The sequence below is a fragment of the Lepeophtheirus salmonis genome, chromosome 5 (assembly GCF_016086655.4).
Source record: "Lepeophtheirus salmonis chromosome 5, UVic_Lsal_1.4, whole genome shotgun sequence".
Taxonomy (NCBI): domain Eukaryota; kingdom Metazoa; phylum Arthropoda; class Copepoda; order Siphonostomatoida; family Caligidae; genus Lepeophtheirus; species Lepeophtheirus salmonis.
In genome coordinates, this window is record NC_052135.2 from 55,244,744 (window position 1) to 55,307,402 (window position 62,659).

The 62,659-nt window shown below is 31.6% G+C and overlaps 9 protein-coding genes across 13 annotated transcripts; 5 read left to right on the plus strand and 4 right to left on the minus strand.

The window, feature by feature from the left end:
• Positions 1-14,829: 14,829 nt before the first annotated feature.
• Positions 14,830-22,842, minus strand: mRpL37 (mitochondrial ribosomal protein L37). 3 transcript variants are annotated; one of them, XM_071888808.1, is made up of 6 exons: positions 22,808-22,842; positions 17,203-17,347; positions 16,659-16,951; positions 16,020-16,594; positions 15,682-15,968; positions 14,830-15,620 (listed from the first exon to the last, which is right to left on the minus strand). In XM_071888808.1, the coding sequence occupies exons 4-6, from the start codon at positions 16,359-16,361 to the stop codon at positions 14,912-14,914; spliced, it is 1,338 nt and encodes a 445-aa protein (XP_071744909.1). In that variant the 5' UTR covers positions 16,362-16,594; positions 16,659-16,951; positions 17,203-17,347; positions 22,808-22,842; the 3' UTR covers positions 14,830-14,911. The 3 variants fall into 3 exon arrangements, with proteins under 3 accessions (XP_071744909.1, XP_071744908.1, XP_040568328.1); XM_071888807.1 differs by lacking the exon at positions 22,808-22,842 and having other exon boundaries at positions 16,020-16,951; positions 17,203-17,457; XM_040712394.2 differs by lacking the exon at positions 22,808-22,842 and having other exon boundaries at positions 16,020-17,498.
• Positions 18,953-22,877, minus strand: LOC121117695 (uncharacterized). Of its 3 annotated transcripts, none has more exons than XM_071888805.1 (4): positions 22,684-22,877; positions 22,356-22,563; positions 21,416-22,279; positions 18,953-21,352 (listed from the first exon to the last, which is right to left on the minus strand). In XM_071888805.1, exons 3-4 carry the CDS (start codon positions 21,776-21,778, stop codon positions 19,172-19,174), a joined length of 2,544 nt encoding a protein of 847 aa, XP_071744906.1. In that variant the 5' UTR covers positions 21,779-22,279; positions 22,356-22,563; positions 22,684-22,877; the 3' UTR covers positions 18,953-19,171. The 3 variants fall into 3 exon arrangements, with proteins under 3 accessions (XP_071744906.1, XP_071744907.1, XP_040568098.1); XM_071888806.1 differs by having other exon boundaries at positions 22,616-22,849; XM_040712164.2 differs by lacking the exon at positions 22,684-22,877 and having other exon boundaries at positions 22,356-22,680.
• Positions 22,878-23,713: 836 nt separating this feature from the next.
• beta-PheRS (phenylalanine--tRNA ligase beta subunit) lies at positions 23,714-27,973 on the plus strand. Its single transcript, XM_040711834.2, has 3 exons — positions 23,714-24,086; positions 26,368-26,695; positions 26,755-27,973. The coding sequence occupies exons 1-3, from the start codon at positions 23,863-23,865 to the stop codon at positions 27,931-27,933; spliced, it is 1,731 nt and encodes a 576-aa protein (XP_040567768.1). The 5' UTR covers positions 23,714-23,862; the 3' UTR covers positions 27,934-27,973.
• Positions 27,974-27,979: 6 nt separating this feature from the next.
• On the minus strand, positions 27,980-29,875 carry tko (technical knockout). The gene is made up of 2 exons (XM_040711835.2): positions 28,525-29,875; positions 27,980-28,472 (listed from the first exon to the last, which is right to left on the minus strand). Exons 1-2 carry the CDS (start codon positions 28,634-28,636, stop codon positions 28,078-28,080), a joined length of 507 nt encoding a protein of 168 aa, XP_040567769.1. The 5' UTR covers positions 28,637-29,875; the 3' UTR covers positions 27,980-28,077.
• A 5,281-nt stretch (positions 29,876-35,156) lies between these two features.
• Positions 35,157-38,226, plus strand: Uba4 (Ubiquitin-like activating enzyme 4). Its single transcript, XM_040713463.2, has 4 exons — positions 35,157-35,534; positions 36,427-36,591; positions 36,647-37,834; positions 37,890-38,226. The coding sequence occupies exons 1-3, from the start codon at positions 35,330-35,332 to the stop codon at positions 37,561-37,563; spliced, it is 1,287 nt and encodes a 428-aa protein (XP_040569397.1). The 5' UTR covers positions 35,157-35,329; the 3' UTR covers positions 37,564-37,834; positions 37,890-38,226.
• Positions 37,666-38,077, plus strand: LOC121118870 (huntingtin-interacting protein K). The gene is made up of 2 exons (XM_040713466.2): positions 37,666-37,834; positions 37,890-38,077. Exons 1-2 carry the CDS (start codon positions 37,666-37,668, stop codon positions 38,075-38,077), a joined length of 357 nt encoding a protein of 118 aa, XP_040569400.1.
• A 577-nt stretch (positions 38,227-38,803) lies between the features above and the next one.
• LOC121118865 (BOS complex subunit NOMO2) lies at positions 38,804-43,138 on the plus strand. Its single transcript, XM_040713461.2, has 2 exons — positions 38,804-40,038; positions 40,110-43,138. Exons 1-2 carry the CDS (start codon positions 39,708-39,710, stop codon positions 43,031-43,033), a joined length of 3,255 nt encoding a protein of 1,084 aa, XP_040569395.1. The 5' UTR covers positions 38,804-39,707; the 3' UTR covers positions 43,034-43,138.
• On the minus strand, positions 43,036-55,581 carry Ir25a (ionotropic receptor 25a). Its single transcript, XM_040713462.2, has 13 exons — positions 55,338-55,581; positions 54,345-54,491; positions 54,118-54,277; positions 46,799-47,171; positions 45,298-45,588; positions 44,996-45,229; positions 44,744-44,935; positions 44,475-44,674; positions 44,030-44,419; positions 43,771-43,970; positions 43,585-43,717; positions 43,407-43,534; positions 43,036-43,342 (listed from the first exon to the last, which is right to left on the minus strand). The coding sequence occupies exons 1-13, from the start codon at positions 55,414-55,416 to the stop codon at positions 43,161-43,163; spliced, it is 2,709 nt and encodes a 902-aa protein (XP_040569396.1). The 5' UTR covers positions 55,417-55,581; the 3' UTR covers positions 43,036-43,160.
• On the plus strand, positions 45,688-47,306 carry LOC121118869 (uracil-DNA glycosylase). The gene is made up of 2 exons (XM_040713464.2): positions 45,688-46,168; positions 46,220-47,306. The coding sequence occupies exons 1-2, from the start codon at positions 45,817-45,819 to the stop codon at positions 46,717-46,719; spliced, it is 852 nt and encodes a 283-aa protein (XP_040569398.1). The 5' UTR covers positions 45,688-45,816; the 3' UTR covers positions 46,720-47,306.
• Positions 55,582-62,659: the final 7,078 nt, after the last annotated feature.

Here is a 62,659-nt window from a genome sequence, read left to right on the forward strand (position 1 = left end):
TTGTACCAGAAGGCCCTCAAGGAACACGATTTACAAAGTATCCATTCCCTAAGTCACTCAACACAGCGTCTTAACCAGTATTGAACATGATTGGTTCCTGTTTTGTTTTAGTCTCACCATCGCTCTTGTTCATTCCATCATTATTGCAAAATTAGCCGATTTTGGATACTTTGTCAATGGTGGTCAAGGCTACTAGTAGGAAGTCAAAGAGGTTTGCTTTAGACCTAATTCATGACTCAAAAGCATCTACAATTTCTTATGAATCGATGTAGGAGTCTTATTAATGACCACAAACATCATGGCAACCGGGTGATTTTCTTCCTCAATGTAGAATTTACGGAATGTACTGTTACTTATTATCCTACTTTTATCGTTCGTAATCGATCAAAAAAAAAAAAAAATTCTACAACTTTGGACATTTCGTCGTTAATTTTGAGTACAAATCACTTTGATTATATTCAAATATTAGTGTTGATCAATGGTATCAAGTATTATTCAATGGATGTATTAAGTCTTTTTTTTATTTATACGTCCGGTTAGTGAAGTTGCAAAATGAAATATTGAAAGTTAGTCCGTATTATGGAGTAATAATATCAACTTTGATCGTGTCTCCTTCAATTATGATGCAATTTATGACGTCAGTAAAAACAATCTGTACGTACTAATATATACAATAGACACTACCCAATTTCTATTATTTATTTCTCTTTGATAAAAAACCAGAAAATTATACTATTTCTGCAACCTTTGCTTATTACTCATGTACTTAAAAATAAATTTTGTAGCCATATATGGTTAATCTTAATTGAAATCATTACTTTTGCACAAGAATGATGCAACTTTTTAGCCCATAATTGCTATTCTCTCTTCTAATGAACCATTAAAACAAATATAAAGTTAAAAAAAATATTTGGTGTGTGTTTTTCTCTGGTTCATTATTTATTTTTTTGAAAAATTCCTTTTAGGAAAAATCATTTTTCTTAAATATTAATTAACTAAATTTTAAAGGTAGACAAAGTATTTTATACTTTTATTTCTTTAAAAAAATAAACTACCTGAGTTCATAAATATTAGTGTTGATACTCGGCCCAAGACGTTTTTTTTTTGTTTTTTTTTTTTTGGAGTCGGTCTCAAATGATTTTTTCTAGGGCAATTTAGACCAATATTTCAATCTGCAAACAAAGAACCGAATTTAAATTGGTTGAAATCTTGGACCAATTTTCTCCCTTATCGGCTTGATTGACGTGTTGTAAAAATAAGATTTATAAAACATTAAGTTATTGTAGCGATGGGCAAAATTTCGAAACACAACAGACTTAATCAACAATTCATTTGTAAAATTGCCAGAAAAAAAATTCGGATAAAATTTAAAAATCCACATTTATTCACAAAGAACTATAAAAAATTGGAAAAAAAACATTAAAAATTTGGCATCTGCTTATAAAAAAATTATTTTTTGCGTAAAAAAATTTCAAAAATCGATAACTCATCTCAAAAAATTAAATTTTATGAAAAAAAAAATTCAAAAATTCATAGCATTGTCAAATAATTAAATTTTTTCGAAAAAAAAAATTAAATTCCACAGCTGTTCACAAAAAAATTAAATTTTTTGGAAATAAAATTATTTTATTTCAATAAGACCTATCCAGGGGATTTTTTTGAGACTGGTCCAGGTCGAACTTCTTGAAAGGATCCACTTAGTTTAGTCCACTAAAAATCATAGCATTGTCACACCAATCTAGGATTTTGAGACTACAAGCCAACACTAGTTAATATTATTATTTTTCTCCTTACTTTGTTAATTGTCTATCCATGAGCTATCATTAATTATGTTCTTTAACCGAAAATAAGTTGCGTATAAATAAGAAATAAACTATCCAAATGGCTGAGTCATTTTTGAGGATATTCAATAATTCATTTCGGAATCGATATTTGATTCCAGCAAATTTTGATATTTGAGGTTCAAAATTGCTAACTTTAAGCTATTTTAAGTTATATAAAATTTTCGCAGTTTTCGTTTTTGTTTTTCTGCCGTTTCCCTTGTTATTAATGATGTAAATTGTGTATATATTTTTTAGCTGGTCCATTTTTGGAATTTGTAATCTGAAGAATGAATTTTCTTTTCGTATGCTTTTGTTATTATTATTTATCTTCTGAGTAGTGAATTTCCTTTTCAACTACATTCAAACCCCCGATTGAACATTCGTGTGAGCTCATAAAAAACGTAGATTAGCCATGAGGATTTTTTTGCAGAGTTATAATTGTAAGTCCTTGTTGAACTCAGAGTAGAGTTCAGAATCCATATCGGAGTAATTCTTACCAATTCCCTTGTGTATTTTCTTCTCCCCTTTTCCCCTTCATCCCTCCTCACAGCTCCTTGTAGCTGATCTAATTAAAACGGCATGACTAGTAAGCAGCTCTCCTGGAAAACATTCTGCAAATATTAGGGTTACCATTTTGATTTTTGTTTCTTTTTTTCACTTGGTCAGACAGAAGTTCACAGTACCTGTTTTCACCCACCCTTTCTTGTCGCTCAAAGAAGATGGGGTACATGGCACAGCCGTTGCTCCCGATACTCATGAATTACAGAGAGTAACACTGATGATTTGTTGGGGAGCTATAAATGTAGATCTCTGTTGGACTCAGAGTAGAATTGAGGATCGAAAACGGAGTCATTCCTGCCTATATTCTTACTAGATTTGGAGTGGTGTTTGTGCTTATTTTTTCCCTCTTATGGCTGTTTGCAGCTAATCTAATCTCTTCTCCCAAACATTATTCCGATTTTCTGGGTTATGTCGTTTTTTGGTTTCTTTAATTTTTACATATCAGCAAGTCATATTTGATAGAACTCTACTCATTACGAATAAAAAATTTGAGTCGATAAAGAGGAAATTGTCTTCTATGTTAGTAAACCAAATAGTATTATTAAAGCAAAGTGTGTCTCTCCATCGACTCCTAATAATTCAAAGCAATGCCTAGTACTACCGCAACTAGATAATAAATAAATTTGTTTTTACTATAGCGAGAGGACGATTAATTGAAATTGGAGAAATTAGTGTTTTTCTGGAATCGGGATCGAGAAAATAAGTTGATATTTCCAATTATCCTATTCTCCGACTAATATGTTACTTTTTTATTTTTGCAGCTAATTTAAACAAACATCATGACAGCTAAGTTATTCTCCTCCAAAGTATTCTTCAAGTTGTCAAGCTTAACAAGTTAGTTTTCAGTTTCTTTTTTTAAACATACCAAAAAAGCTTTCAATTTACAAACCTAACTCAATAATTGAGTTTGCAGGGACGTCCGCAGGGTTATATTGAGAGGGGGAAGGGGGCTTGAATTTTGGATTTTTTCGAATTTTTTTTTCTTCCAAATCTACAGCTATTCAGAAAAATTTCATATATTTAATTTTTTTGTAAAAATTACAAGTATATTTTTTTTTAGCTTATAGTTATAAACAAAGAATTAAATTTTTTTCCTTTGCTGTATATTTTTTTCCAAAATGACCTTTTATTAAAAAAAAAAAAATTCCCCTATTTCGCCTAATTTTATCTATCCTGACCAAAAAATAATTCCAGTAAAAAGCAAAAATTCCTTTATTCGGGAGGGGTTAGATCCCACTTTCAGACGCCCCTGGTTGGATACAATAAAAATGTTTTGTGAGCAGCTCTAGCAGTCAACCCAGTAAAAGAAAAGTTTTATTCATGATTTCAAGACCTACCTATTTACATATTACATATAATAATTAGAATAACGGGACTCGTCTCTCGTAAGTATTTATGTCATATTCCTGCATAATGAAACCATTTGCATATATGGTAAACAATAATATTTAACCTCAGTCTTACACAATCCCTTTTGAGTGAGCATGACTTCAATAGAATGACGTTGTTCATTTTTAATGGAATGGTTGATAGATGTTCACTCAATTTTCATGATATACTCGTATACACACATAGTTTGACCAAATAAGGATTTAGAAACGCACCTTCTAGAAATGCTTGCGACATGTCAAATGTACATAGTTAAGAAGAAATATCCGTTTGATTGTCTTTCATCATCATCAAAAAACATGACCGAAGGCAACTATTCATTTCCATTTAGAGAAAGACGGAATTTTTATATTTAGCGTTGTAAATCTTAAGCATTTTGAGCAGTTTTTTTTTTTTTTTGTCTTCAGCAACCTGAATAGTAATAAGTAATAAGAATCGGAGTCGGAGACAATAATGTTTAATTTGCAATTCCGATTCTCATTTATTACTGGAGTTTAACTATTTATGACTTTTCTAAATTATGAAAAAAAAAAAAAAATAGCACTCCTAATTAATGAATTTTAAAAATTATAATTTTTTTTTTTTTTTTTTTGAACAGCAGTGGATTTTGAATTTTTTTTTGGAATAACTGTGGATTTTCGGAAATTTTCTTCCAAAAAAATTTAATCTTTTGTGAATAGTTTTGGATATTATATTTGAAATTTGTTTCCAAAATTTAAATTTTTCAAATATTTTACCAAAAAATTTTTTATTTTGGTTTTTTTTATATTTCCTAAAAGAAAGTTCCCTCCCCCCTAAAAAATATATATATTATGTTGTGGACAGTCTTGATATTACAATGGTTTTTTAACTATTATTCAAAATATTAAAGAATCGACATAGGGTATTTTTACAATAATCGCATTAGAATCGGTATTGGGATTTTTTTTTTTTTTTTTTTTTTTAAATCGTACCATCACTATTAATAGTGTTTTTTTTTTTTTTTAATTTTCAATATTGGTTATTATTATCCTTTAACTCTTGAGGAGGGAACATCTAAGTATTTATAATCATGTGTACATCTACTCATGAAAGACAACAGAGTAACACTCAGGATTTGTAGGGGAATTATAAATAGGGATATTAAATTGTTGAAATACTCGTGAGCATTCATTCAAACGAAATGACAACGAAATACCTTGTAAATTTTTATGAAGTTGAGGTAACACCGTGTTAAATGATTGGATCAATGATTTTTTTATGAGATATAATATCTAAACCTTTCATAAACATTGCATTAAAATTGAAATTCTAGGCCCAAAACCCTACCTCGATAGTATTTTGTGAGTCCTTCAAAACTGCAATTCTCTCATCTGTAAAACTCATTCTCAATTTATAAATAAAAGTAATTATTTGGTATCCTGTTAGAGTATGGTAGAGTCTATGCTCATTTGTTCATTTCTGAAAAATTTCAGTTCAGATACTAAATTGTCAATATGTTTCTGTTCATTCAAATTTTTTTTAAACAAAACGACTATTACGTGATCCATTTTCGTGTAAACTTAATTGGCCAAGAATTTATTTTTATTCTCGATAGATGTGCATCTTAGTTACCTCAAATGACGTCACTTGTTCATTTGATGTATGAAAATTTTTCTCCCCTTCACAGAATGCACCATATTAAAATGAAAAGTGAATTTGTAGACAACTAAATTATAATTATATCTACTATTCTCTATGGAGGAATTTGTGGAGGTTGCGTTGTTAGTTATAAAGTAATTCCTGATATTCTTACCACTCTTGGTGGTAAAAAAGTATTCTTGTATCCAATTATATACGTCTAAAAATTGATCACGTGGTCTTCATTTGGAAACTTTGCTTAGCTTTGATACTGGGGGACAATTATTTAAAAATGAGCAAAGAAATGAACTACTGAACTGTCAAGACACTCATTTTTGAACAATTTCATTTGTTGATTCGAATTTAATTCGATTGTTTTACCTACACACCTAACAACACTATTGAAACGGATAAAAACTTTCTCTCTTCAGCCATTTGATTAATTTCCTTTGTATATTATAAATTGAGCTTGGGATGTTTAAGGAGGCTCTTAAATACCTAATATATTTTAAGAGTTTGATCCTTACCCAGAAACTCTAAAATGAATTCAAATGGTTATACTTATATCATTTCATTATTACTTTTTTCCCAGACTGATTCTCCGTTGAAGGATCAGACAAGTTGGTAAGAGTTCAATGGATTTTAGACATTATGTTGAAGTTGGCAAAACGCCAATGTCGTTATTGGAGTAATAATAGTAAAAGATGGAATTACCCTAAATCTCTTCAATATACGAAATAACAATATTATGTAGATATATACATATATATATATATTTGAGTCAATGACTCTTAACTTTAATTTCATTATTTCACATATTATATGGTAATAAACACTTGATAATTTCATGTAAATTTCAACACTTGACTATCATTGATGACTTGAGTAACGACCATATTTTGATGTCCAAAAAAAAAGAATAGCGGGTTTAATATTTTGAAATGAATATATGTTATAATAAAGCATTATAATTATGGCTTTTTTTTAGCAAATAAATTTTTGTCTTTCATTAATTTATGTCAATTAAATTTTTTGGATTTATGTCTCTTTGCACAATTTGTTCCTCATAAAACTGGATATATTAATAATTTATAAAAAAGTCCCCGGACGCCTCTGACAGGATGTATAGTCACAGTAAAGCTTTAACCAAGTAGCAAAACGCGACTGTTGCCCTGGGAAAATAGTATGGTCAGTATTTTTGCTAGATGTAGCTTTTCCTATGAATTCATTCATTGATTTATTCTTGTCTTTACAAAGTTACATATTTATTATTTAGTTAATTATATTACTTTTAAATTATGTCACTTTACAAGAATAATCTTTTGGAATCTTCGGATGTTTTAATATGTAAGGTCTGCAACCTGTCCTTCAAGGGAGCAGACGATCTTTTCGATCATGCGATGACACATTTTGAAGGGAACAAAAAAGCATCGTCGAACTCAATATCTTCTAATAATTTCAACTGCAAGGATTATAAGGCTATATTCCCGACTGTCAGCAACTTAATCGAACATTCTCGGTTCCATGTTTTGGAAGAGTATTATTCTTATCATAAGGATGCCCCTGCGGAAGATTACTACGATGTTGAGAAAGGATGGCTCTCCTTCAAGGTCGAAAAGAAGTTTGGGATGTTCGCCAGCACACAAGAAGAAAAGACCTTCACGTCCAGTCTACGAATCTTTTGATTCCATTGGAGCAAAAGAACCTGCTATCTCCTCCTCGGAAGAGACCCTTCCTTTTATATAAAAATAAATTTTATCTGAGGATAATAAGCTGCAAGATTCAATTTTCAAGTCCTTCATTGAGGAGTCATATGGCGTCTCTCCGGAGTTGGAAAAATTATGAAAATTCTGTAGGTGAATCCGGAGTTGGGACATTTCAATACTGGTCCAGTAAGTGTCTCCAAATTTCAAAGACTGTTAGCTTCAAGAAAGTCCAGGCGGAGGAACAGTCGAAAAAGTTCGCTCGTCACCTGTGGTATACCCTCCAGCGGTTTCGGATACTAAACACCTCTTTAACTTTTGCTAGAAGAAGACTATTACTGGCTGGAGTTAAGGACTCAGTGAAATCCTGAGTCAGATTAGTGGTGCAACTGGGAATCCTACAATGAAATTCCTTTTTGGGAATGATATATTGAAGGTGATCCAAGACAATAATCTGAAATATAGTGCCCAAGAGGCTAATTTCAAAGGAAATAATAATTTTTATCAACGGAGAAGAAGGCAAATGGCGCCACTGGACTACAGCCGACAGAGTTTTGGGGAGCGGTTTCAACCCCTCCTTACAATAAACCTTCTCCCCACCCTTCCCACAGGGAAGAGAAGGAAAATGCCTTCAAGGCCATATAGAGGGTTGAGAAGAGGTTATTCGAATAATACAAAATAGAAAATTTAAAAAGAATATTAAAATTATATGTATTATTTAGATTAGTTTATTTATATGTATTAAAATAGAAAACTCAAGTTCCCTCAGTTTGATGGGTAGAGAATATATATTTGCTCCAATTGTTCAAAAAAAGTTATATACCATTATTTATATTCAATTTAGATTGTTAAATTATGGGACTTATTTAGTTTAAACTATTATTTGATTAGGGCTAAGGTTAATAGAAATACAAGGTTAGACCATCATATAATCGGGCTTGCTAGAATTTTCAATCTGATGTATTGTCAAAGTTGATAATCCTGAAAAGAAAAACGCGTGCAAGGAGATGGGGGGAGAAAGACTTATGGTATCATTGTTTAAAATACTGATGTAATTATCATCTGCCTGCTTTATTGTGATTTTTGAGGATATAACGAAAGTATTTATTAGCAAAATGTTTTATGAAGATATACTACGAATAATTGATCTAGAAGGTTTTTATCCTTTACAGTAGATTTGAAAACGTCACAATCCATGAAATTGTAATTCATTATGAACCATATTCTCATAATAATAACTAATGAAACAACTTAGTAGAGTATTTCGAAATATATTTGAAGATCCAAGTTTAAAAAAGAAGGCTTAAATTAAATATAATCTACATACTAAAAAATAAACCATCATACATTTATGTTAAATATACAAAATTAAACAATTAAAATCGCATAACTAATAATAACAATAAATTATAAATACAGAACATTGAAATAATAGATTGATCCAAATAATATTTTCTTGTTCTGACATCGGAATTCAGTTAAATATGTCATAACTTTAGGTTGCAAAACACAAGCCAGACGTAGATTTTAATCAAAAAGATCATCGCCCCTTTTTCCTCATGTGGAATTTGCTAGATACAATTGTGCACAGGATAGATATATCTCTACCGATGAGATCTAAATAATTATTAATAATAAAGTAAATGTCAAAATCATAAAATTAGACTTGAGGCTACTTAAATATTCCCTGATTACTATGAAGTGCTTGAAAAAGTAATCTGCTGCTTTTAACCAAGTTCTCTAATGTGTAATGACTGGAACTGGGGGTAAGGGAATATTGTAAGAAGCAGCGAGTCTACGTTTTCTTAGTCCAGCGTTCAAAAATATTTTTTTTCATTTCGGATATTAAATCATTTGTTCTATGGAATTCTTTAAGAGCAAGTTCAGCAACGTTATGGAGCCCATGAGCCATTATGACATCATTACCAACATCTTCCATTAATTTAATGATGGTTCCTCGGGAAGGGACGGGTTTACCCGTGTATTTCTCGTTCTCTTTTTTAAATTTCCTGTTCCCAAAATCCAAAAGAAGTCACAAGAAGAAGACAATGGATATCAAATCTTAAATATCTTCATAATTGGAAACCTGGTGACCATTATGATTCTGTATGTGAAAAACATTTTGATCAAGATTTTTTTTTTTTTTAAGAACATCGCCAATGGCCAAAACATATCTAAAGCCTGATGCTGTTCCAACAATAATCTTTGATTTTAAAATGGAAACTGATCATAGTATGAAAGCTCAATTTGTATTGGAAGAAGAAATGAATTTGGTGGCCTCTCCCTATTACATGATACAGCAGGTATACCATTGGCATACTTGGATTTGGATATGATGAGAGATGGCCAAGTTGAGTCCTTGTGTCATGATTGTCATTATCATCTACACAAGGTTAAACAGTAAGATAGCATTATAACTTCACTTAAAGAAACTATCAAACTAATGAAAAAAGAGATAAGTGATTTTCAAAATGAAAAATTGATTTTCACGGTGATGTTCTAAAAAATCTAAGGGTACAAAACTCGAAAAATATAACTTTTTCAAATGAGTCAATTAAAGACGCCCTCAAATTAAGAACGGCATGTGGTAAATCTGGCTATGAATTATTAAGATAATAGTACATTTTCCAAGTGTAAGAACCCTTCAAACAAGAACTGAGTTTTTATGTTCAATGATGGAATTTTATATTAAGTATTTCATATGTAAACGACGAGGGATTAACAAGAAATTGTATTCCTGTTCTTTTGGAAACGGAGCAAAAGTATGGAATAGAATAACCTATAAATTTGTATATTTATCAAAAAGAATAAATTATGAAATAGCCATGACGTATCAAGGGAGAAGAGGGAATTGACAGCTGACATAAAAATACATAGGTTGTGTTAGTAAGGTAACGCCGTGTTGAAGGAAAAGTTGCAGAGATGATAAAGCTGACTAATCTCGAAAGACTCCCATACATTCATGTTATCACCTTATCACAAAAAAAAGTTGCCCTTAAAAAGGTCGATTTTGATTGATTTATGGTCAATTAGGTTTATAATATTTATTACAAAATTTAAATATAATAAGCTGGTTATGTAGCGTGAATATAAATTACAATAATATTCCGACAAAAAAAATAATTACATAAGAGTCTATAAAATTACATAATTTATATGTGATGGGATTAAAACAAGTTAATAGATGCTTCATATTCAAATTAATTGATTAATATTTACCCACTGAAAATAATTGTAAAAAAAGGTAATAATATGGACTCTTAAGTAATTATTTTTCCCCCCGGAATATTATTGTAATATATATTCACGCAACCTAACCAGCTTATTATATTTAAATTTTTTAATCAATATTATAAACTTAATTGACCATAAATCCATCATAATCGACCTTTTTTAGACGCAATTTTTTTTAAATTGAAATATAAGGTCTATTAAGTTCAGTTATAATATAAAGCATTTGAAGAAAAATTAAAAAAGAAATGAGCATCTAAGTAAGGTCCTTCATTTTACTCAATTTTTTTGTGGTTATATAAATTTTTTATTAAATGTAATCAAGATAACGTAATAAATAATTCATTTTTTAAATGCTGAAATGTTTTTATCAATTTATTATTTACTTTGATTTTCATATATATCGTTATTTCATGTCGAAATATGGCACTGAATCTTAGTTATACCCTAACAACTTGATTTTTTTTTTTAAAAGACTTCTAAGGCCAAACCTTCATGGATTGAAAGTTTTAATGGTCATATTCTTGTTTTACGGCTTAAATAACATTAATAAATTTGTGTTTTAGTATGCGTATGTTTTTGTTGCATAGTGTTATGCAAGCTGGACACTTCAAACTCACGCCTGATTGCCAGTGTTAACTTCGTCAGCTATTTTCAGTTTCGTCTCGTCTTTGTCAGTCATTAGTCTTCGTCAGAGTTTCGTCTACTTCATAATATTGTCTTTCTCATTGTTTCGTAATATTTATCTTTTATTTCGTCATCATCATAATTTTTGTCAGATTTTCGTCTTTGTCAGAATTTCCTTTGCAATGTAAACAATTTTTCTAATCTGATATATATTTTCCTACTAATAAATAACATTTGAAAAATAGGGTTTTAAAGTACAAAAAAATATGTTCATATGACCCGGAGTAGGTTCATAGCCCACAACCAAATCATTGTAATAAGGGGAAAGGAAGCCCTTATTCGAAACTCTATTTACTTTTTCTGCCAACAGGCTATGCAATATACCAGTGGAGCCCTTAGTGGACTCATAACCCAACGCCAATTCACTTTTTTTATATTACTTCTAGAATATATGCAATTTTTTTACTTATATGATCCATTTGACTTCCTACTGGCTTTGCAAATGCGATTACAGGTATGTCTGCAGCGGGTGGGACGGAAGGGATGTAGCCCTCCCGAAATTAAGGATTTTTTATTAAAAAATAGTTTTCGTTATAATGGCAAATTATGCTGCTGAGCAAAATATTTAAACTTTTATTTCTAAAAAATTTAATTATCTCTATGTAGCTATGGATTTTTTAAATTTTTCAAAAAATTTAATATTTGAAATTTAATTTAATTTTTTTTTTTGGGCGAATATTTATGTATTTAATTTTTTGATGTTTTATAATTTTCTAGTCCTTTAAAATTGAGTAAACTATATTTTAAGGCGTAATGATTTTACAAAAAAGTGTACAGACAATAGACGGTGGTCCAGGAGACGCCCAAGTGTGATTGTGCAAGTGATTCATATCACTGTGAAATATTCATTTTATTTTATCACATGCCAATTATGAATTCACATACAGTTCATACAAAAACCATTAAATACAAAATAATTGCCTTTCCTAGTTCGCCATCTTCAAGCTCGAATCCATGAGGTATCTCATTTGAAAAAAATAGAAAACTTTTATTCCAATTCATTATTGCTATATTCGTGACTTTTTCTTCAGATCCACCCCCTTCCAAAAAAAGAAAAACGTTCAAGAGGTATTTAGTGACTATTTACTTAAATGAAAGATACTTGATGCAGACTCATTACTAAATATTCTCTAGTGAGTAGATCAAAATTTTATGTGGCCAAAATAACAATATTGCAAAACACCTGGACCTTCAATGAATTAATTCAAATGAATCAAATACGTACATATTCGCCTATTACGATTACAAATACAAAGAAAAAGGAACACTGTATCCACAGAATGTAAAAAAAATATTTTTTTTTTACAGATTCATGAATGATTCACAAGGGAGTAAAATTTAACGGATTTTGAATATTTTAATTTTTAAATTCAACACATGCTATTTTGCAATTTATAGTTATGACTCTTAAATGTTTCTCAGCCTGAGCCCTCCATTCTTGATGCTGGCCGCCTTTGCAAGCCCAGTAGGAAGTCAAATGGATCATATAAGTAAAAATTTTAGTTAAGCTCTAGAGGTCATATCAAAAAACAGTGAATTATGAGCTCACTACGTGCTCTGCTGGGAAAAATAAATAGTTTCACATAAGGGGTTCATTCGCCAATTACAACGATTTGGCGGTGGGTTATTGTTGTGTCTTGACGAGGGAGAGGAGACACAAACTTATTTATAGTTGGAGAGATCCAGGATGCCCGAGAGACATGAGGACAAGGAGTGGCGTGGAGGAAATAATACAATAATTATTTATAAGATCATCTGTATTCTTTATAATACAAAAACCTACTCTAGTTTATTTGCAAAATACACGACTATTTATACTACGTAAAATGCAGTACTTTAATACATAATAAAAGAAAATACAAGAAGATAAAAACAAGGGGAAGGAAATATGAAATACATTACAGTTATGAACCTACTCCGGGACATACTGATATATTGCACAACTTGTGGGCTGATGAATTACATATGTTACGGGGAATGTGCAAAATTGGGCATTTTGCAAAATGCCCAGGCAATCTATAAAATTTCCAATAGTCTGGTCATTTTACGTTCATTAACATTATCAGGTAAAATGATTGTGGGTAATTTGATTATTTAACAATTCATTGCAAGCAATTTCATAATTAAGGAATTTATTAAGGTACAATTTCCTTGCAAACAATTTGATAATTCAGTGCAGGAAATTTTCATTGAATATTGTATTCAGACTTTAGAACTTAAGTATGACAAGAAATTATCACTAGAGACTCAATTTTATTTTCAAAATATACCTCGGCCAACAGGTTGTACAGATGGACAGCTGGTCTCTAAGGTGGATCAAAACCTACCACCAATACTATTCTGAGTATCAAGGCCATATTATAATACATCCGGCCTACAAGTTACGCTAGTGAGCCGCTTATCCGCAAAGGGGATAAAATTCTATTATCCCTCTTAAAATCAAATTTAATACAAGAAAAGTTTTGTGTTATGAATTTCTTGTAAGACCATGGGGGCATGTTGCTCGAACCATCACCATCAGTAATTACATTGATATTTTTTGGGTTCGTAATCGTAAGTCATTAGTTTTTATCAGAGTTTCATCCGTTTCATAATATAATCTTCGTCAGACATCGTCATTGTTTCGTCGTAGTTATTTTTTATTTAGTCTTCGTGATGAAAAAATGTTTCGATAACGAAAAGATTTCGTCTCGTCAGGATTCACGAAATTAACATGCTGATTGTTTTATTACTACTGAGTCACTTGGCATTAGAAAATAAGTGGAACATGATTCTAGACTGGTAAAGATAATATGCTTCTCTTTTCTCGATATTTTGGTCCGCAAAGCATATTCTACTCTGCTATTACATATAAATAGTTATTTGGAGCTGTTAAGTGATGCTGTGTTTTACAAAATATATAACAAACCTCTTAACTTCTGTAGACTTATGTTGAAATATCTGAATGTCATTGAAATCCCCAAACTTATTGAGTCGGGAATACTTCTCTAAAACGCCAAATTGCTTGTCACCACAATGGAATATATTACAAAGATCTAGGATATCAACACCAATAAATAAATTATTAAATGTTTTCAATACTGGATAATTATAAGTTGTTTTACTGAGAACAATAGTTAAAATGTAACAATATAATAATATGATTGATTTAGTATTGATTGAAAAAATAATAAAGTGTTAATAATATTCTTTAAAATTTACATTCCATATTTATGAATCCTCCGTTATTTATTTTTATATCTTATTGATTAGTTCGGTTTTATTTTGGATTGGTATTGTAATTGTTGTCAGGCGAGTATAAATTTCAAAATCCTTTCTATTCTTAGTTGTAGAACTAATATTGTCATAGTATTATGAAACTATGGCAAGCAATATAAAAGAGACAAACCTTTACAATACAGTACCTTGGGAAAATCTAACTGACTATTTTGCAGAGGCGAGGACTTAAACTCGACTACATATACTAAAGACTTTGTAATTCAATAAGATCAAAGACTCGGGACTTGAACTTGAACGCTAAGACTTACAACTTGAGTTAAGAATCGATACTTTATTGGATTTCACATAATTTTTTTAATTTCCTTACAAACAAATTATAAGTTTTAAAATTAACTAATATATAAGAAAGTATCAATCACTATGGAAAATGGGCAATCTATCGTTATTATGAACTCGAATAAAATATGAGGACTCGAACTGGACTCCATGAAAATAATCAAGGTCTTGGATTTATGAGAGCAGACTTGAGTTTCGACTTATACTTGAAGTATAATGATATTTTCTCAACAATTCTGTTTGAAGTTTTTAACAAAAAAATAACTTCCTAATTCCGTATATAGTTGGTATGCAAATAGGTTTATTAAACAACAGGCTTTCAAAATGAAAACATCTTCTTGGAAAGTAAAATGCACAAATTAACTATTCCGCATACATAGCAAGTAGTTTCTTAAATAGACTAGAGTTTAAACCTTCAAACATGGGTCTCCCTTGAACGTATTCACAAACATCGTAGAGCGAAGACATTTCCTTTTCGTGCCAAAATATATTTTTGACTCCATCATTAGTTGAAAGTTCGAGAGTATTTAATTGAAAAGCGGATATATGAAATTTTTTACCATCCGTGTTAATGAAATGAACTGTTATTGGCTCAGGAAGTACGTCCGAAAATTGAGAACCATACAATAACCGTGCTTGACCAAGTGCTGAAGCAAAACTTAGCATTAGAGAATTAGCAGCAAACTGATCTTCATTCGCCAAATCTGGTACGGGATTTGTATAGTTATTGACAAGAGTGTGAGCCCTTAAAAGACTTCCATCCATAATTGGAAGATTATTTTCTTCTCGATATACATTAATTGGCCAAAGTCCTACCTGTGGCTCCATAGGATGGATATCAGGGAGCTTGAGCGATATAGAAGATTTAGTTGTATTTGTATCTGCATAGGGTTTGATAAGATGAGGAGACCAAACACTGAAAGGCAAATGCACAGACACTCGAGTATATGAACCCAAACGATTAAAATATTGACGTAAAATTTGTTTTTCATGATTAACTCGATGTAAGATATCCTTTGCCTCAGGACAGAATTGATCTAATAATCGGAAAAGACCACGAGTGAGATTTAACCTAAAATCGAATAAGATTAGAATACCAAGGGATAAATAAATACAAAATGTTGATATCCTACGTGCTTCTGGGTAAAGGAATTCCATATTTTCTTGCTTCTTTATATTGCCACGACATGGTTACAGGATATGGGGTTTTTGAAGACATTCTGTCATTGACTGGATGCCATCCAATGAAGGGGACTTTGTAATTGAAAGGAAGTTTTTTTTGTATAGCATCGAACATTTGAGTTTCCTTGATCATGTCTTCAACAGATGCAAGAGCCTCTTCAGATAAAGACGTCTTTTCGATTGACTGAATGAGTCGACTGGGTAGACCCACATCCAACTCTACAGTTTTTGTTAGATTCTGAAAGGAGAGGGAATATTAGGATATGAGGCTCAAGAAGGCGGTTTTTACTTTGGCCAAATCCAGTTGGTGATTCACGGGGAAATACGTGCGATCCCCAAATGTATGAACGGGACGATCCTTCCAGAGAGGATGAGACTCATCTTTGGGAAGATTTTCCCGGATAATAGATTTAGGAGGATCGTATTCTGGGACTTCATAGGGCATGACATAGGAGCTTTGTATCACATCTTGTGGACTCACGACAGGTATTCCCATAGAAGTCAATACTTTTCGATCATCCGTGTCAGTCAATGGCAATGTACGACCTTCTTGCCAAGCATTGTTGAAATTAATAGGATGATTCCGTCGAACCGGCAATTTTCGACGAAAAAGAACTCTTGTCAATCGCATTTTGTGAATCTAGTGTTTGTTAATGTTACAAATTTCTTCTCATGGCTTATACAATGACGTCACGTGTTGTTTAGAATTTTATGTTTATATAGGTAGACGCCTCATCCTATAGCCACCCACATCTTTTCACGTTTATTTTATTAATTATATTATAACCCAATCTTTCATTAAATCGAAAGATTATATCTCAAATTACAAATTAATAAATATATTATTGTATTTAACGTAAATATCTATAATAGAGTGGGTAATAACAATTTTAAATTATAATTAAAAATATATAATATACGAGCTCACATCCGTATAGTATGACATCACAGCTCGATTGGAAGTTTTTTTATAGATGACGTCTGGTGTCTCTTCAATACTTCATATTTTGTTTATCACTTGTTTATTCACATTGTGAACACAATTTTGCAAGTCCAAAAATGTCGTATGTCAATTGATCGATTTTTTTAAATTTTACTATTTGATAAACAAAGTCCTAAAGTTTACCGAATCATCCCCGTATTTTACCGGAGATATCCGGAAGTTTACGAAAATCATTTTTTTTTAATGGTGAATTTAAGTCAAATTTAAATGTATTAGAGCTATAAAAAAAAATGACACAAAATTGTAAATCGGTTAATAAAGAAAAGTTGCAAAAAAAAGAAAGAAAAATAATCAAAATTCGCGGAGTAATTAACGATAGAAAAGTGTATATGTTAATTATTTTTAGAAAAAAACAAGAAAACCCTCTAAAAGTAGGTATGACACTTTTATTGTGACAATAAAGTGTTTTATAAAGATAAGAATATAGATAAACAGCGACCTCTTGCGAAACAATATGAGAAATACTCACCATTCTATTTTCTCATGGTATCAGTAACATTTCCGTACTTGGAAGTTGGTATCATGACTTATTTGGCTAACTACCAGTTTATTTTAGGCTTTTTTCCTCCGTTTCTTCTTTAGAAAAGGTTGGGTGGAACAATAATTTGTGAATCCTATTGTAACATCCAAATACACGATAATTAGTGTTGGATCGGTCTAAAAAAACTGAAAAGACTGTAGTCCTATCAGTCCAGTCCTAATAAAATTTGTCAGTTTTAGGACCGTTCCTTATCGATCTTTTGTAGAAGCAGCTGAAATGACATCATAATTCATAACCTCTTTGAAAGACACAAGATATCTGTAGGAGATGTGTGACTATAAAGTATTATTATACGTTCAAGCTATCATTCATTATTTTCTTAGTTCTTATAATCTTCAACCCTAGCTATGAGCGAAGAAAATAAAAAATTAGCTAGGGCCGTAGTAATGAAAAATCGATGTATCAGCTCTTAGGACCGTTGAATGGTAAAAAGATCGGACTGATAAAAAAAAGACTGGAAGGGGATGGGAACAAAGATTGAAAAGGCGATCAGTCCTAGGACTGATCCAACACTATCTAGGAGTATATAATAGATAAATTGCAATTGATTTGCCTAACCACCACCTGATAAAGGTTGCATGATACAATAAAGGTCCTTAGACCCATTGAATTGGAAGAAAATCGGACTGATAAAAAAAAAAAGACTGAAAGAGACGGACAAAAAAGACTAGATCCTACAATAACGGCAATACAAAGCTGCTCTCCTAAAAAACCTTTTCATGTCATGACAATCCATTAGATCAGCTAAAATAAGCTGCAACAAAAGAGGAGGGGGAGAAGGAAATAAGCAATGACTTTAGCATGAATGACTCTGTTGTGGATTCTGAATTCTACTCTGAGTCCAACAAGAACTTTTAATTATAACTCTGCATCAAATCCGCAAGGTTACCCTCTGTCTTTTATGAGCACACACGGATGTTCAATCAGGTTTTGAATATAATTGAAAGTAGGAGAAAAGCAAGTTCACTACTCAGGAGTTAAATAATAATGATAATAGCTTAAGAAAAAAACTCATTCCTCACAAAACCAATTCCAAAAAAAACGAACGACCTCAAAATTACACTAGATTTTCATTTTCAGTAATGATGATTTACTATTTTCATTAATCAAATAGTGACTAGATCTTAAGGGTATTTTTATTCTTATCCACGATATATCTAGGGACAACGAAATAAACGTTAAAAAACACGCCCAATTTTGTGAAATAATAAGTTTAAATCCTACAAATAGAAGAAAAGACTACAAATATCTCCCGCCATCGGACACTCTGAACAGTAATAAAGATAAATTAAACTTATTTTCCTTACGTCAAGCCTTGCAAGCGTGGTACAAAAAATATTGACAGTTACGGCAAAACTCAATAGGATTTTAAAGGATAATGATGACTGAAAAAATTTTCAAATGGGAAAAATCTAAACTCAATGCAAAGTATATATCACAAGAAAATTATGGCACGTAGTAATTTGAACTTTTCGATGGAAAATTTGACTTCATGCTAGTTTTCTGAATTTGAGATCCTTTCATGTTTTGATTGGATAGAGGGGACGTAAAAGGGGCTGAAACCCCTCTATATATTTATGTGTAATGTAAAGAGATGTAAAAGTTGTCAAAATCTTGGCAAACCTAAACTACATTTAAAAAAGTATAAGGGGCCCTCCAAGGAAGGTAAACAAAAGGAATACAGCACCATTTTTTTTTTTTTTAATATTTACACTCACGATGATTTTGACAATTTTCAAATCTCTTCTAATAATAGAGTTATAATATAAAGTTTACTTGTATATATCACACATGAAAATTAGTCATTTCTAATTTCCAAGTCACTCATTAAATAAATTAAAGTATATATGTATATATTTACTAATAAAACTATGATAAATAAATTTGAAACCATGAACTACTGATCTATTTTTGATAAGAATGAACACCATGAGTCCTTTGTTAAAGCTGTTCTAATTTGATTTTCTGTCTTTATCTTCTCTCTAATAACTGAAAGATCCGAAGTTCTCAGCTTCTGAGCCAAATCTTTTTCATCCTTGAAATGAACTATGTGGGGTAGATCAAAGGAGTCAGACAATTGCCACCAATATAATTGCGACATTGTTGATTGAGCTTCACTTGGATCAAATGGATGCCATGTTTGTATATATGGGCGAATAGAAGGGAGGCTTTTGCATATCTTTTTCAATGGTGATGATAGAAGATTATTTTTTCCTAAGAATGAAAGGGATGGAGAAAATATTGGAATGTTCATGGAATAGAATTGAGTCAGCTTGTATGATGTGAAATCTTCAGGTATGTAAATCACAGCTACAATATTATTCAAGTCCTTATAGTTTAATGGATTCATTTCAATCTTAAATCCTAATTCATCAATACCCAAAAATTGAATTTTTGTTTTAGAGCCAAGGAATAAAATTGTTTTGGCATCTTTTTTTGGTTGATAATTTGCTTTATCTCCTACCAATCCAACTACTGGAAAGGGCTTTGAATCAAGATTTGTATAATGTCTCAAGTATTCACTATCAAAACGGCTTAGTGATCCAACTACGCCATGTCCATCTTGTAGATCAATGAGGGCTTTGTTAAGTAACTTCCAATCTTCCTCCTTGCATTTATTTGAGTTATACCTCGTTCCTGGTATGAAACCAATAGCTTTATCTTTATACTTCTTTTGTAAACAAACAGAAGGCTGAGAGTGGCAATATATCACATCTGTGCTTTGTATCACTTTTTGAGTAATTTTATAATCTAAAATGTCTGAGAGTAATTTATTGAATGAGTCCAACATTTTATCAGCATTTTTGTTAATAACAATATTCGATATTTCTTTGTCTATGGCCTTTCCTTTGTCAGAGTCTATGGACGAACCAATATAAACTTTTTGACGTAGTCTAAGTAGTGTGAGAGATGAATCCAATGAGGGACCAATCTCTTTTCCCTCAATGTAATCTGGACTCCATAACTTTTTTTGTGTACATGAGCTGGTTACTTCTTTAAATGGATGGGTCAAGGACACTGTTTGGCCTACTTTAAAGTTATAGACTATATTTGACCTTGCACTCGATTGATTATTGTCACTCTTGTGATGTGGAAACGTATAACCAATGTCCAATAGTGCTTGAAGCCATTTTTGTACAATAACAACGTCTTTTTCTTCTACGTATTCCCTCTCATAGAGTCCAATCCATAAATTCAATATTATTTCAGGACCAGATGCATTCTTCTTGGGTTCGTATGAGTCCAAATAGTTCAAAAGAACAGAAACTTTTTTATAAAGAGGTATTTCAGCATTGAAATCTGCAAGAAAATTATGGCTATTTCTGATTTGAACAACTAGAGGATAGGAAATGAATCCAGCTCGGATTTTAAAGATGTCAAAAAGTCTCTTTGCAATGTAACTTCTCAAAATATCACTGACTCGTCCACTCACTGAAATTGGTAAATATAATGCCCAATACGCAGGAGGAAATTGTAGAGTAGCTTGGGCATTATAAGGTGTATAAATTCCATAAGGCAATATTATTCCGGGTTCCTTTATTTTATGAGGTTTGAAATTAAATGGCGTGATTTGAGTAAGTCGATAAATAGCGTCAACATCAGGTTCGTTCTCAGCAAGGGATTGTAAAACACCAATCGGGTTAGTATTATCTATTTTTATATCTAAATTAATTGAATCCGCATATATTTCATTAGATCCTCTCAAGCAATCTAATGGAAATCCCCGTGGCCATGATTTCGTAGGTCCTCCCAAATACGGATATGGATTAAAGACTTGACAACCGTTTTGTCGTAAGGGCTTGAATGTTTTAAAAGTCATATCTAAGGAATTAAAGTCATTGATGGTCTTCATATCGGTTTTAGGAAGAGAGTCTTGGAGCCAAAATTTGTGCATGTTGTCATCATCGAAGTCATAAATAATTTCAGCACCATGTGCAATGGCATAAAAATATCCAATATTCTTTCGACCAAAACTTCTCCATGGTAGAGCATTTACAAATGGGGATCCTATATTCAATTGATCCTTATCGTTCAAGAAAATTATATTTGATCCCAGAGATGAATTTAATTTATAGTCCTATCGAAACATAGATATATTTGTATGAATGAAATATAAGTAATTATTAAAAAACTATCTTACCGTTTTGTACGAGTCCACATCACCTAAAATGACGACACACCATGAAGGATCATATGAAAATCTTCGCACAGCCTCAGAGGGCTCATTTATTGTTGTAAGAACTCCCCATTTTTTACACTTCAGATCACTTAGAATTTTCTTCACGGAACTACTACCCCTGAAGTTGAATTCCTCAAAGCTCTTTTGAAAGTCCCTTACTTTTTCGCCCTTAAACTTTTTACCCGTTGAATCACTTCCCACACTTTCAGGAATTATATTATCCTTACTTGCAAAAGTATCTTTTGAATTTGATGGATATAATTTTAAATAAATTATCCAAATTATTAAAGTCAAACCAATCAATATTCTATAGTAGTTTTTCATTATGTCTGATGATGAAGTTTGCCGGAGTGTCAATATAAAGTCAAAGAGCAACTGCCAACTAATCACCGTTTTATTAAACACATTATCATAGATGATCCTTAAACTTATTTGATCATAAATATTCAATTTTTCTCACTTGTATCAATGAAGGAAACAACATGTTGGCATACTTAATATACAAGTGTATGTCAACGAATGGATCATTAGAGTTTTTAATTGATAATTAATTAATCATGTAAAGGGGCAGGTGGAATACTCACGTGGAAGTTCGTATTTACATGTGAAGTCTCATATGCTGATGCGTAAATAGCGTTTGATCAGTCCTAGGACTGGTCGCCTTATCAGTCTTTTTTTATCAGTCCAATATTTTTTACAACTCATTTATTCAATGGTTCTAAGGACTGATGCATCGGTCTTTCAGTCCTACGGTCCTTGTTATCTTTTTATTTTCTACACTCATGGCTGGGATTGAAGATTATAAGAACAGAAGGACTCTACTCTCTAGGGGAAAGAGCGGTTAAGGGAAAAATAAACAATTCAATCAAAACACAATAAAGACATTGTTCCTAATACCGACCTATAAATTATAATATCATGTTATTGTTGTGACGGAGATGGCCTTATTCTTCTTTTTTTACTAGGGGAGACGGCCTGTTCAAACTGGCTGGGTGCCTGGAGGAACATGTAGCAGCTTCTAATTTTATGCGAATCAGAATTGAGAACTACTAAATCCTATCTTCCTTGCCTTGAGTGTCCACTCTTTGTCCAGAGTCTTTTAATAAAAACTAAGAAAATAATGAATGATAGTTAGTACATATAATAATATGTTCTAGTCACATTATGAATAGTCAAGTTATGAATTATGAAGTAACTTCAGCGACTCAAATGATATAGGTAGTACTAACTATATAATTTCAGCTGTTTTATGCAAAAGATCCATAAGGCCGGTCCTAGTACTGACAAATTTTATTCTGTTCGGACTGATTGGACTGCAGTCTTTTTAGTTTTTAGACCGATCCAACACAATACGTAATATATTAAGTGGTGTTCTTTGGATCTAACTCGAGCTTTTTAATGGCGTCAGAACTCACAAATAAACAATCTTTTCAAAATATGTAGGGGAGATGGAGAAAGTTATTACAAACTCATTTTTGTCTTATGAGGATGGGTTTATAATACCAATGTCTAAAGACTAATTAGACTTCTGAATATGGCATTTTGATGTGGCGTTACAAGTGTTGATTGTTGCTAATTCGGGGGTATACAAAAATAAAATTTATCACAATGAAAACCTTTTTGTTATTAATATTAAGGAAAATTGTGACCTATTATCTATGGTATATTAATATGGGACCAACAGATAAAATGACTTAAATCTTACTGCCTAATAAAAATGGTCATTTTTTAACGTTTTGTGTTACCTTGACCTCTCAAAATTCAATGGCCTCTTACTGCTACGATATATACATCTTCGTAATTAATTAAATCAAATCGATTTTTAACTTTTGCCATACTCCTGGTGACCAACAGACAAGAGACAACAGAGGGGAAAATATAATATCCTTTCACCTGCATTGGTGGGGTAATATTAATAAGTTTTTATCTAATAACCCTACTTGTATTGTCCCTAATCGACTGAAACAAAAAAATGTAAAAATTTATTCATATTATAGGGATTTTTTTGTACATATTACTTTGATTATATTCAAATATCCCTCTGTATCATTTATTGTATTCAATGCCATTCTTTTTTTATTCATAAATACATTTGATGGAGCTTAATCAATACTAATTGGACATTATTTTATTTCATGTAGTAAAAATATGATGTAATTTACATCCCTAAATCCTAGTAATTATAAATGAAAAATGATTTTCTCCCGCAAGTACTAGTCTAGCTCCCTGGTATAGCATGTCTTCGGTGAAAATGTCGTCATGGTAGGAAATGACGTCATATTTCAATGGGGGTATACAACATTTCATCATCATCTATAATCATAATATTTACACACTATTCTAAGAGCTGTTCAGTGATCACAGTAGTACGATCGTTATATTTATAGCTACCTTCATCATTGGATAAGATGCCCACTGTAGGAGTGAACAGAGAGGCACTTTTCAAAGCCCTTAATCAAACGTTTACGGAAGAGTCTTTTGACGAATTATGTTTTGAATTTGGACTGGAGCTGGATGAAGTCGTCGTTGAAGATAATGGAGAAACTACTTATAAACTGGACATTGGGGCCAATCGATATGATTTGTTATGTCTGGAGGGACTTGTGAGATCACTCTTGATATTTCAGGGAAAGTGAGTCTCCTGATTCACCTTGTTTAATATTAATTATTAACTCTTCTTTAGTTCAATTAGAATAATTAGTAAATAATAACACAAGTCTACAAAAAAATATTTTTTGAATTCCATATTCAATGATAGTTATACTTGAAGCACTGATCAATAATCTATCATTATTTTTTCCTTATCCAATCTGGTACTCGAGAATTATCTTTTTTACCTTGCTTATAGGCTAAAGACTAAGCGTGAACACTATCGAATGATGACTTTTCCGAAAAAAATATCAAATATATTTGATGATGATTCATGCTGTAATGTGTAAGTATGATTCCTCTTCATGTTACACAAATTTTAGTAGCTAAAATATTTAATTATTTGCCACATATTGCAATGATTAAGTATTGATTTATTAATAATTGATTCATTTTTTTATGAGAATGCCTCAACAGTTGGCACGAACCGTTATTAGAACAAAAATCATGATAACCGTACACTAATTTAATTAATTAATTAAAAAAGAGAAAAAATGGACAATTTGAATTAATCAATCGTTTAGATAGAATGTGTTGGAACTCCGGTGTACCTGTTCAAGTCCTGATTAAAACTCCTCCAACCAGAGATCTTCTGACTATAGTTATTATCAAATATATTTATTATTTTTGTTCGGCAAAGTATTCTAAAACTGTTTGAAACAACTTTTAAGTAAAAAAAATAAAAAATGATCATAATAATTAACCCACATGAAAGGAAGTTTAATTTTGTTTTTGCAAAATGGTATGTTGATTTGAAATTTGTGATATTATTATAAATGCGATCATTCATATAATACTAGCTAAGGATTAGCCGGCGTTGCTCGGCTAAGGAGGGAGGGGGAAATTACATTGAAAATAGTCAAATTAATTAAGAAAATTAATAAAATATTCAAAAAATACTTCTATATAATATACTAATAATTATAATATGAATTTTTCGTTGTTGAAAAAAATCCTGATAGTTCTAAATCTCTTGGATTCTTCACACTATATCAATCCGGTTAAGATGGTAACCTAGAAAGTTTCATACTAGAAAAAAAAATTACTCTTATTATTGCCTCTTGTAACCTTAGTACTATTATTAATAATATAAAATAAAAAAATTGTGTTATAAACTTCAAATAACATACCAACATATATGCATCTTTTGGCAATGCTGAAAATTGCAAAAAAAACACTAATCTTGCGGAAAAAATAGTTAATTGCATTTGTAATAGAAACACAAACCTACCATTATTTTTTTCGTACTTACATAAACAAAAAGTTATGAAGAATAATGTTGTAGAAAAAATAAACCTCGATAACTTGTTCATTTTCGCAAGTATTATATTATAAAATGTTCTGGAAATTGAAAATACTGACATTTATAGATATAATTCTAAAATTTTATGTCCAAAATGTATCGTTTTGTGGCATGTCTTTTAAAAAATTTGAAAATTGGCGTATGATGAAAAAATGGGAGAAAATTATTCAGAAGAGGACAGATATTTCAGTTAAACATCAGTTTTTATTTGACAAATTTATATGTAAACCAATCTCAAGACAAATTTCTACAAACTTTATTTACTATTTCTTTTTTTTTTGCTCATAACTTATTTGATTTTGAATAAATTTAGAAAACGTAGTTATTCGTATATTTGTTTTTTGAAACGAATATCCCTTTTTGATAAATAACTCAAACCCCTATCTAGTTTCCTTGAGCTGCAAAAAACGTTTTTCGTATTTTGATTAAAGTGTAGGGCCCCCAAAAATCGACACCCCCGTCTTAGTTTGTCCAAGCTCAAAAGAAGGATCCATGCAAAATTTCAGCCTCCTAGGTTAAATGGTGTGGGAACGTATAAAGGACATATACACATATTCTCTTCTTTATATATATATATATAGAAGAGAAATTATCACGAGATTTTAGAAATTTCAGCAATTAACCTCGATAAAGTTCTTGTTGAAAAAAAAAATGGTGGTTTTTTAACCTTTAAAAGGGCTTTTCTCAAGATAATATATAAAATATAAGCACATATTTCAAATTAGTATAAGATTTTGCAAAGAATAAACTATTTTTCATGTGGCTTACGGATTTTTTTTATTGCTCAAAAGTTGTCTCAAGCCTACAAAAAGGGTAAAAATGCTCTTAGAAATTCTCGAAACCCAGATATGGTAAGGAAAAACTTTTTATATTTCGTGATCAGTGCATCAATTACTATTGGAATGGATTATGAAAATGTTGACTTGTATAACTAATAAATTATTATTCTTTCTTATTTTAGACGTAAGAACCCAATTTATAGGATTTCCAAGGGAACAGAGAAGTTGATTGTGGATCCCTCTACTTCTGCCATTAGACCTTTTGCTGTGAGTGCTGTCCTAAGGAACGTGACGTTTGACCAGCGGAGATATGATAGCTTTATCGATCTTCAAGATAAATTACATCAGAACTTAGCTCGTAAACGTACTCTTGTTGCGATTGGAACTCACGATTTAGACAGAATCAAAGGACCCTTCAAATATATGGCTAAAAAACCTTCTGAAATCAAATTCAAACCCTTAAATCAAACCAAGGAATTTACTGCCACTGAACTTATGGATTTATATTCAGTAAGTACTTTTGTCGTTAGGCCATGAGTTTAAATCCACCATCTTATCATCTTTTTTAGACGGATACCCAATTAAAATCCTATTTAGGAATCATTCGTGATAGTCCAGTGTATCCTGTCATCTATGATAGTAATGGAGTTGTTTTGTCCATGCCTCCAATTATCAACGGGGACCATTCTAAAATTACTCTAGACACGAAGAATGTTTTCATTGAATGTACGGCCACAGATTTAGTCAAGGCACAGGTGGTTCTTGACACCATTGTTACAATGTTTAGTGAATACTGTTCCAAGCCCTTTGAGATCGAATCTGTCGAAGTCGTGAATCCTAATGATAATAAGCATCCTAGTCGAACCTACCCTACTCTAGAATATAGGAAAGAGATCATTTCAAGGTCTAAAGTTAATGGATGTATCGGAGTTCAATTAAAGGGATCAGAAATTGCAACTCTTTTAGGGAAAATGAGTCTGTCATCCACAGTCCAGGGGGAGGGTGAATCCATTGAGGTGACCATTCCTCCAACAAGGCACGATATACTCCATGCTTGTGACATATATGAAGATGTGGCTATTTCCTATGGTTACAACAATTTGATTAAAACTATCCCCAAGTTGATGACCATTGGCCAGCAGTTCCCTCTGAATAAGCTAAGTGATCAGCTCCGTGAACAAGTGGCACAATCTGGATTTACAGAGTGTCTTAATTTCAGTCTTTGCTCCAGGGACGATGTATCAGTAAAACTTAAGAATCCTGAAGCTATTCAGGATGCGGTGAAAATATCGAATCCCAAGACGTTGGAGTTTCAAGTAGCTAGAACCACTCTCCTCCCAGGACTACTGAAAACTGTTGCATCAAATAAAAACATGCCTTTGCCATTGAAATTGTTTGAACTCTCTGACGTTGTCTTAAAAGATGCTTCCAAAGATGTTGGAGCCCGCAATGAACGTCGATTATGCGGAATTTTCTATAACAAATCTCCTGGCTTCGAAACTATTCATGGTCTATTGGATCGTATTATGAGTTTGTTGGAGGTTCCTCTCGTCGCAACTGGAAACATTAATGGCTACTACATTCAGAACTGCAGTGATCCCACTTTTTTCCCTGGAAGATGTGCTGAGATAATTGCATATGGCGTGAACGTAGGGAAACTGGGAGTTCTTCATCCAGAAGTTATTACTAATTTTGATTTAAATTTACCTTGTTCTGCTCTAGAGATTAATATTGAGTTATTCCTGTAAAGTAAAGTCACTTTAATCATAATAAAGTAATTTTAAAGTATCTTGATATGGGTATAAGTATATAATATATTTTATAAGAGACATAATTCCTTCAAGGAAAGAAATAAAAATACTATCCAAACAATGGAATAACGAAAAAAAGTGTTAAGGTTTAACGACGTGTGGAAGATCAAGTTTTCCTCTCACACATTTCAACTTGACACCGGGTACATCTTGAAGATTCCCCACTCGTACAAGAACGACGTTATGCTCTTGAAGGTTATGTCCCTCCCCGGGAACGTAAGCTGTGACTTCCTTTCCACTCGATAGTCTTACAAGAACACATTTCCGATTTGCGGAGTTGGGTTTTTTAGGTTTGCGAATAACGGTTCGAAGAACAACTCCCTTAGCAAACGGAACATTATAACCGAGGGGGTTTTTTGAAGGACGTTTTTTGATGTGGATACCCTTGTCATGAAGAGCTTGGAGTTTGTCGTAAGGTTTTCTTTTTACGTTCTCAATTTTCTTGGCCAGAGCCTCTGGGTTCGCGGCCCATTGATCTGAAAGGCTGAGAGTGAAGTGACTAAACATGAGCTCCGATGAATTCCTTACCGATGCCGAAGAACCTTTGCAATGAATTGTAGAGGAGGGGATTACTCAGGGGTAGAAGGGGACGAGACAGAGACCTGCTGAAGAGGGATCCCAGTAGACTTGTCATTATCATTTGTTTATTAATTGTTTGAGTAGGATCGAACTGAGTTATTTGGTAAAATGTATATATAAAATTAAATTGACCATTTGTTATCACCGATCAGCTGTGCCACTTCAGAATCAATAACAATCTTTATTCCATCTCGCAACCTCTTCTCGCATTGGGATTTAGGCCAAAAAATGCGTTCGCTAGTTTGCGAGCTAGGGAACACAGAAATAAATACGGAACGCGCTCTTTTTTTGTGCTTGACAGAAATGAAAAATAATTATCTCATATTAATAAAGTAAATGCTGGAAATTGAAACTTTAGCACCTAAATCTTATCCAGTTTTAATTATAATTAATTTTTTTTTTGTATAAAAAGGGTAACCATTAAACAGTCATTATTTTTATGATATAGAATGTGTATTGTATATTTTTAATTTAACCCAATTTGTATAATGAAACTCATATATTTTGTTCAATATACAGTGTATCCATGCCAATTTCTGCAAATGAGTGATAGAAATCAATTTCCTATCTAACTAAAATGGTTTCAAAAACTGTCATCCAGTTATAAGTAACCAACTACTCATCCCTTTTTCAATCAAATTATACCAGAAATCTTCAATATCTAAACTAAAAAAACTGTCATTGAAGCGATCTGTTAACTTCATTCAAATAAAAAGATAAGTTTTTCAAAAAATTCTCCATTTCTATTTTTTTTCCAAAAGTTTGATTGAATTGTGAAGTAACTCAATTTTATCATCGATGTTAAATTGTCCATAATAGGTCTATTTTTTGTTGGAACAACGGGTAAGTAGGACTATGCTTCATTATTGGCCTATGGACCCTTACCAATTGCCGGTGTCATATGGGATAATTATTCCCCAAAAATAAGTACTCTCCCGTACAAATCCCATATTGGATAAGTAAGTAATCCCCCGTATAAATCCCATATGGGAGAAGTACTCCTCCCTGTGAAATAAGTACTTCAGGCTATATGTCTATATATAGATGATAGTTTCTCTATGGAATTAACCAATTCAGTCAAGAATCATAAGTGTTCATAATACAGCATGTGTCATTTGAATTTATTTATCAAAATCTCCTGAATGGTGTATGTCACCAACTGTATTAAACAAAGAGGGACAATCTAACTTCCAAAAGGCATATAGATACTTTTTTGTTATGGAGCAAGAACTTTTCTACATGAAAGAGAGTTATGACGAAACCGGAGAGAAAGTTGAAGTAAGTTAAACGAACTTTTTTCAACATAATACCGTTTCTTAATCAATCCCCCATCTCCCCAGGTTTTGTTACGAGTTTTCCTAAAAAAAGATGAACAGAAAAGAGTAATTCGTTGTGTACACTAAAGTCAGGAAACATTATTGAAAGTCAAAGCATGAGTGGACATTGGGGAATAACGGCTATGACGAAGATTTTAAAACGAAAATTGTATTAGCGCACAATAGATTCTTACATTAAAGAATATTGCAAGTTCTGTCACATGTGCCAGAAAGTTAATAATAAGTGTTCCTATTCCAAAAAGCAGAAATGGAAAAGATTGGAGTTGATTTAGCATCACTTCCTCAATGTGACAGATATTGTTACTTTATACTGGCCATTGATTATTTTTCAAAATGAACTGAAGGAGAGCCCTTGAAAAATATGACAGCGGTTTTAGTTGCAAGCTTTCTATCTAAACTAATTTTACGTGTGAAAATTCAAATTAATGATGAAGGGAGAGAGTTTGTAAACTCTGTATTCACAGAGTTGCATCGACTTACATGGATCCATCAACTACTAACAAGTGCTTACACCCCCCCACCAACCAAGCTAACAGTCTGGTGGAGAGGCAGAGTGTGAACATTAAGAATAAACTTCTTAAGGTTCTACAAGGAAAACCTGAAGGATGGTGGAGATGCCTTGAGCAATTTGTTATTTGTTGAGTTATTTGTACATTGATCAAAAAAGATGTGTAATGCATTAGTGTTTTCTTCCCCCTTGTTCTCTTCTCTTATTTTCTTGTATATATATATATATATGTGTGTAAAGTACAGTCTTTTACCTCGTTTTAAGTATAAATAGTCGTGTATTTTATGTATGTATTAGAGTAGGTTTTTGTATTATACAGAATACAGATGTTCTTATAAATAACCGTTGTATTATTCCTCCACGCCTTTCCTTCTCCTCACTTCTCTCGGTCGTCCTAGATCTTTCCACCTTTAAATAGTTTGTGTCTTCTCATGCTCGTCAAGACACAACAAGATGGCACCATTTTTTGTCATTTGTGGGAGACAGCCGATATTGCCTGTAAACGTTTCTAATCATTTAGATGGTAGTGACATGACATATAACGATTCCAATTTTGTTTAAGAAAACAATGAGGAAGAAATCAGTGAGTTTAATGAAGATAAAGTAACGAAACTGATGGAAATGATGATTAATATAAAGGGAAAAGCATTTGATACAGCATACAATAATATTAAGCTAGCACAGACAACACAAAAAAATAATAAGACCTACGATAAGGACTGACTGGTTCTTCCCTTTCAGAGGTACAGCAAGTTTTACAAAAATACACTTACAGAAAGGACAGGAAAGATGGTAAGATAGCTTTACCTTTCAAATGGCCTTACTTTATTTAAAAGATTCACGACAACAAAGTTTATATACTAAAAAATTAAAAAGGAGAAATACTGAAGACACAGCAAAACATTTCTAACTTAAAGCCATTCTTTGCTTCTCCCAAAGAAAACGAAAACTTAGTGGATAAAAATGAAAAAGAGACCGCTGAAGTCGAGAAGATCGAAAACAGGGTGCTTTGCAATTACAACCCCGTCACTACTTATGGGGAAAATGAAAATGCTGCTCAATTACATCTAACTGTTCAGAGATTTCATTCCCAAAGAAAAAAAAAGGATTTTTATTCATCAAATCTGCAACACTTGAAAGGAGGATTGGTGATGGCAATCCTTTATTCCGGTACGTATTTTACACAAGCTCATTCAGGGATAGATGGGCCAATGAACATGTCCAGTCAATATGAATTAAATCTAAAAAGCATTTCATTATTTTTTACAAGAGCATATAGTTCGCTATAACTGTGGCGCAGTCATCACATATCGAAATTAGACAGGTTATTGCTAGCCATATGTTGACAAAAATGGAAAAATTAAATAATCCTATAGAGAACATTGAAGAACATTTTGGTAGAATAGGATTACCCAATGAATGGGCAACAGATGTTGAGCTTTTTGCAGCCGCTTCTTTGCTCAGCACATACATAATGCTGTGGTTGCAGTAAGGTGATTTTTTAGAAAACACACCCTGCATTGTTCAGTTGGCCTGAGTGATTTAAATCATTGTGAAAAGTTGCTATATATCTACAACATCCCAACAGCAACCATTTCGATTATATCAAAGGAATTATGTAAATCATTAAGTTGTCATTGAAAACTATTGATAAAATGAAGAATATAAATATACAATTTAAGATAAATGATATATAAACAAATGACCTCATCTCCTTTTTTATCCATATACATAGGATTCTATTTCAAAACCATAATTTGCAAGGGAGTAGCAATTTATTCTAAAATGAGTACTGGTTAAATAAAGGAGAATGACTGTAGCAATGAATTGTAAGAATTCATTGGGTGTTGTTGTTTTCCTTAAGGAGGAGAGCACTTATTTCGTAGAGGGAGTATAAATCCTTTATGGGATAAGTACTGGGGGAGTAGTTTTCCCATATGGATTTATACGGTGGAGTACTTTTTTATGGGAATACATATTCCATTCTACACTGGTATCGTTTGTCGTAGAGCTTTTAGCTAAATTTTTGGATGGAGTATTGGGTAAAGAGGCAAAGTAGAACTATGAAATCCTACTCCACAAAATCCACGAAAAACGATATGACAATGCTCATAAGGCATAGTTCTACTTTTCCCGTTGCTCCACCAAAAATCGACCTATTATATGTGTTTCATTGGGTTGAATTCAAAATATGTAATACATATCTTTATCGTTTAAATGATAATTTTTTAAAGGTTAAATTTTCTCTATACATAAATTAAATTAAATTTTGAAATGGTTGATATATCATGGGTCTCTTCAAGGGGCTAGAGGGGATGTAGCAAGGTGACTATATATAAAGGTAAGACAGCAAGGAATATATAGTCACCTTGGGCTGTAGCCTATCGACGCTCCTCTATATTATGATTGATGAGATTTTAAAGTTTTAATTTACAGTATTTAATTTATTAATATGAGAAAATTATTTTGCACTTCATAACAAAAAAATACATTGCAAAAAAAAGATACTCATCTCCAAGTCAATGTGTTCTAGTAACATTGCTCCAAGTATCCCAGAGCCCTATAAGACTTATAAGGCTCTGAAGTATCCTATATATAATCACTTTGCGTATATCTGTTTTCCCAAATGTAGGATTTAGTAGTAGGGATACTCACATCTTACGGGAAATACTTTGAGTTCAATAATGGGGTGTGAGATGTAAACTACGCAAACCAAAATAATCCAAGAGATGGTGCGTCATACTCGGGTTCTACAAAACTGAATACATAAATATAATATATTCATCAAGAAAGTGTAAATACTATCTTATTAATCATTGCTATACAGTAGAATTGTAATAAATTTTATTGTATATTTAATTTGTTAATAGCTATTACTTTTTAAAAGTTGTTCCTAGATATAAAAAACATGCTCTACAACGTTTCAGACCCATAGATTCACATAGAAAAAATAATTGCTTAGTTCCAGAAACATGAATATTCATATTGATGTTCTTCTTAATAATATATTTTTTAAACGTAAGGATTCAAATACGGATTTTGAATATCCCATCTCTATTAAGCAGATGTTTCGAAAAGCAGAACCTCTTAAAATAAACCTTTAGTTAAGAAACATTGTTTAAATAATTTTATAATACAGAAAATAGATATATCATTAATATCCTTAACGATTAAATGCATTGTTTATTTTGATGCAAATGACAAAATAAAAAGTAAAAATAAATCGTTTTTTGAGAATAATTGAACCTTTTAATACTTAAATTTAATTAAAATTTACTATATGTCTTGTTAATAATAACGTATGTAGTATTATGTGTCATTCTTATTTTTAATTACTTTTATTAAGTTGACGTAGGATATCTTTTGAATCATTAATGTACCTTTTACCTATAACTAATTCTTACTTGTATTGATCTTTTATTATTCTATGAGTATGTAAATATTTTACCTTTTAGTCCCTTAGAAATATATTTAGATAGGGTATGCTTGTACCCCTAATACAGTAGTCATGATTGATAACTTTTTATCCGGTTTCTGGCTCTCCGGTCGTATCTGTAGTATTTTAGGAATACTTCATCAATTTTTCGTATCGAACCAATATTCATTTTCAACTTTTATCACCGCCACAAATGAGCAACTCTACTATTCTACCTACAGGAGAAGTAATAGTTAATCCCTTAAATAAGTATTACTATTAGAAATAAAACAGGAGTTATCCATAATTTGATATATTATGGATCAAAATGATTCTGTTTAGACCATAATGGAACTCAAGCGAGAACTTGTAAAAAAAGGTGATAGGACTCATGCGAGAAAATTACTTCTGATTGAGCATCTCCAATCATACGATATAAATGATGATTTTGGAGGACCAGTAGTTCATATTCCTGATCTGATTCCGATGGCAAATTGGGAAAGTTCATTTGAATTGAAGACAATTGTTTAATCAGACAAATCGTGTATTCCCCCTGTAACGAGGGCCCACATTCAATTACTTATTTCAACTTTTGCGACGAAATGTGTGAGATCCCCCACCTTTTTTTCATAGCATTTTCTTCTCTATATTTTCTAGCCTTTTCATCTCTTCTTGTCTTCCTATATGTCCATTTAATGATTAAATAAATTGATCTTATAATAAGATAATTTAGAAATGAGCTGTACAAAAAAAAAAAAAAAAAAAGATATAGAGGATTTTCTGAATGGAAGCTTTGTTAAATTATAGTTCAGACTTTCAGCTATGAAATGAAATATTTTTACACTTTCTGGATTTATCATTTTTGGAGCTATTAGCCTCTCAAAAAAATAGCCGTTTTCATCTTTAAACAAGGATAACTCAAGTTCTAATGATAATAAATACATTTTAAAAATTGTTTTCGAATTCTTTAGCATTAGGCTCTGAAATATATTATCATCATTTATCCATATTTTCAACAACAAGTAGTTAAAAAAGCTTTGAATCTTAAAAATAGCAAAAAAAAAAAAAAAAACCAACCTTATAGCCTTTTTCTGAAGGACCTGAAGATGACAAATTAAAACTTAGACAATATATGGAATAAGGGGATGAAATTCTACTATTTCAATTTTGCTGTTGAGCAGCATTAGTAATTAATGCCTATGTAAATGCCATTCAACGAAGTTTTTCTTTTTTTCAATTATATGTACAAAGCCCAAGTATGACGAGTATTCTCCCACACTAATACGAGGGAGGCAAACAGTTGACCAAAAAAGTGTAGAGTATTTTAGATGTTTTTAGATTATGAAAATATTTTTGACTGCACATGGGAAAAATTCGAGGTTTTGTGAGTACTCATTTTGCTTCACTAACAAATAATAATTAATATTAGATCTGGTGGGATCAATCCGATCTTATTTTCGTGAAAAAGATTCGATACGACGCACTCCTTACGCAATGAATAGTTCACTTCCCAATGATCTTCTTCAACTCGAAAGAAGAGTAATTGAAGATGGACGCAAAGGAAATTCTTCTATGGATAACGTGGATAATGAGGAGATCCAAAGATATTCCAGACAACTCATCATTTTCGATAATGGACTCGAAGATCAATTAGCCATAAAAAGGTCACGCATTCTGATCGTTGGAGCGGGAGGACTAGGCAATCCTTCATGCCGCAATCCTACTTGATTCTGTTCTTGTTTCTATCCATCAAATGTGGCTCGTCAACACAAAAGCAAGCTAGAATTATTTTTCTCAATATAGAGTGAGGATTACATTAGTATTCCTCGACGAATAATTATCGTCAATATTTATTAGCAAATTATTTTTATTAGCTCTTTGGCTGCGCGCAAATTGCACTAAAAGTAAGCAAAATTGATTATCACAATATAAGAATAAAAAATTGACATATATCTTTTGAATGGGTCCGTTTTGGGAACAATATAAGACTCTTAAATCAAGTATAGGTTCTAAACTATAGCTAAAATTATTGTTTATGTTAATCCATTACATTAATTTGGTTACAAGGCCTATAATTGACTCAAAAATGTCTAAAAAAAATTTGTGTACAAGGGTCAATTTCTTCGTCTTAAAATGTATTATTTAGTTACGACATTATTCATTCTAATTAACAATTATTAATTCATACAATCGTTTCATATTGAATCATTAAAATTAGATGATTTTTATGTATTTACTAGTAACATAACCCCAGGCATTAGAACTTTATATAGAGCCACATAATACTTTTATTTTAGTAATTTGTATTAAAATAGTAAAAACTTGCACAATTAATATATCGATCATACATGGAATATTCAATTATTGCATGATCCTTATCCCAAGTATTGTAAATCCTTAATTTAAAATCTCATTTTTTGGTCGTAACTTGTGCACGTCATATATAATTTAAAAAAATATATCATTTTCTTGATTTTTGTTGAGGATTGTTTTTATGTTGATGCACCACAAATCCCTTTTTTGTTGAGTTTTCCAAACAAGTACAAGGTCAAGTGGATTGTGACATGAAATCAGCCTCAAATCCCTTACAGGTTGTCCAGCGAGTCAGTATCTTGTGGGTGCTGGCGTTGGAACCCTTGGTATCCTAGATTTTGATCTTGAAATAGAATATTCAAATCTTCATCGTCAAGTTTTACATCCTCATGATCGTGCAAAAAGTCTAACATCCAAAGCAGATTCTGCAGCTATTTCACTAGGTAGGCATTATTATGAGAAGTTGAAGTATTACAAACTATGAATTCTCCTTTCTAGGTCGTTTAAATCCAAACATACAAATTAAACCCATCACCACAGCTCTTACAAGTCAAAACGCCTTGGAAATCATATCTGAATATGACATTGTACTGGATGCATCTGATAATGTGGCAACACGCTATTTACTAAATGATGCTTGTGTTTTATCAGAAAAACCACTTGTATCAGGATCAGCTCTGCGTTTTGAAGGGCAACTCACTGTTTACAACTATCCTCCAAATGTGGGCACTACTTATCGGTGCTTATTTCCTGATCCACCACCTCCTGAGACTGTGACAAATTGTTCAGATGGAGGAGTATTAGGCCCAGTGCCGGGTGTGATTGGTACATTACAAGCATTAGAAGCTCTGAAAATAATTCTTGGAAAAAAAGAGTCCGTCTATTCAGGGAAAATGCTCCTTTTTGATGCGTTAAATCCTTTGAATTCATTTCGTACGGTCAAACTCCGTCCTCGAAAAGCCGCTCCCATCAAAGAATTGATCGATTATGAAGAATTTTGTGGTTCTAAGGCAACGGATAAAGATTTGGCACTAAGTTTACTCTCAAAAGAGACTGAAAGAATAACTGTATCAGCCTTATCTCATCTTATGAAGAATGAACCTTCAACTTCTTTCATAATTATAGATGTTCGATCTCCCTCTCAACAGAAAATCGCTCGATTGAATGCGTCAACTCCATTCCCTTTATCTGACATGGATCGTAAGGATAAAATAAAAGAGTTGAATAAAATTATTCAAAGCGGAGGAAACGAATTAAAGGACATTCTATTCATTTGTCGTCGTGGAAATGATTCACAGAAAGCTGTTATAAAGTATAAATCCATGGCTGGATCTGAAAACATACGAATTAGAGATGTTATTGGAGGATTACATGCTTGGGCAAAAGAGATAGACTCAAATTTCCCAATTTACTGAACTTTTTTGTTGGTTTTGAAATATACTTATGATTATGTTTGATTGTGGAGGTATCATTGACTTTATAGATATCCGTATATATTTTTGCAGATAAACACAATTATGGGTGATGACAATGATATGGATAGATCTCCTGCCTCTACCGATACCAAAAACAAAGAAAAAAAACATGACTCAGGAATAGCGGATCTTGAAAAAGTCACCGACTATGCCGAAGAAAAAGAAATTCTTTCGTCAACTGTTGAGTTGGAAGACGCAATCAGAGCAATAAGTAAGTCCTCAATCTAAAAATGTTTATTTTTACCAAATACTTGCACATGATCTAGGGAATAAACGAGAAATAGAAGCATCTGAAAAGTTAGTCAGAGAAAAAGAATTGGCCAAAGTTGAGATAAAAAAAGAAGATGTTGAACTCATTATGAATGAATTGGAGATATGCAAATCTAGGGCTGAACGTGTTCTACGGGAGAAAAATGGTGATGCTGTCGCGGCACTTACTGTTCTCACCAATTAAAACACTTAAGAATAGAGTATTTGTGAATTTAAATTCAAAACGAAAATAGAGAGGGTCGTCTCATGTCTCTTTTTTTTTTCTGTTCAAGCCATAACATTTAATTGATGAGATGATTATTATTTGAGACAATAAACGAGCTCCTTTTTTTATTGAGTATAAAATTCTAGTTTTTATTCTCCCAATTAAAAAGCTGGGGGTTTCAATAGAAGATTTGATCAGTTTATTTTTCACTAATTCTAGTTAAATTGTTCACAATTTAACTTTTTTTTGCATGTCAGAATAAGCGACGTCATATTTTATTCATTTCATCAATGTTCACTAATTATTACTAAATCAAATTCGCTTTTTAATGGAATGTGCTGATGAATTTTAAACATTTAATGCACTACATGTATGTGTCGTATTTACCGGAGGTATTCAAATATAATTACAATATTATATTTTAGAGAAGGAATAAAAAATATGATCTTGCATAAGACATTTTATTTCATGTTGAATAATAATGACAAATTCATGTAATAGTTGTTAATGAATGTGTCACAGTACAGTGAATTAGTTTATTTTTGATCGAGGGTCACGCTAAGTTGTATTGATTAAAAGGAATGACTAGCGAATTAGAGGGGTATATTATTTTTTTAATTAAAATGCTGAGATAAGAAATTAACATAGTTGTATCTACAAACTTTATTTTCCTTTTTAGTATTGTAAAAAAGGGGAATTCGATTTAGTAATAATTAGTGAACATTGATGAAATGAATAAAATATGACGTCGCTTATTCTGACTGAAGTGCAAAAGAATTCTTCATGGATCATTTTCTTAAATTAGTAAATAAAAATTTTAATAACTCATTTCTTACCCATTTCAAATAATAGTTCTTTTTTATTCAAATGGAAAGTTGAAGCATTAAACAATTATCATTTCAATGTCTTTGAATCGAACCCAATTTTTATTATAAAATATATTGTGTAAAAATACACTTGAAGATAAAATGGAGCTAATTCAGAATTAAATCAAACCTTAAGGGGAAGAAATAGGCGTTGAAGAATTTATTGAAACATTGTGTGTTATTTTATTTGGATTAACCAAAAATTTAGCTTAGATATTGAAGAAATCTGATGTACTTTGTTTGAAAAAAGTACTGAGTAGTTGGTTATTATTGCATAAAACTTTTTGAAACCATGTTCGATAAGAAATTAACTTACTCTCGCTCATTTGCATAAATCGGCTTGGATACATTGTAAATTGAACAAAATATGTGTTTCATTATACAAATTGGGTTAAATTGAGAATAGATAAAACATATTCTATGGCATTGAAATGATAATTGTTTGATAGTTAAATTTTCAAAAAAAAAAAATTAAATAACTTTACAAATGGGTAAGGTATGAGCTTTTAAAATTTCAATTTCAATAATTTATTTTATAAATATGATAAAATTAGTTTGCACTTCAGTCAAACTAAGCGCACGCCAAAAAAAGATGTCTGTCCATATTGAATATTTATTTAATTTCAGTTGGCCCTGTTGAGTGACGTCATATTGAGTTGTAGTTTATTAAGTGTTTCCGTCGCTTGCTCGTTGCTGTTGAGCTAGGGAAGTAAGTAGAGGCTTTTGATCTCTAGGGGAGGGTCATGGTGCTACCGGTATCCGTATTCGTTGTATTCCTGGGCTTGTGTACCCAGAATGTGGTGAGTGAATCTGTCTTGGGTTGTGGAGGTTTCATTAAAGGAGGCCCCTTGGATTTGAGTCGTGTGGAGGTGGAGCTCCGATCTAAAGAAGGGAATATACTTAAATATAAGACGGATCCTGCTCCTAATAATGGATATTACTTCTTACCTGTCTACGAAAAAGGAGAGTATGTCCTCAAAATTAAACTTCCCCCTTCGTGGGAGACGGAACCTTCAGAAATCTCCGTCTCTATTGATGGGGTGAACGATCCTTGCACTAAAAATAAGGATTTAGGTATTATCCATGAATAACGTTTGATAAAATTATTTTCCTTAATTGTATTTTTTTGTATTATCTCCTGATAGATTTCATTTTCAAAGGCTTTGCCATTTCTGGCTCGATTCGTAGCAAAGGCTCTGATTTTGGTCCTCTCGGTGTGTCGCTTGAGCTTTCAGACTCAAAAAGAAAATCTCTTTCCAATGTAACATCAGGAGAAAACGGGATTTTTTCCTTCAAGGGTGTTGTCCCTGGGGAGTACACCGTTAAAGCTTCCGATGATCGTTATTCTTTTGAATCAGATACTATTAAAGTATCTGTCCAAGAAGAAGCCAAGTTTTTGAATGACATCATTATCTCAGGCTATGATATCAAAGGTAGAGTTGTTATGGAAGATAACGAACCACTGGAAGGTTTTGAATTAAAAATGGGAGATTTACAATCACAGACAGATGCAAAGGGTGACTTTTTATTCAAAAATGTACCATTTGGGTCATATCAAATTGAGCCATTGATATCAACGTCCATTAAAATTACTCCATCCAAATTAAAAGCAGATATCTTAAGCCATGGACATTTAACTTTGGAAACTCCATTTATAGTTCGAGGATTTGATGTCAAAGGGAAGATTGCTGGGGTAAAAAGTCCTGAATCCTTAAGTTTAAAACTTTTAAAAGCAAATGAGGATGATGTCATTTTGAAAACCAGTGATAGAGGAGAATTTGTTTTGAATTCAGTCAAAAAAGGTACTTACTCATTGAGGCCTGTTTTAGATGGTTATGATTTTGAAGATATAGTTCTTCAAATTAGTGGACCTAGTTATGAACTTCCAGTAGTCCAACCTACTAGGTTTCGTGTGTCTGGAAGAGTTGAAAGAGATAGACTTGGATTTAATTTGGCTGGTGATCTTAAAGTGAATTTTGCCAATACTGAAGGGAAAGTAATGGGGAAAGTATTAGTCTCTGACGAAGGGTCTTTCTCTATTTATTTACCTCCAGGGCAAGTAAAAGCTTCAGTCGAGGTTGCATTAGAGGATCGTCGTAAAGGGATCGGTGGCTTTGCACCAGTTAATCATGCGATTAATGTCAAAGATGAACCTATTAGTAATGTTGAATTCACTCCAATTAAAGTATCTGTTGCTGGAACCGTTCAAAGTATTAGCAAAAATCTGAAAACCAGAATATTACTTACATCCACTGATATGGAAGACTTTGTCTTTTCTACCGATGTAAAAAACGGTAAATTTATGATTGATAATGTCCTTCCTGGTACATATACAGCCTCCATTGCTAAAGAAGAGGGAGATATTAGGTGTTGGGAAACTCCATCACATAAACTAAGTATATCAGAAGACTTTAACGATATTAAATTTATCCAAAAAGGTTTTAATGTGGAAATCGTTACTACCAATAATCTCAAAGTATATTTAGGGAAGAAGAAAAACATTGAATTGAAAAAGGGATCAAACACTGTTTGTGTAGAAATTGAAAACCAAAACTTAGAGATTTCAACTGAAGAATCATGCCATCGGTTTGATGTGACTCCTAAATCAATTCAATCGGATACCAAAAGAGTAACAATAGAAGCGAAAAGTCATAAAATATCTGGATATATTAGATCTAAAGCTTTGATATCTGATTTGGAAATACAACTATCATCTAGGGCTAAGAACAGTGCATCAAAAATTCCATTTGAGAATAAAGGAAGCAATAGCCACTTTGAATTCTTTGCAGAATCTAAAGAAGAGTTTACTGTAACCCCAAAAGCTAAAGAGCATCTATTTGAACCTGAAAGGCTTCATTTAAGTGTTGAAAATGATTGTATGCTTGATTCTGTAATTTTTGAGGCTCGAGAAGGTGTTTTTGTACGTGGAAAAATATCACCTCCCTTGGAAGGAGTGAAAGTTTCGCTTAGTGATGAATTGTATGGATTCTCTGATAAATCTGGTGTCTACCAAATTGGGCCACTTGCTGACGATATCAAGAAAGGACAATCAATCATAGCTTATAAAGATGGTTATGCTTTTACTTCTGGAGATAAGCATGGGGACTTCAATGCCAAAAAGTTGGCTTCTATCGAAGTGTTTGTCTCAGATGGGGATGTTCCGCTTTCTTCTGTCCTTGTATCCATATCAGGGCGAGAAAACTATAGAAACCGTTCTGTAACTAAAGAAGGCAGAGTGTCTTTTCTTATGCTTGAGCCTGGGGAGTATTTTGTCAAGCCCATTCTTAGTGAATACGAATTTGAACCCAAGAATCACTTATTTAAAATTGAGGAGGGTGATACTCAAAGAATGCATATTAAGGCACTTCGTGTTGCATTTTCTTGCTATGGTAAGATATCATCTCTCAATGGAGATCCAGAGTCAGGTATAGTAGTTGTTGCTTCTGGTGAAAGTAACAATTGTGACAACTCTGAGGCAATTTCAAATTCCCAAGGAGATTTTCGCATTCGAGGACTTATACCTGGATGTCGTTATAAAGTGGGTCTGATGCAATCCTATGAACAAGACTCTAAAATTGAAACTTTTATTCCAAAGTCAGCCTCTATCTCTGTTGAAGCTAAGGATATTCCTCAAGTGCTCAGATTCACTGTTGTCTTAAAGTTTCCATGGACAGAGTTTTCTTTGATCGTCAAAGATGACCAAAAGTTTAGTCCTATCAGGGTCAAATTCTCCTCGGTTGAAAAGGATGATATTTCTATTGTCAAAAAAGAATTTTCTGATCACATCATACTCTTTCCCTCTGTGCCTCTTGATCCTGATACTAGCTACTACCTCAGTGCAGAGTCGCTCAATGAAAAATTTAATGTTAACCAAAAGGCCGCCTCAATTAAAGTACAAGCTAATACAACTTTCCAAGCCGTGACTTTAACATTAGAGAAAGTTGAATCGAAGCCAAAGGCTTTTAAATCCAACCATTTTTGGTTATTGAGTTTGTTACCATTGGGCGGCATTGCTGTTTTCCATAGACAATTATTTGAATCGTTTTATTTTAGTCGTATGCGCAATTAGTGTATTGTTAATTATTTTTATTTAGATTAATGTTGATATAAATTTTAAACTCTCATATAATTTAGTTTATTAATATATTGGAGTAAACATTAATTATGGAATGTATATATGACTGACTATTGATTTTTTATTTGTAGGTAGATGAGAAATCTGTTTTGTCTCTGAAATGTGCTTGCTTGATTTGTAGTTGTTTAGTATTTGGGTCAGAAATTTGAATTTGAGGAACCTTGTATTTGTAGTACCAGTACTCGAAGATGAGTGTGATAATAGCCAGTCCAATTCCAACGAAAATGACGATGAATACACCACCTTAGGTTTTAGAAATGATATTATTTGTAATCTCCAATAAGCTTAACTTTAGAAATTGCCTTACCGATATTGTATATAGATATACCTCCTCCGCTATCATCGTCTTCTTCACAGTTCTTTTTATTTGAATTTCCATTCCACCAGCGTTCCTTGAGAGTCTCTAGTTTTCGTTGGTTGAGCAATTTGAGGATCCTGCAATGCTCAGTGTTTAATGACTGAAATATGGCTCATTTAATACTTACGCATCATTAAATTGATCTTTAAGTGGAGATCCCTGTTGAACCGCCAAAGCATACGGCTTCCTTGAGAACTCCTCTCCGACCATTTGTAAATCACAGTTTGTGAGGACTTGATAACGGATATCCGTTGCATCCCCTATTAAATTTTACGTGTTAAACATTGATACATCCTTGAAATCAATTAATTACCTAGAAAAGCGAATCCTTCACTTGATGTAGGAGATTGTCTCACTCTTTCTAGAGCTTCTTCAAATGTTTGCGGAAGTTTAGCTTCCTTCATGCTCTGCCACATTTTCGTATATTTATCACTTACGGGATAGTCCCATACGGCCAATTTGGATTTTTCTAGCTCACTTAGAGAATCATTTAGAGACATGTCTTTCCATATTCTATTAAAAAATAGATATAAAATGTTATTTCTAATTGAAATCATATGTATTTTAGTTACTCATAAAATTTGTCTTCGATGTATGCCATTCTTTCGAAATAAGTCATGGTAGCAGAACCATTCATGGGCGCATATTGTATCTTATATTGTTTTGACAGATCTTCAAGAGATTCAACAGGTGTTTCCAAACGTGAAACCGTGAGAAAAGCGGCTAAATTAGCTGTATATGAGGCAATTATGATAAATCCAAAGAGCCACCATGTTGCAGCTACTAGTCTACCACTTAAATTCTTCGGGGCTTCGCCTCCTCCCTGAGGAGTTAAAGATGTCAAACAAAACCATAGACATTCCTTGAAATTAAAATATCTTTTTTCATCATCGTCTTCATATTTTTCTACGTTGTTCTGATAACTGTACGGACTGTACTTGTCAAATATCCACATTAAGAAACTAAAAAAATTACACGTATTTAATTTGGGATATAAGAATTCTTTCAGTTATCTACCTGGTTGCAAAATAGGCAGCCAGAATACAAATCCAAACTTCGTCTTCCAAAACACTTAAGAATTTGAATAGCGATGTTGGAAGTTTTGGTTTTTTCATCATGATAATGATACCAACCAAATCATAGTATGGAACTGTGAAATCAATGACATTCTCTCTTTCAGCCATGACAGAGAGTGCTCCCAAGGCAATATCCGCTTTCTGAAAGATAAATAATATTTTTTGAGAAAATTACATCTGGAATGAAATTATCATTTCCATAAATCTAACTTTATCAATGAGCTCTCTTATCATTCCATTCCATTCTTCATTATCATCCATTCGACCATACTGACCATCTGGAGACTCATAAATCTCGTATTCAAATTCAATTAGCTCTTTGAGTTCATTAATAAGGTCAATACAATATCCAGAATAAACAGCTTTTCCATTTATCATCTCTTTGGAAATGAATGGAGCTTGCTAAAATGCAAAGATATTTAATATAAAACCAAAAGTATATTAAATATATTTTATTTATACCATAACTGAGACGATTTTGTAAATAGTTTTAGCTCCAACGCCTTGCAATGACATTCCAGTTTTATATTGGATCAGATCTTGAGATACTTGAGCTGTCCAGTCCCCAATATATTCCTTTTTAACGAGCTTCGAATTTAAAAATTTCATTTTTTCTATTGTAACACCAAACTTCATGAAAATTTCATCATCATTTTGACCATACGATAGTGGATCATATGCGTCGGGAATGTCAGCCTGAAATGGTTAAATTCATCTTCATCAATTAAGATATTTCTGTCATTTCTACCATAACTCATTCTCACACTCTTAAAATAGGACAAAAGATCCAAATTTGATCTTTCTTTTGGAGCACCGTCCTGAAACTCTGAGCATTTTTGTATTGATAACTCAGGCCAATCACTTTTATCCTTTGCATTACTAACTCCCAACAGCCCTCGAACCGCCACCTCAAAATAAAACCCTACATCAATCTTAGGCTCAATGTTTGAGTCTTTTGATATCGTGTTTATTATAGCTCCACTTTTGGGTTTAGAAGGCTTAATGTAAATTAAATCAAGTTTATTGCATTCACATTTAAAGTTAGTATTTGAATCCTGAAAGAAAGTACTTGTTGAGTAAATATGTACGTAAAAGTAAAAGTACATTGATTCTAGGCTACAAATAGAAATAAAATATAAAATAAATTTCAAGAGGTTTAGTGACTTTCCCGCTCTTTTGAAGCACATATTTATACATTATCATTGAATTTTCATTGATATAGGCACTAAAAAAATAAGATAGTTTTTATTGAGTTTATCGCTATTTATTAACTGCGGTACAAAATGCCCGGTGTAACTAAAAATATCAAGACATATTTCAAGCCAGTGAATTCTCCTTTGAAGAGGAAGAGTGATGTTTCTCAAACTACTCCTGATCAGAAGAAGAGAATGGCTCAAAACCGATTTGCATCCAAGATTATTCTCGAGTCTAAAAACTTTCCTATTTTAGATAGAGAAATGGGCTCATCTTGGTTTGAGGCTCTTGAGCTTCACTTTAAAAAAGACTCATTTAAACGATTAAATGATTTTATCGTCAAAGAACGAGAAGGATCAAAGAAAATTTTCCCGAAAGAAGAAAATGTCTGGAGTTGGACAAAGTTTTTCCCTATTTCTGAGACAAAAGTTGTTATTTTAGGTAATTTTCAATGCTCATAATTATCTTTAAAAAAATGCAAGACCATCTTAGGTCAAGATCCTTATCATGGTCCTAGTCAAGCACATGGTCTATGTTTCTCCGTCTTACCTGGAATTCGACCCCCTCCTTCTCTTCTCAATATGTTCAAGGAACTGGAGCAAGATATTCCCGACTTTAAAAGACCGAATCATGGTTATCTCTCTGGATGGGCTAGTCAAGGAGTTCTTTTACTCAATGCCGTTCTCACAGTACGCCAAGCCGAGGCAAATTCCCACAAAGACAAGGGTTGGGAACAACTAACGGATGCTGTGATTCAATATATTTCAGATAACTGTGATGGTGTTGTCTTTCTTTTGTGGGGTTCTCATGCTCAGAAAAAAGGTGGAATTGTCAACAAGAATAAGCATCATTTATTGAAGTCTGTTCATCCCTCGCCTCTTTCGGCTCATAGGGGTTTTTTGGGATGTAAGCATTTTTCTAAAGCCAATGAAATCTTAAAAGAGCAGGGAAAAGTACCGATTGATTGGACTCATCTTCCTCAAGATATTTAGGTTCCCCTTAGGAGATCTTTGATATAAATATCATGTTCCTTTACTTATTTACAGAATATATTATATTATTGGAGTGTACCTTAGTGATAGCGAACCAAGCATACTTTGTTCCGTAAAGTTTCATTTCATTCGCTTTTGCAACGACTTCCTCTATAGTTTTCACAGATCCAAAGACAAAGTAATTATTCAAATCCACTTGAGACATTCTCATTAATTGTCCCTTTAACTCATTTTTCCCTGTTCGGATTTTTTGTATCATGTGTCGAACAGGGATGTTTTGTAATAGACTTCTGTACTTGTAATCCATGACAAAGGAGTCATCATAAAGTACGGCTGCGTTTGTAATATTGTCTGAAGTAATTATGTTTCGTATTATGTTTGGAAGTAGATCTCCTGGGGGTCGTACTCGAATGAGGTATTTCCCCTGATCAGATGTTAAATTTCTCCATTCTCTGTATGAAAATACGTGTATAAATATGTACTTTATTAGCAAATGAGTAATTTATTTATTCCATTAAATATATCATGTAGTATAATGTTTGTGATCTCATGTCAACTTTCATCAAATATAAATGAATGACATTCAATCTTAACAATTTTCAACTTTTTTTTTTAAAAATCAAATGTCAGGTGTAGAAATTTGAAGAGCCCCTCCCTAAGTTATGGATCATGTTGATACATTCCTTTATGTGTCGTGGTATTAATAATGTTTGACTAATTAATTATTTTCTTAAAACTCCTGATATCCTACGTAATATATACTAAATATTTTATTAAGCATATTGATCTAAGCTATGAGGGTATAATAATACAAATGTGGTGCGTCAACATAAAAACATTTTTGAACAAAAATCAAGAAAAACAGAAAATGCCATTTTTTACAAGAACCCCAATATTCCAGACATTTGAGTCTATTATAGGCTTTCTATTCAAATTAATGGGATAAGTAAACATAATCCAATAATTTTAGCTTCAGTTAGCGATCTTTATTCGATTTAAGAGTTTTATATTGGCTCCGATATGCCCCTTTCCGATAGAATCTGTAAATGTCTCATTTTTTGATTGTGAAGCTCGGGTTTGTCTACTCTAAATGCAATTTGTGACTCCAAAGGGCAGATGAGAATAATTTCTTGACGAATATTCTTCAAAGAATGCTAATGTAATCTACACTTCGTTTTGAGAAATATCATTCTAGCTTGCTTTTGTGTTGATCATGTAACAATATTTTCCTAAAATTGTCAATAATATAATTAATATATTGTTCATCCATGGAATATTCAACTATTGCATTATCCTTATCACAATAAACTAACTTATGCATTTCATTTTTTTATTGCAACTAGTACAATTTACTTATAAAAGTTTCAACTTGAGCAAAATCGTGGCTTGTTTCCCCGACATATAAAATGTATATATTTGTGTGTACAGGTTGCAACCAAAAATTGAATAATTTTAAATGAAGGATTTACAATACTTGGGATGAGGGTCAGGGGTGGGTTGGAGAGGCTGTAGCCACCCTCCCTTAAAAAAATGAAGGGAATTTTGCTTTTTTCTAGAAATATTTTTCGTCATTCCGGCGAATTATGTAGTAAAGCAAAAAAATTAATATTTGAAATTTTTTTCCCAAAAATTTAATTTTTCCAATCATGCGTAAACATTTTTATACTTTTTAAATGTACAAACCCCCACATTACATATATTCAAATACCTACAGTTACAAAAAAAAAAAAATATATTTATATATGTATCCAATCATGCGGACGCCCGTTAGGATAATGCAGTAATTGAATATTCTATGGATGGTCTATATATTAATAATATATTTTTTGGCTATTTACTCAATTACAAATTATTAAAATTTAAGTATTCTATGGCACATTATATATATTCAAATACCCACAGTTACATTATTTATAAATACATGATAGATAACCATGTAATTTTAGTAAATCATAATTAAATGATAGTATCAATTAATAGTTTTTGGTTAAAATGACCAATGTTGTAACTAAATAATACATTTTAAGACGAAAAAATTGCCAATTTTGCAACTTGTGCAGAAGGTATTTATTTGCCAAACGGTCATTTCGCCGAATGATTATTTAATCTTTTTTAATTCAATTAAAAATTATCCAAATTAACAATTCAACTCCCCACCTCTAAAATCTACATGATACTCTAGATTAATTATTATCTAATACTAATCTTATTCATAATTTAAGCCATTAGTTGTAAGAATGAATAATTATATTAGTCACTAAATTAGTTTTCTACATTCGAATACTTCGTTGAAACCAAATCTTATTCCTATTAGGAGTCAAAACCAAAGCAGATTTTAACATGAGGGAGGTCTATGGCAAGGATAAATTTGTTGGGCCACTTTCTTTCTCTATTTTAAATGTGAATTTAATTTCGAATTTTGTTGTTACATAATATTTAGATGATTTAAAAAAAAATAAGAAAAAGTCATTTTAAAACCCTATATTAATACCATGATGGCCCCTACTTTTTATAATCAACTGTGGGCGGAGACAAATAACCCTAATGCCTCCCTAAAATCACCACTGGTCAAAATACTAAATATTTTTATTGTTTTCAAATTGGCAATAGGGACTTGTGACTGTGTTTTGCAATTCATAAACTCGAGTAGACCATTAACTACTTGATTAAAGTCGATCAAACACTAGTGTTAACATTATTTGAAGTTATGTACATTTAAACTCCGACAAAGAATTTAGATATAAGGTTTTTAACTTTTTTCGTCCAAAATGAAAACATCATCAATAAATTATAAAATATAAATGATATTTAACCCAACCAGCGATCAAGCTTGGCTCAGGCTTCATCCTTACACACAAGTGTATGCCCGACTCATTTATCAATCTGTCATTTTGCATTTAGTTTTTCAATCCTATTTTGGAATGAATAAGAAAAAAATGATGATATATGGAGTCTTTTCACTGATACAACAGATTGCATAATAAACCGGAATCTACAAATGTTGGATACATTTGATATATTTATAAAATAAAATGAACAAATTTCCACAAAAAATATTAAAGAAAACTTCAGTTAATAACTTTTAAAATGGGAAAAACTAAAAATTTATATTATTAAATTATATTTATAAAACAAAGTTAGTTTGTCTGAATGCCTGAATGTATCAAAAGAGTCACCGGGCAGCATAGCATGATATGCAAACGCCTGCAATATTTCATTAATACAGTTACATTGTTATTTCTTAGATGAAAATATGTTCATGATATACATACATCAGGAAGCACTATAGATAGTGAAAAAAGACAAAATTATTACTTTCTCCAGGAATCCCATCTATAAGAATGAAAACTTTGTTTGACATATTCAAACCTTCAATCAGATGAAACCGTTTGACAAAAACCCTTTTGATGAGTTTCTAAAGATTGTCATGAAAAGAGTTTGTCATATAACAATGTAGCCGTATTAATGAAATATTGCAGGCGTGTGCAAATAACATCGAACGTGTGTATACAAGGTGTACTGTATTTAATGTAAATCATATAAATATTTTGATATAAAATGTAGTCGACAAGAGGATTGTTTCTGTTTATTTTTGTTACAATTTCTCATAATAAAATAAATATAAGCTAATATAAACAGGGGTCTTAATTAAGTAGTACCATATGTCTCCCTCCCGTCTTCTTCTCGCATTCTTTCTTCCTTAGAAAAAGGTCAACTCTACTTATGATTACTGACTATTTAAAAAGGCACATGAAGGAAACCACAATGAAATATGTTACATGCCAGCATATAAGGAGGCTGGATTTTTTTCTTAATAATCTATTAGTAAGCTAAAATAATTGATCAAGTTCTGTTCTTTAAATTATATTAACAATTTTTTTTAATTCATTGGATGGAAGCCGCAGTTTTTAGCTGCTTTACTACGTGTGACCCAAATTCAATATGAAAATTGACTGGCTTTGATTTTAAAAAACCGCTCTTCTATGGTCTTAAATTTTATATGATAAGCATCAGGAAATAGCTCAAAACCTTACCTATAATTCCCCCATATCGGCAAATAGTATTTTGTTGATATATGAGTGCATAATACTATAGTTATTGATATAGCATCAAGTGTGTATGCAGAATCCACTGTATATAGTCAGGGGTGTCCGTAGGGGCTGCAATTAAGAAATTATAGTTGTTTACCCTATCTTTATTTTTGCTCAATATGGAAAAAATTTTAAAATTTCATTTTTGCAATTTGTCTTTGAACTAATCTAATCTAAGAATTGATTTAAGAAATATTGTAGTGAAAATGTATAATACAATACTGCTTGTGTTTTGTTTTGTTTCGCAATCTATCGCAATATCTTATCTATGGCCGGCTCTGGTATATGATATCCACAAAACATCAGCAACTTCTACATCTTTTCTGTCGCCTCTTGATTTTCTACTTCTTCTGTCTCTTATTAATATGATGTAAAATGTTGATTTGTTGAAAACAAATTAGCTGCTATGAATTTTGTTTTACTATTAATTCTATAAAGAATAAGTTGCTACAACTACCAAACTGACTTTGTGATTTTAATAGAGGTCGAGAGATGAAAGGAAAATTGGCAATGACGTAATTAAACAGTTTGTTCATACCCTATCCTAAATGCTCAATCAGTCCTCAGTGTTACTTTCCATTAACTTATGAATTACCTCCTAGTTGTTAAAAATATTATCCAATCCGTGCTATTCAAAATTAACTCAGATATATTAACATAAATATTTATTGAATTTTGGATTGATTATTATTATCATAGAAAAAAAAAAGAAGGTAATTTAAAAACTAATTATGGGTTATGGAAGAATATTAGTATAATCAATACTAGTGTTATGAAAAAATAGGATATATTTGATCGATTAATACATAATTATTGTAATTACCAGACTATGAAGTTAAAGCAAATATTAGTAAATAAATGTCATTCACAAAAGATCAGCTGCTTTTATCGTGTAGCTCTTTTAAGATGTTCTGTATTATTGCCTTTAAGCTATAAATAGGGTTAAAGATTGGAAGTATTTTCTATATGTAAACAAAAAAGCCCAAAAATCAGCATTGTAATCTTGATAATTAGAAGTTAGAGAACAGCTTAGCTGTCTTGACGTTTCTTTAGATAGGCAGCAAGCCAATATAAGAGGAAGGAAATTTACAATAAGCCCACTCCGTATCAAGCAAAGACGTAGGCAGCAATTACTACGATGTCGATCCTCAATTCTACTGTGAGTCCAATAGGGACTAAGCGTTATTATCAGAGTTGATATCTTTGTTAGAAAAAAACAACAACAACAGTGAGGAGAAGGCGGGAGAGAGGCCTATACAAGAGTGTCCGCAGGGGTGAGGATGGAGGGCTGTAGCCCCCCCAAAAAAAAAAAAAAAATTAAGGAATTTTTCCTTTTAACTAGAAAGTTTCATATTTATTTTTTTCCCAAAAATTTAATACTTGAATTTTTCCAAAATATTTAATTTTTCAATTTTTCCCAAAATATTTAATGAAAAAAACATTTTTTACATTTTTTTTTCTATGAATAGCTTGGGATTTTGTAAATTTTTCTACAAAACTTTTTCCCAAATTTTTTTTTAAATAGCTTTTGATTTTTGATTTTTTTTTTTTCAAAAATTCCACTTTTTGAGAAATAAATATTAAATTTAAAAAAAAAATTCATAGTTGAGTTTTTATGAAAAGATCTACTATCTGATTTTTTTTTTTTTTAAATAAATAAATTTTTAAATTTTTTCGAAAAAATTTTAAAAATTCCAAAAACCATGCTTCTCCCAAAATATAATCCTGCAGACGCCTCTTTTATAATAATACTTAATTAAGATCCTTGTTAATATATTATGTCTGTTATATGATTTTGGTGAGATAAAACGAATTACTACTATAAAGTGGATAACATTCTAGATTTAAAATAGCATGACTATAGGAAAAATAACATAATTATATTTAAATTCAATTAAACTGTTTTTATTATACATTTTTATAATAATTAACACCAAAAATAGGTGCAAATGCTTACTTCTGATGGAGAAGTTAACACCACGACGACTTACTTAATAATGAACAAAAAAGAAGAAAGAGCACGCGCAACAACCGTTTTTCTTTTTTAATTTTTAGAGGAAGCTTTTCCATGACAAATATTTCATCTCTACTTATAACTCCTCGACAAATCATCAGTGTTACTTTCCGCTATTCATGAGCACACCCACTCTGGTTACACTTTAAACTTTAATGTTCTCTCCTCAAGAATGAAAGAATAATGATAACAGATTTAGAAAATAAAAACCTTGTTCAGGTTACCAACAAAAACAAAACTTGCCTGGTAAAAAATACTTTGGATTTACTAAGAAACTTTATTATGAGATGAAGTTATTGAGGTAGAATTTTATTCAAAGATAAGTATGAAGTTGAAAATCTATGAAAATATTGAAATCACCTCAATCTAATTTTAAAAGCTCCCCCCTCCCCCGAAAAACGCTATTGCTAAAAGACAAGCTAAAAATCATGAATCTAACAGGATCTAATCAAACACTCGTTGCCTCAAAATGAGGAATTTCAATATTACTTATTTACATAAACATCCAAATATTATTTCTTTATATACTTTGCATATATGAAAAATCCGGTTATAGTCAACTTTTTTTCTGAAAAATAGTAGTTTCCTTAATCCAGATTTGACTGTATTTCAAAAAAATAATTTTTCTAGAATAAGGTATATTTTATTATTTTGAAATGCCTTCATTTACATATCTTTTTAAAAGTTATTACAAATTTAATCAAAAATATTTTATTTTTCCAAATTTGTGTATAAGAGTCAAGTATATTCAATACTTTGATCAGTCCCTTACTTTAATAATGACGTCATGTGGGGGTGTCTAGTATATTTTATAGTTTTCCTTGTTCAAAATTTGGTCTTTACTAAAAAAAATGTTGCAGTTTAATTTTTTTGGTTCTCATAATTTTGCCTCGAAATTTATCGGTTCGAACTTTACTGTTGTTTTAATTATTTCATCACTATATTTTCCATTTTTCTGATCAAGATATGGCAGTAAAGTTCGAACTGGTAATGAAAAAAATATGTCAAAAAGTGTCAAAAATACAAGCTATAAAATTACCTGCGGCGAAAAGGTTTGCAGCAATAATTAATGGCCACACAATTTTGTTTTTGTCACTTTTCCAATATTTTACTTGTCAAATTTGGCATTTATAACTTTAAAAAAAACATTCTCTCAAATTTTCCAATTCAAAGTAATGAAGTTCAACCTTGAAGTGAATTATTAAATTCAGTTCATGAGATCACATACATGGGCAATTAAAAAGAAAATATTTTAAAGTAAAAAATTAATTAATTAAAAATAATTATACGGACCTTACATCCCGTAAATCCCCGTAGGATGTGCTTAAAGTCGGGATGCCAAGGGATAAACTCAAGGATTTGACTACCTCAGACAAAGTACCAGCACTTGTTGTATCAAGGATCATATCAGGAGATCTCCCCTCATCTAGCATTGTCTTTAATTTGTTACAGACTATAAATATTTGATAAAAAGAAGTTGATCATCTTTCAATTATATATAAAATCATTTTCAATCAGACCTTTATCCGTAGAATTCCCAATGTCATTACCATTCATCATCACGCTCTCTAAACTTGTGACAACGACATTGTTTTTCTTTTTGACATAGTCAAGAGCTATATCCACGGAGTCTTTGATCAGTCCAGTACTCTTATCATTGATCCATACTATATATTTTGGTTTTATACAACATCTTAGACATTTAAAACTATATAATATGTGGTCAATCAACGTAAAAACAAGCTGAAAGATTTTTCTGAAAACTAGCTGTGGGTCAAATTTGTATTCTTAGACGAAATTATCTAATGAACCCTATGAAAGGTCCGCATAATCCCCTTAAAGTTGCCCAAAATTCACCGTCACAATGAAAGAATGATAAATTGATGGATTTTATTTGAAAGGGCAAATATCGGGGTCACAATAATTTTCTTAAATCAAAGAAAGGCTTTAAAATATAGCTAAAACTCTTGGGTACCTTAAATAATCCCATAAATTTAAATGATAAGCCTATAATTGAATCAAATATCGCTATAAAATATTGAGTTGTATGTAGTAAAATATTCGAGTAAAAGCTTTAACTCAAAAGCCTGTCGACAAAAAAGCAAGCTACAAAGATTATATATATACATATATATATTGAGTGTATATCATATTTGTATTCTTCGACGAACTATTCTCAATTTCTATCAACAAATTATTTATATTAATCCTTTGGTTGTGTTGCAAATTGCACTTAATTTATCCAAAATTGATCGTCACATTAATAATAAATTGTTAGATTTTATTTGAAATCCGGCCTTTTGCCTTTTATATCAAATAAATTTTTTAAAATTTAGTTAAGTTTTCTTAGTTTTTAGAACTCCTCGCACAAATTTAGATAATAAGGCCCTATAAATGACTTAAATATTGGTTTAAGGACGAAGTGGAAAAAAATAATTCGGATTTTTTCATTTTCTTGATTTTTCTTCGAGATTGTTTTTATGTTAAGTCACCACATACGAGTATGTACTTACAAACATTAACATTGGCAGATTTGGATTTGAGGATGAGGAAGGGTAGGATAATGGAAAGGGTCTGGATTAGGAATTGCATGATGTTTGATTATTTAAAAAAAATTATAACTATTTTTTTTTTGTTCAGTCTTGAACCATGCTACAACCAATGATGAACTAAATCTATTTCCATCCGCTCCTCACCTTGTGAATGTCTACTAGGGTCTACATCTAAAGCATTATACTTATTCCATAACTTACTCACATTTGTAAAAATAATAATAATAAGTAAATAGAAAGTTACTTCAGGAGAAGCGACTCCTGCTACCATTTACTCAATCCATTACGATAGCGTCTCATTAATTATTAATTTCAATGTCATAATAACAAAGTTTGTCTTTATTAGCCTTGTACTCGGCTCCGTACCGATTACAAATATCATATCATATTGATATTTAAGACGCATGATACAACTTTTGTTAATGTTATCCTCTAGGTCTCCCTAGACAAATATTTGAATTTTAAATGATTTTTTTGTCGCTATAAAGAAGTACTTTCAAATGATATGATTATTTATATATATATGGTTTGTCAACATAAAAAAAATCTTGAATAGAAATAAAGAAAAGGATAAACTCCAAATAATTTTTTTACCCTTCTTATATTTATTCAGCTTCAAGACCTGGGTTCATACACAATAGCCTTAGTATTCAAATTTATGGGATGAGTGAAGATACCCAATAATTTTACCTGTAGTCTAAAACCTCTATTTGTTACCTCTAATATAGTTAAGGGGAGTTACAAGGGAGAAAAATAATTTTCTGAAAAAGAAAAAAAAATCTTGCAACTCGCAAACAAACGAATTGGTACAGTAAATGATTCAAACTTTTATAGAAAATCGCATCCAAACGTAATACTCGAGTTAAAGTCCATGCACTTTTGGACGTTGTTAAATCAGCAACGGAGATCTACAGGTTTTTGTGCCTATTTACAATGTCAGAGACAGAGATGGGCTTGAAAGGAAGCCCGGAAGTATCAGGAGTAAGATCCTTGATGCCTAGAAGGCGAAGAAGATTGTGGAGGTTAATCCTTTCAAGTCCTTGCACTCTCATGCAAAGAACATGGGTGTTACTAGGCCCATTTGGAAGGACACGGTCAAGAACTTGGGGTAAGAGCCAAATCAGGATGGGAGACATTTGTTACAATTGAATTAAGACTCGTGTTAATATATTCTGTCTGTTATATGACTTTTGTGAGCTAAAATTGATTATTACTACAAAGAAGAGAACCTTTTATATTAAAAATAGGTTTAGTACAGCGAAAATAATATATTTATATTTAAACACATATATATATATATATATTTATTAGGCATTCTTAAACAAATTTACACCAAATAATGCATACTTCAGAGGAGAAGTTAACACCACGACGACCTATTAAATAATGAACGAAAAAGAAGAAAGAGTACACGCAATAACCGTTTTTCCTTTTCTAATTTTCAAATAATTATTTTTCATTACAAACATGTCAACTCTAATTATTATATATTAGTGTTTTTTTTTTTTTTATTAGACTAGGACTCTCTGTACTCCAAATTTTACTATTCTACTTCTAATGACATTTAAATTATATTTTGTGACCATAACTTTTTAGTATACTCTTATTAATTCAATTAAGTTATAAATACTTATAACACAAACTCCTTACACCGTTACCCCCTTATGTGAACTTATATAGTTTGCTATTTTCTCACAATCGCTAACCACAGGGATTAAAAAAAAATTCAAAGATCCTTTTTTTACCAATTGTTTCCCATATTTCATTTAATGATGTTTTTTTATATAAAATAATGTTTTTCATATTTTATTGTGAAACTGGCTTTTCTTAGATAAGGCAAAGCCTTCCAATATACTTAGACATTCCTAGCTAACAACATCGCTTACTGGGACAAGAGAATGTGGCCACCATACAGTCTGGATGTCAATCCCCTCGACTTTTCTTTCTGGTCACACATTGAAAAGAGACTGCAATTCCTTCACCCCAACGTTGAAGTCCTAAGTCGACAAGGAGTGGGCTTCCATGGACCCGAACTTCATTTGCGATACTGCAACTCTTTTCGTAAAAAGATTGCCGCCATCTTTGAGACCACGCGGTAGAATAGAATAAATCAATTTTTCATTCCCTAGGTATCAGAAAAAGATTAATAAAGATTTTGTTAAATGTATAATCAAAGAATGGCAAGTAATTTACTTTTTTCTTTCCAAGTGTGCAAGTTTCAATCTGGTATTATTCTATGAGGAAACAATATACATTCTTGATTGATGAAAGGGGAATGTATTTCACAGCTGCTTGTAGTTGGTCTAATGAAAAGTCATGACAGCTAAGCTGCTCTTTTCCAATACATACTTCAAATTGTTAGGGTGAGCATGCTGATTTTTGTTAACCTTTTTTAATATGCACAAAATGCTAGCCTTTATTATCACTGCTTATAAGTATACCTTGTTTCTAAGTATCTTGACCACATCTATCATGCGTGTACACGCAATTTTTTTAGAACTTTGCATAGGTATTATAATATTTACAAAATTATTTCAAAATAAAGAGGTTCTGTGATTTAAAGTTGTCTTGCTTGTGGGAGAGAAAATGTCGAATTATTTCCTTTCAAAATTTAATTTATCATGGCATTTCCCCCAACAAACGAGCCGCATTTTAAATCACAGAACCTTTTTGTTTTCAAATGCTGAATTTTTTAGTTTTGAAAATTACAATACGCACAGTTCCTTAAAATAGAGTGCTTATTGGTCTGTTTCAAAATTATACACGCATATACGTGTATACGAATGATAGATGTACATAGTAACCCGCAATGAGTAAGGAAAAAGAGACTCTAGTCGCTAGAATCTGAGTCATTGTGACTCGAGCCCTCATGTTTGCCTTAGTGATTGCCTTTTTAAAAAAAAGTAAAAAAAAGTGTTGATTACTTCACTCAACACAAAAATAATAATAATAATTAACTTAGGGAAGACTGGGAGAGTTGGAATAGTCCCATTTTCTCGAATATCAAAAAAGATACAGTCATAAGATGTACAATAAAATTCTATAGTATAATTCATATTATTGTGAAAAAGATTCAATCAGGAGGGGAGGGGGTGAAGGACATTACCCCCCCAAAAAAAAAAAGGAATTTTGGGTCTTTCTAGAATTTATTTTATCATTCGGGCAAATTATGCAGCAAAGCAAAAAAAATAATAATTGAAATTTCTTTGATATTTCAACATGTCTTTAAATTTTCATCGCATGATATACTTTTGATATTGTTTTAAATAGAAGATAACACCCAAACGAATTCTCAGTATTACTCTCTGTCTTTCATGAGCTCAAGAATGAAGGAGTAATGTTTAGAACTTGAGAAAATAAATAAAACATCGTTCAGATTCCCAAGAACAACATAACTTACACCAACACAAAAAAAATGCTACGGATTTACAACCCTAAATAAATGCACTTCCATTTTCTTTTCTATTTTAAAAGATTACGCTCATTGCTTATACTCATACATGTAAATCTGGTGTGTTTTTTAGCTGGCCCGTTAATTTGTAGTCGGTAGTATAAAGAAGGAATTTTATTTTCCTTTGCAGTTGTCATTATTATTATTCAATTCCTGTGCAGTGAACATCCTTTCCTAAATTGATTCAATTATATTCAAAGCCTTTTTGAACGTTCCTGTGTGCTCATAAAAGACACCGAGGATTTGTTGTAGAGATATAATTATAAGTCCTTGTTGGACCCAGAGTAGAATTGGGGATCGACAACGGATTAATACTAGTAAATGACCTTGTTTATATCTAATGAAACGTCTTGATCATTATTCTTTCTCTCCTCCAAAACATTCGTCAAATTGTTTGTGTTGCCATGTTGATTTTGGTTTCTTTTTTTTTAACATGCCCATTCCACAAAGGATTTTCGCCTTTGCGTATACTCATTTAAAACAGTAACGGGATCGGGTGTTTCTTTTCTAGAATCCGGAAAATAATGTTCAATTTGCGATTCAGATTCTTATGTATAAATATTTATTACTGGTATTTAACTATTAATTTCTTTCTTAATTTATATATATTAAATGTATCCGTCAAGATATAAAAAATCACCATGAAAATTTGTTACTTGAGTCTTATAATTCTATAAATATTGTAATAAAATAGTTAATGATAAAAAAATGTTCGAAAACTGAGAAGAAACAAATTGAATTCAAACTAAACGTGTACAGAAGTGTTTTAAACACATGCAGTCGGTGCATTGTTATTTAATATTGTAATTTTAGGGGAATAAGTTTTGTAAAGGGATGTAGGAAAGCTTGTCTTTGCAAAATTTTCCTTTCGAAAGTTTGCCGTGGGATTACTTGTCCTCGGAAAGTTCATCTTGGAAAGCGCCCAGCGGGCAGAGGAATCGCCTTCCTTTATTTAATATGAATATTATTTACATTAAATAAACGAAGACAATTTATTTTATCAATTGTAATTCTTAGAATATTATAGCAATGGGGCGTGAGATGTAAACTACGTGATTCAAAATAATGCAAGAGATGGTGCGTCACACTTGGGTCCTAGAAAACTGAATACATATATCATAAATATAATATATTCATCAAGAAAGTGTAAATACAGTAGAATTGTAATAGATTTTATCATATATTTAATTTGTTATAATTGTTTTAAAAGTTGTTCCTAAGTATAAAAAAACATGCTCTGTAATGTTTCAGTACCATAGATTCAGGTAGGAAAAATAATTGCATAGTTCCAGAAACATGAATATTCATATTGATGTTCTTCTTAATAATATATTTTTTAAACGTAAGGATTCAAATACGGATTTTGAATATCCCATTTATTAAGCAGATGTTTCGAAAAGCAGAACCTCTTAAAATAAACCTTTAGTTAAGAAACATTGTTTAAATAATTTTATAATACAGAAAATAGATATATCATTAATATCCTTAACAATTAAATGCATTGTTTATTTCGATGCAAATGACAAAATAAAAAGTAAAAATAAATCGTTTTTTGAGAATAATTGAACCTTTTAATACTTAAATTTAATTAAAATTTACTATATGTCTGGTTAATAATAACGTATGTAGTATTATGTGTCATTCTTATTTTTAATTACTTTTATTAAGTTGACGTAGGATATCTTTTGAATAATTAATGTACCTTTTACCTATAACTAATTCTTACTTGTATTGATCTTTTATTATTCTATGAGTATGTAAATATTTTACCTTTTAGTCCCTTAGAAATATATTTAGATAGGGTATGCTTGTACCCCTAATACAGTAGTCATGATTGATAACTTTTTATCCGGTTTCTGGCTCTCCGGGCGTATCTGTAGTATTTTAGGAATACTACGTCAAGTTTGCTTATCGTCGTCCCAATATTCATTTTCAACTTTTTTCACCCCCACAAATGAGCAACTCTACTATTCTACCTACAGGAGAAGTAATTGTTAATCCTTTAAATAAGTATTACTATTAGAAATAAAACAGAAGTTATCCATAATTTGATATATTATGGATCATCAAGCGAGAACTCGTAAAAAAAGGTGCTAAGACTCATGGGGGGAAAATTACTTCTGATTGAGCATCTCCAATCATACGATATAAATGATGATTTTGGAGAATCAGTTGTTCAGATTCCAGATTTGATTCTGATGGCAAATTGGGAAAGTTCATTTGAATTGAAAACAATTATTTAATCCGACAAATCGTGTATTCCCCCTTTGACGAAGGCCCACATTTAATAAACTATTACAACTTATGTGATAAAATGTTTGAGATCCCCCACTTTTTTTCTTCTCTCCGTTTCCTAGCCTTTTCATATCTTCTTGTCTTCCTATATCGCCCTTTAATAATAGATGTATCCCCGAAATATTACAAATATATAGAGAGTTTTCTGAATGGATCCTTTGTTAAACTATAGTTAAGACTTTCAGCTATCAATGAGATATTTTTACACTTTCCGGATTTACCATTTCTGGAGCTGGAGTTGTTGAAAAAAACAACAACACCCGTTTTCAACTTTAAACAAGGATAACTCAAGTTCTAATGATAATACATATATTTTATAAATTGTTTTAGAATGCTTTAGCATTAGGCTTTGAAATAAATTAGTATCCTTTGTCCATATTTTCAACAAAAAGTGGTTAAAAAAGCTTTGAATCTTAAAAATAGCCAAAAATAAAAAAACAACTTTATAGCCTTTTTCTGAAGGTCCAAATGATGATAGAGTAAAACAAAGACAATATTTGGAATTAGGGGATCAAATTCTTCTATTTCTGTGACACAGACAGACAAACAAAAATACAACATTTGCTTTTTATCTATATTGAAAGAATTTAGGTATGTTTTGTTAAAAAATGGGTAGTTATGATCAAAAAAAGTCTTGTAACTCTCCTTGGTCTTCCCTACGCCTAGGAATCTAAAATAAAGTCATTTTTTGTTCCAAACTTTTATTGAGTCGTATCATTATTATTATCAGTCATTATGATAACAAAATATACAAAAGAAGAGTTCTTTTTACATATAAAAATATAATTAGAATCAGATATCACATTGTTTGTATGGCTTATTTTAGTAAATTCATAATTGAAATAATAGTGTAGTGGAAGACTTAATTAGATCTTTCATCTATTCTCAAAAATTAAATAAATTTCCAACGAAACTATGATTCCATTAGTGATGTGATTCTCTTCATTTAGAGATCAAATTTTGATGTCTTAGGTCAGGGGCTTTAAAAAATTAAAATTAGATTAGTCCATACTCAGGAGGGGGGTTCGCAGGGGTTGGGCTGGCGGGGCTGCAGATCTATATTAGTATGCAATGTGCAGTATTTGATTTTTTTTTTGAAAAAAATTCAAAAATAATATTTCAAATTTTTTAAATTTAAAAAAAAATTTACAACTATCTAGAGAAAATTATTTTTTTTTGGAAACAAAATTTCAAATATTAAGTATCTTTTTTTAAATTTCAAAAATTGGCCATCTTTCTCAACTCTTCATCGGGCTCCACGTTATTTTCTCCTTCACCGAGTCCAAAAAGGCTGGAGACCGAATTTTGTTGACTACCACTGCCAAGACTCCGTGCGAGGCTCAGGCCAATCTTCTTCAGCTTCATCACCTTGAAGACGAGTCTCTCCGAGCAGCTAACGATCCTGACAATTTCTGCCACCTTGACATGGGCGTCGAGGAAGTTGGATGTCCTTTTTCTTTGAACCTCCATCGTTGCTCTCGATCGTAATATGAATGTTATTTAAAAAAAAAAAATCCTCTAATTGGATTATAGAATT

Bases quoted from the DNA above. Each gene is read 5' to 3' on its own strand.
- beta-PheRS (XM_040711834.2), top strand. From the start codon at position 23,863: ATGCCCACTGTAGGAGTGAACAGAGAGGCACTTTTCAAAGCCCTTAAT. The intron at 24,087-26,367 runs GTGAGTCTCCTG...TTCTTATTTTAG, and splicing joins CTCTTGATATTTCAGGGAAA to ACGTAAGAACCCAATTTATA. The intron at 26,696-26,754 runs GTAAGTACTTTT...CATCTTTTTTAG, and splicing joins AACTTATGGATTTATATTCA to ACGGATACCCAATTAAAATC.
- LOC121118865 (XM_040713461.2), top strand. From the start codon at position 39,708: ATGGTGCTACCGGTATCCGTATTCGTTGTATTCCTGGGCTTGTGTACC. The intron at 40,039-40,109 runs GTATTATCCATG...ATCTCCTGATAG, and splicing joins CACTAAAAATAAGGATTTAG to ATTTCATTTTCAAAGGCTTT.
- tko (XM_040711835.2), bottom strand. From the start codon at position 28,636: ATGATAATGACAAGTCTACTGGGATCCCTCTTCAGCAGGTCTCTGTCT. The intron at 28,473-28,524 runs GTAAGGAATTCA...TCAGCCTTTCAG, and splicing joins GCAAAGGTTCTTCGGCATCG to ATCAATGGGCCGCGAACCCA.
- LOC121118869 (XM_040713464.2), top strand. From the start codon at position 45,817: ATGCCCGGTGTAACTAAAAATATCAAGACATATTTCAAGCCAGTGAAT. The intron at 46,169-46,219 runs GTAATTTTCAAT...AGACCATCTTAG, and splicing joins GACAAAAGTTGTTATTTTAG to GTCAAGATCCTTATCATGGT.
- Ir25a (XM_040713462.2), bottom strand. From the start codon at position 55,416: ATGCAATTCCTAATCCAGACCCTTTCCATTATCCTACCCTTCCTCATC. The intron at 45,230-45,297 runs GTGAGAATGAGT...TAACCATTTCAG, and splicing joins TTTTGTCCTATTTTAAGAGT to GCTGACATTCCCGACGCATA. The intron at 44,420-44,474 runs GTAGATAACTGA...TAATTTTTTTAG, and splicing joins GCTGCCTATTTTGCAACCAG to TTTCTTAATGTGGATATTTG.
- LOC121117695 (XM_071888805.1), bottom strand. From the start codon at position 21,778: ATGAAAAACTACTATAGAATATTGATTGGTTTGACTTTAATAATTTGG. The intron at 21,353-21,415 runs GTAAGATAGTTT...ATGTTTCGATAG, and splicing joins ATGTGGACTCGTACAAAACG to GACTATAAATTAAATTCATC.
- LOC121118870 (XM_040713466.2), top strand. From the start codon at position 37,666: ATGGGTGATGACAATGATATGGATAGATCTCCTGCCTCTACCGATACC. The intron at 37,835-37,889 runs GTAAGTCCTCAA...CACATGATCTAG, and splicing joins AGACGCAATCAGAGCAATAA to GGAATAAACGAGAAATAGAA.
- mRpL37 (XM_071888808.1), bottom strand. From the start codon at position 16,361: ATGCGATTGACAAGAGTTCTTTTTCGTCGAAAATTGCCGGTTCGACGG. The intron at 15,969-16,019 runs GTAAAAACCGCC...CTCTCCTTTCAG, and splicing joins ACCAACTGGATTTGGCCAAA to AATCTAACAAAAACTGTAGA. The intron at 15,621-15,681 runs GTAGGATATCAA...ATTCGATTTTAG, and splicing joins ATTCCTTTACCCAGAAGCAC to GTTAAATCTCACTCGTGGTC.
- Uba4 (XM_040713463.2), top strand. From the start codon at position 35,330: ATGAATAGTTCACTTCCCAATGATCTTCTTCAACTCGAAAGAAGAGTA. The intron at 35,535-36,426 runs GCAATCCTTCAT...AATCCCTTACAG, and splicing joins CGTTGGAGCGGGAGGACTAG to GTTGTCCAGCGAGTCAGTAT. The intron at 36,592-36,646 runs GTAGGCATTATT...TCTCCTTTCTAG, and splicing joins TTCTGCAGCTATTTCACTAG to GTCGTTTAAATCCAAACATA.